Below are 59,490 nucleotides of genomic sequence, written 5' to 3' on the forward strand. Positions count from 1 at the left end.
TTTATGTAACCAAAAGCCCTATGCAAAATATCAACAGCCCTGTTATGCTTTTATTATCCTAAACTTGTTTTCTATTTGCTGGTAGGAGATCAGCTCCGACAGATCCAACAGTTTTTCACAAATCAAATGAAATTATATCCACTTTCATGGTTTGATCATTATTATTCGTGTGAAAAACCCATGTGCACTTTTAAAATAAAGCTGTATTTGTATGACGATTCCTTCCGAGACCAGATGATTTCAGAACGCGACTCGCTAACCTGAACGTAAAACTCGGACAAGGAGCTGCGACTTCAGCGTCCTCTCCGCGACCCCACGACGCTCGTCGGGTGGCAGGCGTGACCCCGCGGGTGAGGATGTGGGCGGAACCCCGGCAGCTCCGGTGCAGGAAACGGACGGTCATTTCTCATCAGCTCACTTTGTAATGATCAACCGTCGTTGTTGTTTTGTACGTAAAGTTCAGAAGTTAAAGCAATCAAAAGATTCTGGAAGAAATTGCATCGGCTGAAGTGCTCGCCAAATGAACACGACAAGTGGGACATTAGGACGGTGGAATAATTTGGTAAGCATGCTTACATTTTTTTACTTTGCGTTAAGCTGCGATTAAAAACCCAGTAAAATGCGTCCCGTTTTTTTTTTTTATTATACAGGTGAGCGGTGACCCAGGTCGTACCGGACATGACGACCGCTGTCCGGCCAAAGCCCACCAGCGGGCTCGGTAACACCGACACCGAACCATGTCGGCTGAGGGCTGGCCGGACCTCGAGCTGGAGGTCCGAGGCGGACCTGGGTGAGACCTGACGTGGGCGAGCGTGTGGAGTTGAGGGTTGTCCTGTGGAGTTTGGTACCTTGTAGTCCCTCGTTATTGGTCAGGCTTTGGCCGCAGGGTCAAGCTGCTGACTGGGACGGTTCCATTACTGACCACTGGTCAAATGTGACCCACTAGCTGGAATGTTTTTACATATAATGTACTTTTTAAAAAGGAGTGTAGATGCGTGATAAGCGTGTATTGAAAACATATTGATTGTGGTGGACTGTATTGTATTGTTTATTGTTAATACATATAAATGTGAAACGTTTCAGAACCAAAACTATCTCGTTCCAAAGGAGCATCATCTGCAGAAGACGACATCCCAACAGGTACAAAATTATGAAAACTCCAGTCCAGACATATTGTAAACAACACTGTCTCGAGTTCCAGGGGCTGCTGGGTTTGCAATAATCCAGGTCACTTTCATAGCTGTTCAATGATCTTAGTAGATCTGAAAACACTTACACTAATTAAAGAAGTAATAAAACTGGCCAAATTCACAATAGTACAATATCTACTGCATCAGCAGATCTGGGCTTAACTACATTTTTTTTTTTCAAACTTTTCAAACAATTATTATTTTTGAACAGTAGTGTGTGTGGTATGAATAATGAAATATTATTTAAATAATTATAATATGCCTATCTACATAAATGGTTGGAAACGCATTACAGGCAAGATGATCTCATAAACATCTGTAACTAAGACTATTCTTTCATTCCTAAAGTTCATCAAACCTACACCTTGGACCTAAATCCTTCCCATTTAAGTCATTCATTAATCCTCATGGTCATCTGTTTTCACACGAGGACATCATGGTAGCTCTTCTACTAGATTTATGTGCCTGTAACTCACACATACCCTGTGTACTTCTCACCAAATTAAGATCTGTTAACTCTTTTACTTTTACAGCTCCATCCCGTACGTCACATTATATTGCAATTTTCTTGTCAGCTGACAAAAAAGCATGTCTCATGTTCCCACTAAAGACACCTAATCTGTGCGAATTTCACAGTGGAAGCTCCTCAGCTTCCACAGTTAATCATTGTGGTGTGTGTAAAACAACAGCAGTGTTCGAAGCCTAGTGTTGGCGAAAGCTTCTGAATCTAGCTCCAGGGTCGGTTTTGTAAATCATTGTGTAGTTGACCTGGTGTGACTGATGTTGATTAGCCGAGCGATCTGATCACACGTCACTCATTAAAATGTCTTTTTTGTGCCATTTCCTGCCTTAGTTCTGCCGCTACAGCTGGTCCTGGTGCAGGGGCTGGATAGGCTTCCTGTGGACGAGGGAGCACAGGAAGCACTGAGAGGGAAGCTCCGCATGCTGGAGGCTGACCCAGGAAGGGTGACCACACTGCTATCAGTGAGGATCCCCCCCTTACACACACACACACGCACACAGAATGCCAGCAGACTGCAGCATACAGCACATTTCAATACCAGAGGCCGCTTTAAATGCAGATGAGGTGAAGGTTTCTTGTCCAAATCTATTCATAGATAAAACATTTCTCCTTCCTGTTAGGAACTCTCTGCACATCTCCTGTCCATCAACAGTGAGGAAAATGCCATTTGCATCACCTTTAAAGTGTTTGAAGAGATTTGGAAGTTCAACACATATTACCAAATGGGTTTGTTGTTAAATTGTTTGTTATATTTCATAGCTCTTGCACAACATGTCAGTAATGTCAATTATGATAAAAATACATATATTACTAAGCACTTCTAATAATGTGTTTTGGGATGGGTTTTAGGATTTTTGGGACAGTGCATGGAGAATCTACTGTTGGACCAGAAGTTCTGGATAAACTGCCTGGACCGTGAGAACACAGGGATTGAGATCTTCATAAAAGAAGAAACTATGAATCTCATGTACAAAGGCCTTCTAATGCAAGAAGGTAGATGCAGTTAAAAGACATTTTAAGATACGCTATCCATCATTCAAAAGAGGAAATATTGAATAGAAAATGGTTTATATATAATCCCACAAAATGTCCTATAAAGAAAACTGTGTGCTTCATACACCCAGTCACATCATATTCATTAGCAGAGACCTCACCCACCCTGTTGAATGCAGGATATTAGTTGAAGAAACATATTTTAATGCAAGCAATAAGACCTCATTTGGCCACGAAAGGTTTTAAATGCTTGATTAGTATGTCAAAGGCAGTGTCTTCCAGCCACTTAATCTTAGCAAATAAATCCGGGTCAACACTCATTCTTTACCTAGGCCTCAAAAGACGACACACCCTTCTTTATGTTTAAGTCCTCATACGAGTTTCTTTTTAGGCTCATTCTTTGCGAGCTGCAGTTCGAATCAGATATTTGACAGCTCAACCTCTGGCAGTGACCTCTACCTTGAAAAGGGGGACATAGCACTTTTTGAACCCCCATTTCTGGGCTCTGGATGGACTGTGCTGTCCTTATCAGATGGCGCACGTGGAACCAAAGAAAAACCTCCCCTAGAACCAGTCAGCCCTTTCTATGAGTGAGTATCAGCTGGGCCCACTTCAACCCCTTTTTCCCATAACTTACCTCAACCATATTTTTTATGATTTCTTATCCTCATAGGTGGTTCCTTAAATCATGCCCTGAGAGCATCATAGTTGGCTGCGGAAAAGACTCTGTTGATTTCCCCTACCACGCTGGTAAGAACAGGCCTTAAGTCAACTTGTGAGATGATTTATGAAAAAGTCCCATATGTCCAAATGCTGAGTGAAATCTGAATACATTAAATGCATGATCGGCATATTGAAGTAGCGAAGTGATTAATTTGTTATTTTTTAGGTCACATTTTTGGCTAAATGAGAAATACCACCCAGACACCAAATTTGTATTGAAGGATTGCAAGTAGGCTAATAAAACTGCCCAGCCCCATACATTTGTCTGCAGTATTCTGGTTATAAACCATGAAATATACATTACCAGTCAAAAGTCTGGACGCACCTATTCTGTCGCAGTTATGGAGTCCAGGATGGGGCCATTTTGAAGAATCCAAAAAACGTATTTAGTATCTTTCCAGCAGGAGAAAGTGAATTATGTTTGGTTAATCAGAAGCGACTCTTTTTACCTTCATGACAGCTTTGTTCACTATTGTTTTGTCAGCGTCATGAGATGCTCATTAACATGAGTGAATGATAAGAAAGTGCTAAGCATAAAGCTTCAAGACGGTTGGAAACCTGCTGCATAACCTAAGGTGGTTGAGAGAAATCAAGAGTGCGGCCTTCAAAAAAGCCTCAGATGTTCACACCTTCACCCTACTCTTTACATATAATTTATGTTTAAAAACATAAAATTTATAATATTTGTTCATATTTGTAATACTTGTAATATGGAGGTCAATACTAGTCGCACAAGCATTTCACTGCATATCATACAGAGTATGACTGTGTACGTGACAAATAAAATTTTAATTTGAATTAACCCTCATTATTATACTGATCTATCATACTGAAAACTGCAACAGGAAGGAAATGTTTAGATGTTGTGCTTCTCGTAGCTACAGGAACCTGTGTGGCCGTTGAGGAGTATGACGGGAACGGACCAGATGAACTCAGCTTTGAGGCTGGTGATCGCATCATCATCGTGGGACTGCTGGTGTCCTGCTTCCAGTGGTTCTTGGGGAAGAGGGAGCGAACTTGTGACGTGGGGCTAGTTCAGACACACCTGGTCAAACCCACTGATTCTGTTTGTGAGTAAGTACAGGTTTTACTTAACGTCCATCATTTCTATTTTTGTTAGCTTTGTTCGGACAATGTTCTTTTTTCGTGTGTATGCACGTGCTGTGGGACTGTGTTACCCAGTTACCATTTCCTGCTTCTTGGCTGGAAGTTGGGGTGGCACAAGTACAGTGACGCAGTTTAGAAGACTTGATGCTGAATTGGCACCCGTGTGTCACTTCACGTTATAGATCATGACAATGTAATGAATTTACTGTCTTAAAATTGATTTGATTCATTCTTTTTTGTGAATACCAGTTTTGAATTATGATACACATTCCGGTTTATTTATTTCAGGAATGGATGATGAAATAATTTTTTCCTTCTAGTGCTACAATAGTCATATGATTCCTGGTGATCCCCGTTTATTTACAGCTCCTTTAAGCTGCTCAACTGATGTTTATCTGCTTATCTCACTCTTGTGGACTGTGCTTTGGTGTTTAATGTTCCATTAACCTGCCGATTCAGGTCAACAGACATCTTCCTCAACACAGAAGACAGAACGCTAGTGAAGCTGGAGCAAGAGAAAATTAAAGAGGAGACCATTGCTTTGTTGAGAAAGACATACCAGACTGATGTAGGGACCATCTACCAACTGGGTAAGCAACCAGTCCAAATGTGTCCTCTGCACTTAACACCTTGGTGAGCAGTGGGCAGTCATGAAAGGCGCCCGGCAAGCAGTGTGTCTGGATGGTGCTTTGTGAGCTTCAGATTACGGGTCCACTTCCACACCCCCTAGACCACTAATGCCCCAGGCACCTGTACCAGTACCTGTTATACCAGGTACTTGGAGTTAATAGGTCATTTTCATTTTCTTTTACTTCAGCCACATTACACAATGTGAGAACTATTCCAGAAGCTGGTTTTTGGGATGTTCCGAATACTGGTTGAAATTCTCCATTGCATTCAACACAAGGAGCATAAAGGAAAACTACATAATAGCTTGAAGGAATAAGACACCAAAATCATAGAAAATTCTGAATATACCTACCAGATACCAGATGGAACATTTATTCGCAAACTTATACTGCCTTACTTGCTGTTTTCATTCGGGTTACATTTATTTCAACATCAATTAGGTTTATATAAACACAACACAGTCCCAGGCTTAGGGATGTCAAAAACTCAGTATTAATAACTTAACATTAAAGTAAATTCACCAGCAGGTCTGGACACACACATTTTTCTGGGAAAAAGAAAACTACCAAAAACCTACTGGGATGGAAACCTGAACCCTTGACAGTGCCCAAAGAACGTTGGCATGGTAGGATGCATTCCTCTCAAAAAAAAATCCCATCAGCTTCATTGCTCCAAATCTGCATTTAGATATTTTGTTAGTTATATAATATAAAACTAAAGACAGAAAAGGCTGCCTTCACCAAATTATACTTACCGAGGAGACCAAAATAGCCAAATATGGTAGTACCTACCCCATTTCCAAGGCATTGTGTGGGGAACTCGCAGTTGTGGATTCAAGCTGATTATGCGGTTTGTTTCTGGCCTGAGACGCAAGAGATAAGGGAGAATACGGCTAAATGTTACAATCGCAGGGCTATAATAAATCATACACTACCGGTAAAGGGATTGGACACACCTGGTCCTTGGAGGCTATAGAAAACTATGATGGAGACTCTTCTGTGCCAAATTTGTGTAATCAAAAAAAACCCCTAAATACATTACTTTATTGAGAGTTATTACCATCTTTATGAGATGCTTATTGTCAGCATAGTAGGACAGTAGGAAACATCCCCATTGTCAAGATAAGGTGGTCATCCTAACCTCATTTCTTTTATTCAGAATGTTTTGTATTTATTTATTTATTTATTTATTATTGCAGTGGGTATGAACCAGAAGACCACAATGTCACAGGTTCAAATCCCACTTATTACCACGGTGTCCAGATTAACCCTAAATTGCTCCAGGGTCACTGTCCCTGTAACTACTGATTGTAAGTCACTCTCGATAAGGGCATCTGATAAATGCCATAAAATTGTACATTTAAAAAAGAAAGACCCAATGAGTTCAAAGTAACAAAAACAAAATAGTTTCATGGCAGCAGCAGTAGTGATTATGTTAGATTTAGATTTTTAAACAAGGACAGAAAATGATGACAAACAGAAATTATGAGTTAAGAAACCCCCCTTACACTTGTCTCGTCTGTAAAATCTGACTGGTGGACACACCCCAGATAAATGGAGTTGAGGCACCATCCTCCTCTGCAAACAGTGAATACAATACAATATTACATGTTTTGCACAAAAGCATGAATTTAATTATTTTCATTGTCCTGGATGGTCCTAAGAGCCTGAAGACTTTTCTAGAAAGAATGCGACCAGTATAAATGTAGTCCCTCTGACCTTGGTCCCAGTCCTCCTGCGTATCAGGGTTAGTCCAGGTGCTGACAGGAACTTGGAATTTACATTGTGTTTCTGTGATTCCCACTGGGTATACATAAAGGAAGGACAAATCTAGTTAAGAAACACATTGCAAAAGAAATGTGAAAACTGAACTCTTAACATTTTAGCCAGACATGGGTTTTGCTTATCTGTTCACCTCATTTCACTTTTAAGGCCTGTAGTTTTCAGCACACAGTAAATTAGGCAGTGAGAATCAGGGAAAAGAAAACATTACAACTGATTGTGACTGAAATTAGTATCTTAATCAGACTACTAATATGTGCTGGTTTTTGCTAATGAGTCAGCGGTACATGACTAGAAGGAAAAATATTATTATTAATATTATTATACAATTAATATTGTTAAAAGTACAGAGAACATGGTGTACTTGAGTCATATTTACTTGTCTTACCATCTTCTATAGTAACAGACTGCCCGTCAGGACAAACGGCTAAATGGTGAGACAGCTCATTCTGGGGCAACACGTGTTTGGCATTGAATGGACACGTCTTCATTTTTTTCACAAGATCAGGGTGATTCTGTGAAACATGCAATGAGCGCACAAGTGAAGTCCATGCAGGTTCACAGTCTAGTGTACAACTAGTGTAAATATATTGTATATTGTAGAAGCACCTTGCCACATTTGATGAGGTGGTATGGGAAACGGCAAACGCGAATCTTGTGGTTTAGGTCATATGGGCACTGCATCAGCTCATCAGGATTCCAGCTGTTGGGATCTGTACACAAGTACACAGGTAAAATGTATAAATGGGTAACACACTCGCCTAGGAACCAAAAGACCCAGGTTCAAATCCCACTTACTACCATTGTCTCCCTGAGTAAGTTGCTCTGGATAAGGGCATCTGATAATTGCTGTAAAAGTAATGTAAATGTAAATTACCAGACGTCGACAAAGTTTCGCCAATATGATAGATAACGTAGTAAACTCAATTTCATTGGATGTGCCAACTTAAAACTACAACAGGATTTGTAAATAAATCATATAAATAAACAATATCTAGAATTGTCTGCTGATTGGTCAGCTTCTTTACCACTCACCTCCCCTTCATTTACTTCCTTAAACACTGGGCCACGACTGCCCCAGAACAATATTGAATTATACCAGATAAGCATACATGGGGCTTTGACTTTTTCTTGTTAATTTTACACCCCGGTTTCAACCCGAGGATCACCACAATGTCAACTAATAAGACACTTTAGTGCCCACATTCGGGTACTATTTTTTCCCTGTGATTGCGCACAAGTTGAAAGTGAAGTGATTGTCACTTGTGATACACAGCTGCACAGCATACGTGCACAGTGAAATTTGTCCTCTGCATTTAACCCATCACCCTGAGTGAGCAGTGGGCAGCCATGAAAGGCGCCCGGAGAGCAGTGTGTGGGGACGGTGCTTTGCTCAGTGGCACCTTGGCAGATGCGGATTGGAACCGGCAATCTTCTAATTACGGGGCCGCTTCCTTAACCACTAGGCCACCACTGCCCCAGGAAACCCAGGAAAAAATTAATTGTGACACAATAAGCTTGGACTGACAATATTATGAATGAAATGTGTTTTATTTGGAAGCAGCCCACCCTTTACCCTTTAGACAGGTGTGATACTTCAGCCCAGCAGGTGCAGCAGCCTGCTCACTTCCCGAATATATGGCTGTAATAGAATTTAGAAAACCCATTGGTGCAAATTCTGCTCCTGCATCATAATGTCTGGTGCTTTGTTTAAGTTTGTGAGCTGGTTATTAGATGCCGCTCCAGCGATCCAGGCTCTAACCTTCCAATACTACACGTGGTCAATCATAGCCGCGCGGTATTAAAGATTGGTATTATGTAGATGTAAAGTGGCCCTTACTGCCATCGTCGTCCAAGCAAAATCCAGCTTTCTCATCGGCGGCTTGACTTTTTCCGAACGAGTCGGACATGATGGACACGAAAAGGTGGAGCGGTACCGACCAAAAATCAATTTAATTTCAGGTGCGCGATGACGTTTCCAGCCCTGCTCGCTATACGGGCACCGCGAGATGACGTCACTAACCCGTATAAGCAACATCATGTGCTGAGCATGTGGAACCAGAGGGTTGCCTGATAGTGATGGGAATTCCAGCGCTTTTAAGCTAGCCGGTGTTCTGCCCTCTTTTGCTGCCTTGCCAGAATTTGCCAGAAACTGCTTCCTGTCAGTTTTAGTGGGGTAGCAGATTTTTATTCATAGTTTATGCTACCAGAAACTGCTTCCTGTAGTTTTTAGTGGGGTAGCACATTATTATAAGTAGTGTTATGTTGCCAGAAACTGCTTCCTGTCAGTTTTAGTGGGGTAGCAGATTTTTATTCATAGTTTATGCTGCCAGAAACTGGTTCCTGTACTTTTTAGTGGGGTAGCACATTATTATAAGTAGTGTTATGTTGCCAGAAACGGCTTCCTGTAGTTTTTAGTGGGGTAGCAGATTTTTATTCATAGTTTATGCTGCCAGAAACTGGTTCCTGTACTTTTTAGTGGGGTAGCAGATTTTTATTCATAGTTTATGCTACCAGAAACTGCTTCCTGTAGTTTTTAGTGGGGTAGCACATTATTATAAGTAGTGTTATGTTGCCAGAAACGGCTTCCTGTAGTTTTTAGTGGGGTAGCAGATTTTTATTCATAGTTTATGCTGCCAGAAACTGGTTCCTGTACTTTTTAGTGGGGTACCAAATTTGTATACATAGTGTTATGTTGCCAGAAACGGCTTCCTGTAGTTTTTAGTGGGGTAGCAGCTATTAGCTTCCTATGCCCCAGGTATTTTTCCTGGTTTTAACCACTTTGTGGGCATCATATGTGATAAAGAATAACTTAAAGTTTATTTTTCTGAACATTTGCCACAAACAAAAATTGACAAAAGTGGACATTACTGCAGAGGTCACAGTGCACCTAAAGGACAGTAAAAGTAATTTGTCATCTGAAACAATGAAACAAACCTTTGACAAATCTTTTCAGAAATGTAATATAGATCTATATTAAAATATGAGAGGTTAAGACAAGCATTTTATGAGTTCATAATAAAGTGTGTAAACCCTTTGCTCTAAAATATTTTCATTACAAAGATCAGGCATATTTTCTTTTGTAAATTCTGTCAATGCTATACTGATATGTTTTTTTTTAAAAGCTACACAGGGGTTGATCAAAAATTACATGTTAAAGTAGAAACGGAATCATTTTTCTGGGAGCATGAGTTCTTACCATTCCATGCTTTTGTCAGCGTTCCCTGTTGTTCCCTGGGTCCCCTCCCTCTGGAGGTGGACCCAGGCCCATGCCTGGCCTGCCCTGCTTACCAGCTACCAGAGGACCCAGCATCGTTGCGTCCCCACCCACCCCTCAGGAGGACCAGTCAACCCATACCGAACAGTCCACATAAAAATGTTGCAGCCCCAATGGGCTGCTCAACAGTGCCTTATAACCACCCTGCAGATTGGTGCCAGATGCATCTCCAGGTGCACCCAAACGTGACAGTGTGGCTGGGTTTACACTTGCCATAATGTCATTAAAAGTTAACATAAGGAAACATAATGTTGATTCCTTAATTTTACAAATATACAACAAAAAACACAAAATCCTTGACACACAACTACGTCATTTTTACTTCCTCTGTCATCCATTCAGTCCCTTGCAGCATGCGAAAAGTGTGGTCATAGAGCTTATAATGTCCCACAACTACTTCGACCTGTCCATTGAAGCCCAGAGCATGATCACTAAATGATTATGAAAAAATCTGTGTCTTTCTAAACACTGTAACATAAAACAACTCAAATGGGCCAACATAAAACTGCGCAGGGCCAACAGGCCAAAGTAAAACCGCGCAGGGCCAACAGGCCAAAGTAAAATTTAGCAGGACCAATGGGGCAAACTAAAATATTCAGTGTACAACAGTGTTCACCAATTCCAATGCTTAAAAAAGTAAAAAAGCCTTAAAGGAATAGGGAAATACTGCTGAAGGAATAATTATTTGAGGTTATTTTTGTTGAGATCATACATGCTAGTTATTTAATGTGTGTGGGTGTAGAACTTTGATGAAGGAATACCATAAGGTAACTCATGCGTGAACCATAGGATGCGCATGGTACCGTTCAATAAAAATATTAAATATTATCCTACACATAACAGGCATACTGAATATCACAGCTGGCTGTACATCCTGAGCTGAAGGCATCGTTTTGTTGTGTCCAAGCTTTAGATACTGAAAAACAGATTGTGATTTATTCTAATTTCTCCAGCCCCTGTTGCTAACTTAGGTTAGTACAGCAGGTGGGTAAAAAACTTGCCAATCCACCTTTATGTAAAGAACGAACTGGTGGAGTAGGCCAAAGTGGTTACAAGTAACCAACATGTCAGAAGTAGAAATCTGAGTATGCAACCTTGTTCTTCACAGCTTCTCTTTTGACTGGTGGAATTTCCAGTGCAGGCTCTACAGCTTCTGTGGCTGTTGTTACCTCTTTTGAGTCTTCTATATGTTCTTCATATTTTGTGGTGAATGCAATAACAGATGGTCTTCTTGGAGTTGTACTGTCATGAAGCTGTTGATCATTCTCTTCGGCCAAAGGTTGGTGACTCACAGTGTACTGGGCATGAGGCGTGCTGAATCTTTTATTACTTTCAGTGGGCAGATTTGCTGAACTTTCTGATCTGTCATTGTCCGTGCTTCTTCTTGTATGGCTTAAGGTGACTTACGTTGTATTTCGTTTTTTTAGTGTAGACCATTCTTGGTTTTTTAATGTAACCAATTTGCCACACAATTACATTTGGACCAGAGAAACCTGCCGCTATTTTCCCTCCTTTTCTTCCACACTTTCTCATAATCAGCAGGAGAACCTCATCACCGACACCATACACGACATGTTGGTACTTCTTGGCATATGCGTCTTTCAGTTTATCCTGTGACTTTTTAATATTTAGTTCTGTTGTCTGTTTAGAAGCCTTCATTTTCTTGTCTTTGGCTCGTACGAAGTCAGTATTCACAGACTCTCCAGGTAGAATGATAGCGGAAAGCTAGAATTTCAAATAATTTGTAATAGAATGCCATCAATTGCCACATTACAGTCATTATAATCTATAATATAATTATAATCGCATTTTTATAAAATATAAAATACTACGCAAAATAACATTACGTATTACCATTTCATGTTATCATTGGTCTTTTCATCAAGGCCATTTGTTTGGGGGTGATAGGCTGCTGTCACACTCCTTTTAATGCACAGCAGTTCACAAAGGGAATGGTTGATCTTGAAGAATTACCATCTACCAGAGGACCCAGCACCGTTGCGTCCCCACCCACCCCTCAGGAGGACCAGTCAACCCATACCGAACAGGGATGGTAGTAGCCTAGGAGTTATCACAAAACCTCATTGTTATATATTGAAATGGTACCTACTTCATTAACAAATTCTCTTCTCTGGTCAGACAGAATTCTTTTGGGACAGCCATGTCTGTATATAATTGAACACAACCGTCTTGCAACTTGCTTATTTTTGTTTTTAAGGGGAAGGCCCCAACCCACTTTGAAAAGTAGTCAGTGGCTGTCAAAATGTATAATAATTACAGCCATTATAGAATGGCCGTAAAGTCCAGTTGTGGCACCTAAACAAGACTTGACATTTACCTAAATAGATTCTAGTGTCTTAACAGCAGCCAAAAGCCTACCAACCTTTTACTTTACTTTACTTTATTTAGCAGACGCTTTTATCCAAAGCGACTTACAAGAGGAAGACACCAGCAATTCTCGTTCGATTTCTATAGAATTTGCTTGTGTAAGTGTTAGACTTGTCTGAAATACTTTTTGAATAAGAGGGTTTTCACCTGCTTCTTAAAAGTGGTGGTAGTCTCGGCTAGTCGTATGGAGGAGGGCAGGTTGTTCCACCAGCCAGGGACAACAACGGAGAACATAGTCGATTGGAATCGGAGACCCCGTGAAGAGGGAATTTTCAGTCTCATTTCATTTGCCGATCTGAGAGAGTGTGCAGGAGTGTAGCTAGGTAGTATTGTATTAATGTAGGAGGGTGCAGTTCCATTTACAGCCCTGTAGGCAAGCATCAAGGATTTGAACTCAATGCGAGCAGCTACCAGGAGCCAGTGGAGAGAGGTAAGAAGAGGTGAAACATGGGTGTATTTTGGCTGATTGAAGATGAGACGGGCTGCCATATTTTAGATCATCTGGAGTGGTTTTATGGTGACTGCAGAGGCTCCAGCCAGGAGAGAGTTACAATAGTCGAGTTTGGAGATGACCATTGCCTGTACGAGGAGCTGCATAGCCTGTTGCGAGAGAAAAGGCCAAATCTTGCGAATGTTGTAGAGAGTGAACCTGCAGGATCTGGAGATCGCAGCAAAATGATGGTTCAAACTCAGTTTGTCATCGATCCAAACTACAAGGCTTTTTGCAGACACCTTTAACTGTTTACAGTAGCAAGCCAATTTGAAGTGAATGGTTTTTCTGAGGGGAGTTGTTGCCCGGAAAGAATCTCGGTTTTGGATAAATTGAGTTGGAGGTGTCGCTCAGACATCCATGCCGATATGTCTGAGAGACAGGCCAAATTTTTTGTTGCTATAGTAGCATCTTCTGGTGGGAATGACAAATAGAGCTGGGTGTCATCAGCGTAAGAGTGATAGGAGAAGCCATGTGATTGGATGATGTGACCAAGTGAGCGAGTGTATATTGAGAATAGAAGGGGACCAAGGACAGAGCCTTGTGGAACCCCTGTGGTTACCCTAGAGAGGACAGATGTCTCACCTCCCCATGATACCTTGAAAGTCCTGTCGTGAAGATAAGAGGTGAACCAATTTAGTATGGTTCCTGTAACTCCTAAATCTGAGAGTGTGGTGAGAAGAATTTCATGATTAACTGTGTCGAAGGCAGCAGATAGATTTAGAATCATTGGCACTTGTTGCATTCCAAGATCTGTAAGATACTTACAGTTAATATAAGCACAGATTACACCATTATTTGAAGAACTATGAGATCTAAAATAAAACATACCCAGTTTTCAATGTCAACTGACATGCCAAACCACTAAAACCACTATTACTATCCTTTCGGTTTGAACTTGGAGGCAAATCTCCTCATATTTTGCTTCTGTGCCTTACTATATCCTGCAGGGTATACTTGTGAAGAGACTAAATTATAAACTTCCCACTTCTTTTCCATAGCTCTACAAATACACAGGTGAGTTTGTTTAGATAAAAAACAAACATATCTACCATTACCATTATCTCCTAAGATTAGCTGGTCAAGGAATTCTTCCTATAGCTTTATATTAACATTGTACCCAGATATGGTAATTAGGGCTATTTTGACATAATTCACATGAATTGTGGGTTAATATTGCAATCTATGTTCTAGTGGTGTAACAGTTCAATGATTCTAACCTTTTTAAATGGTAAAACATTTTTTGCAGTTTCCCACCAAAACATTACATTTTTTAAAAGAACAATTAAACATTTAAGTCTTTTTTAATTGAAATAAATTCCACTCAAATCATCTTATGTTCCTCTGTATTGAAAATATTGATCATGCAGGCTGATACAGAATAGAATTGTATTGCATTGCAGTAACAGTTCAAATATCACCAGACATCGAATCACTTCCTTGCAAATTCAAAATCAATCCAATCCAGCTGTAGTAGTATAAGTGTGGAATAATGAGGTTCTTTCACCAACAAAAACAACTCTGCCTTTCTTGACTTATAAGATGTGGACACGCAGACCTTGTTCTCAAAAGATGTTGTAATGCTTTTGTATCAAACAAATGTAATTCTAGATTAAACAACAAAGAAGATTTACTTTTCTAACTAAAGCCCATCATGCAAATGAAATACACATGTACACCGAAGTACAGAATTCAGAGTTCGTAAGAACGTAAACAGAACGTAATGCACGAAATAAACACAAATATAACAAAATCATTAATAATGTTTAAGATTAACCACGTTTAAACTGACATACAAACCTCCGCTTTTGGCAAACAAGCAAGATCAGCAAAAAGTTTCTACGTTTGGAGATTCACGGCGAAATGTGGATGTGCGCATGTGCTGTAGCGCAAATGATATGTAAAATGATATGTGAAATGAATTGCTAAAACACAAAACATTAATCATATTGATATTATTATGGTACAAAATAGTACATCTTAACGTACAAAAAACCATCTCAATTTGAGAAAAAGAGCCAATATTTTTAACGATTTATTATTTATTTATTTCAACCTAAATATTGTTTTGTACTACGTGTGAAAAAAAAAAAAATTCTCCTAAATGACCCTTATGAGGCTCCGTAGACGCGAAACTGGCGGAGAGGCGTTGCATTGATGGTTAAGGGTATTTGGTCTGTGATCCACCTTTTGAATGTCACAAAGTTATTCAATGTTATTATTTGGAAATGTTTCTTACATAAATTTTGAATTTTGCTTCTTGCCTTCTTGAATAGAAAGTGGTCAGTGACTTTAAAAAAAAACTTGCTGTATTTTTTGTTTTATCATGTTGTTCATTTGTTTGCTATAATATGTTTGTTAACTGTAAGTGGATAATTATTTGTGCTGTCTGGGCTGGAACCCATACTATAAGTCATTTTAAAATATTCATCCTTTTTGATGTTTGTACATACTATGTTAATGTTTCTGAGTTCATCAAGTCATCATCTGTCACATGGCACAAAAAGATGAGAGCAAGATGATTTAAGACTAGTGGTGGGCATAGATTATTTTTTTTTATCTAGATTAATCTCACTGTAATTTTGGAATTAATCTAGATTAATCTAGATTAAAATGGCTCATTTGAATTCTGCATTTAGGTGGTACTTGAGACTGGAAGAACTCCTACAGTAAACTAATTCCGCTTTGCACAAGGTGCAAAACTACCTTAGTCTTGTCAAGGTTTCCATTGGGAAGCTTCTTAAAAATACATTTTACCTGAAGCAAACCTGGCGGCTTCATAGCTGCATCCATGTTACCACGTCACGTTTGATGTAGTAATTTCAGTGCAATTCGGCTAGGTATACATCCGCACTAAAATATCAAGGTGAAAGTCATCATAGCTTGCGTAGTATAGACCCAGCTCCCAACCAATAACTACAGACCAGTTTTCTTTTCCAACATGCTAAATATCTATAATGTTTTTTAATCTGTTTAAAATTGAGGAGCATGCTTGACAAGAAGTAATGTGATCAGACATATTTCAATATTGATTTCATGTTATAATATTATATTAAACCTTAAAACTATTAAACCTATTAATAGACACTTTTATTTCCAGATTTGGCAAATGGTCCCATCAATGATCCCATTGACCGTGAGTGAATTAGATTCCTCTCATTTTTGAAAATGATATGAATAGCTGTCAAAGTATTCCGGTACTAAAATTGTAAGTTTATGTTTCCTAGAATACTCCTCTACATATGCTGATGCTCCTGTTGAAGTGGATGAAGAACTCAAGCACAAAATAGTCAGCCTGGTCCAGGACTCCTGCGGCAAATTGTCTCCATCCAGTGACATCTGCATCTCACCAGACAGTAAAGACTTAGAGACCGATGAGCTCTGGGACTTGCCTCATTTCACGGTGTGCTCTGAGAACGATGGTACCAGTCCTGACAGGCACCACGCCCTTCTTTCTTTTCTGGGCAGCCGTGATTTTCAGCCTGAGTTCAATTGCCTGTATAGCTCTTACCCAGAATTCCTTCTGACCTGCTTCCATGGACATGCTGATGAAGAAGAGCTGGTGGCTTATTTGAGTGTTGCTAGAGAAACAGCGAAGAAGAAGCGGGTTTTGTGGGCACAGAGTAGGATTTGTTACTTGTTAGGTCAAATGTGTGCCAGCAGATCAAAGTTTTCCCAGGCCCGGGTGTATTATGAGGAGGCCTTGACGATTCCAAGGGACAGTTTCTCCGACATGTCCTTACAGGCTGCTATCTACACCAACCTAATGTTCATCTACCTGACACAGAAGAACACAGAGAAATACTTAGCCCTGTCAGAACGTTTGGCTGCTCTGCTCATGGGTGTCCCAGATTTAATCTCGGGCACGGAGGACCCTGATGTGATGAAGTTTGTCTTGAAAAAGGCCATCCTGTCCCACAACAAGCCGGCAGAAGCTCGCTCCTGCTTCCTCCTTGCCAAACTCCACCTGAAGCAGGGGGAGCCTGCCAACGCCGTGCCCTTTGTGGAGAGGCTACAGATGCTTGTGGACAAGCTGCCCGGAGAGTGCAAGGGGACCCATAGCCATGGATACCTGTTACTCGGGAGGCTTTACAGTGACCAAGGCCTGCCTCACCTGGCGGTGAGCTCTGCACGCCGGGCATCGTTCCACGCGTCCGCCACACTCTCAGACTGTCTTTGTAGTGTCTCGTTGCTGCTGGAGAATGCAGTTCAGCTCTACGGCAGTACAACCCCGGCACAGGTCGCCACTTTTCTGATCAGGGCTGCATCATTGGCTCCTGAAGGTGCAGAGTGTCGCCTGGCTCACGTCCATGCTCTTAATCTCTCCTGGCTGTTCCATGAGCACAACCTGCCCGCTCGAGCTTTGGCGTATATGCGTGCCTTCCTGCTTGGCTACAGCTCAGCCTCAGGAATGAACCAGTCAGAGGTCACGGCTGCCCTCATCTGGGTTGCTTGGCTGTGCATCCGCAGTGAGCAGCATCGTATGGCCTTGGACGTTCTGAATGTGGTGCTTTCATCCATGCCCGAGCATTGCACCACCCAGCAGGAAGGTGTGGTCCACAACATGCGAGCGATTGCCCTGCGGCGCACTGGAGACCTCAGACAGGCTGCTGAGAGCTACCGGGCAGCTATGGAAATCTGTGAGGAGTTCGAGGACCAGCACAACTGGGCTGTGGTGCTGGCAAACTTTGGGTTTCTGTGCTTTAGAGCCACAGCCAAGCACTTGGGAGAAGAGCATCTTGTTCAGGCTGTGGAGTTGTTTTCTGAGCTGGAAGAGGAAGAGGGACACAAGATGAACTTCATCTCTGTGCTGCTTGAGCTGGGCCAGCACTACATCTCCCAAGGGTACTGCGAAAAAGGGAAGATCTACTACGAGTGGGCACTGCTGATTGCTATACAGTCAGATCAGTCAGAGAGTGAGTGGCTTAATGCTGATTGCACATATAACGGTTAATATCTATACATACATAATATTTCAACTGAGGGATAGCCATATTAGTTTTTTTATAGCATACATTATTATTTCATATTTCAGGCATTATAATGTATCTAAAAAGTCCACACAGCCACATTAAATGGCATTTTAAAAAAATCCCTGTATAACCTGTATAATTCAAGTGAAAAACACACAAATCTGAAAAAAGTACAAGAAGATGCTTGTGTGCATACCCATAAACTAATACTTTGCTATAGCACCTTTCTTAATTTGTTAGATTGCAAGGGCATCTTTTGTGCACACAGCCCATGTCAGGTCACGCTACAGATTTTCTTTTGGATTTCAGCCTGGCCTCTGTCTAGGCCATTCCAAAACTAGGGTTATGGTCATTCTGAAAGGTGATATTCCTGCCATTCCAAGACACCTGAAGATTTGTGGCCAAAATTTACTGTTAATTGGATCTGGAACTTGGATTGGAACTCTGCATAATGTTTCCACCCCCTTGCTTCACAGTGGGTGTGGTGTTCTTGGGATGAAACTCAGCATTCTTCTCCCTTTAAACAAGAGTTCTATTTTGGTTTCATCTGACCACATGATATTCTCCCAATCCTCTTCTGGATAATCCATATGGTCTCTGGCGGACTTTAGTCAGGCCTGGACATGTGCTAGCTTAAGCAGCGCTGCAGGATCCATGACGATGTAGTGTGTTACTAACTGTAACCTGTGACACTATTGACCAGTTCCCCCGTGTTGTTATGGGCTGTTTCACACTGTTCTCAAGATTTGTACCCCACAGGGTGAGATTTTGTGGGGAGCCCCAGGTTGTCTAGCTGGTCTACCACTATGTACCATCCGACCTCTACAACTACTACAAAATGCAGCAGCACTCCCAGTAGCTGCACGCATCAGGTTCAAAATACTGATGCTGGCCTACAAAGCCAAACATGGAGTAGCACCATCCTACCTCACAGCCCTTATTACACCTCGCACTGCGCCTCGTTTACTCCGAGCCTCCAGTACTGCTCGCCTGGTCCCCCCATCGCTAAAGGTAAAAGGAAAACATTAATCTAGACTCTTCTCCGTCTTGGCCCCTCGGTGGTGGAATGAACTTCCCCTCAAGGTCAGAACAGCTCAGTCACTGAGCACCTGAGCACAGCTCAAGACCTTCCTCTTTAAAGAATATTTAGATTAAATTGTAATTTTCTTGTTGTCGAACTTTGTGTAGAGAATCTACAACAGAGTGAATAAAATAGATGTATTCATAGTTGGGGTCCTAGTGAACCGGAATTGATCTCTTCATCGATGGTAAGGGCAGTCTCTGTAGAATGAGCTGTTCTGAAGCCAGACTGGTTAGGATCCAGGAGGTTGTTCTGTGACAGATGAAGTGATAGCTGATTGTAGACACAGCACTCAAGGATTTTGGATAGAAATGAGAGGAGGGAAACTGGTCTGTAGTTGTTGATGTCTGTAGGATCAGCAGTGGGTTTCTTTAGGATTGGAAGAACCCTGGCTGTTTTAAAGGCGGATGGTACATGGCCAGATAAGATTGAGCTGTTTATGATATAAGAAATGAAAGGGATGAGGTCAGGGGAGATGGTTTGAAGCATTGCAGAAGGGATTGGATCTAGTGGACAGGTGGTTTGATTGCCTGTAGATATTATCTGAATGATTTAATCAGATATGAGCTTAGAAAATGGATTTAGAGTAGTTGTAGGGTTTTCAGAGGGTAGAGTAGGATTAGTGGTGGAGAATGTCTCACAAATTTTTTCAATCTTCCCTGTGAAGAAGTTGGCAAAATCATCAGCTGTGAGGGAAGACGGGGCAGGGGGAGTCGGAGGGTTAAGTAGGGATAAGAAGATGTTGTGGAGTTTTTGAGGGTTGTGGGCAGAGGCTTCCAGTTTTGCCTTGTAGAAAGCAATTTTAGCAGCAGTGAGGTTAGTGGAAAATTTGCACAGAAGATTCTGGTACTACAGTAGGTCTGAGTCAAGTTGAGATTTCTTGTATTTTCTGTCCACTGCTCGAAGTACTCTTCGATTGCTGCGCAATGTATCGGAGAGCCAGGGTGAGGGAGAAGTCTTTTTGGGTTTTGTTGATAGAGGACAGAGTTGATGGAAAGAAAAAGTGAGGTGAGGAGAGAGTTAGTAGCTGTCTCAGAGGTAAGGAGAAGAATGAATCAGAGGTTGGGAGATGTGAAAGAATGCAGGAAGATGCAGATGAAGGTGAGACAGTGTGAAGGTTTTGTCGAATGAAGGATGGATGGGGGACAGTTGTGGATCATGTCGGTACAGTGAGTGTGAAGGTCAGGAAGTGGTGGTCAGAGATGTGAAGGGGAGTGGAAGAAAGGTCAGAAGTTGGAGAAGGACGACTGAAGACCAGGTCCAAGACATTCCCTCCTTTGTGTGTGGGAGAGATGTTGCTGTTGGTCAAGGAAAAAGAGTGGAGAAGCGGAAGAAGGCAGGATGATTGGAGCTGGGATGATGGAAGGTTGAAGTCACCAAGGAGAGTTAGGGGGGTTTCTAAGGAGAAAATGCTGAGGAGAGTGTCCAATTCATCTATAAAGGGCCCAAGTGGCCCTGGAGGGCGATATAAGACAATGAGAAGGATGTTCACAGGAGAAGAAACTGAGACTGCATGAAATTCGAAAGAAGAGATGTTAAGATGTGTGAGAGGCATTGGTGTGAAGGACCAATTTCTCCTCTCCCAGTTTTTCTAGGAGTGTGAGAGAACGTGTAGGCAGAAGAGAGGGCAGCATGTGTAGCTGTGTTCTGAGGGGATATCCAGGTCTCTGTTAGTGCCAGGAAGTTTAGGGAGTGGAGAGTAGTGAGATCAGATATAAAGTCAGCTTTTTTAACAGCGGATTGACAGTTCCAGAGCCCACCTACCACACTTGTTTGAGAAGTAGATGACAGGGTGGGGTAGATGAGGTTGTTTGTAACAGAGACTCTGCAGCGTGAGTATGTTTTCCTGGGCCTGTAGGAGATGGTTACTGGAATAGTTTTCAGACACATGGTTACTGTGAAGAAAAAGGCTAAATGGGATGCCAGGTTTGAATTTGACAGCTGCTGCTTTTACAGACTATGTCTGTAGCGGAGTGAACGATGCCTTTCACCATTGATGCTCTGTAAGATTTTTAGGTAAAAATGCCATTTTACCAGAGATATACTCTACAAAAGATTTCACTAACATTCACTGCTACATCGCAGTAGAAAAAGATTAATGACAAATAGTTACTCAAACCCTGAAGGGCATAGCATTTCAAAAAATATCAAGCTGTCATTTTTTTTATGAATTTCCTTCAGACCCACCCTGTAGGTGAGGTTTGATCTTGGATAATTTTTCTTGGCATTAAGAACCACAATCGCTAGTATAAACTAAGTATAAACTACTAGTTTATAGTGACTCAATAGTTAGACAGAGCACTTGATTAATCTGACCAATGTACCAAAATATGGCAAAGGAATGGTTTTCAGAGGGTGTCCACAGTTTTCATCACCTGAAAAAAAAGTATGGTGGAATTCTTCAGAAGTACCTTCTCAGCAAGATCTGAAGTGATATAATGTTCTGAGCTGCAAACTCCCTGTGTCACGTCCATGCGGGAATGACGCGGCGGGTGAACATAGAGGAGGACGAGGAGTGACGAGGAACGAAGAATGAAGGACGCTTTCACCTGACATCACGGAACAGGGGTTTAATGGTGAATCACAGGACAGGGGAGACATCCGAGACGAAGACACTGGTGAACATAGAACATAACTTCAAAGACCTGACAGTGGACAGAAACGAACAGGGCAGCTTTATACAATTAACAGGTGAAAACGATTAGGGAACATTACACAGGACAACAATGAAACTCCGGTCCGAATCCTGATCCGGACCGGAGTAACCCCCATTTCGGACCGGATCCTGACAGAATCCCCCCTCCTATGGCACGACACCTGGCGGGCCAGAAGAAGCGGTCCATGAAGGAGGGAGGAAAGTCCAAAACACAGTCTTAAATGGTCCGAGTGGACAGGAGGAATCGAACGGAATCTATTCGAAAACCGGAAAAGATGAGATGAACAGAGCAGAATGATAAATGACTGAATGAACGAATGGTCCGGTATTCCAGATGGACGAGCGGCGGTTCTCCAGCGCAGACGGCTTCGGGCCAGTGTGGTACCGGCACCTCGTCCGCCGTCCGCATGCGTCCGCCGCTCCCTGTCAGTCTCCGGCTCGCCCCGCTGAATGGCCGCTCCTCACCTTCAACGCCGCCAGACACGGGACTGAGAGGCAGGGGTCGGGACCCTGCTGAATGAAGCCATGGAAGGCCAGGGACAAGGAAGCTGGCGGCGTCCTCCCGGCGAGTCGCGGCTCCTATGATCAGCGGGGCTGCGTCAGGTGGCGTCCAAATGCGGGTCAGGTCTTTCTGTCACGTCCATGCGGGAATGACGCGGCGGGTGAACATAGAGGAGGACGAGGAGTGACGAGGAACGAAGAATGAAGGACGCTTTCACCTGACATCACGGAACAGGGGTTTAATGGTGAATCACAGGACAGGGGAGACATCCGAGACGAAGACACTGGTGAACATAGAACATAACTTCAAAGACCTGACAGTGGACAGAAACGAACAGGGCAGCTTTATACAATTAACAGGTGAAAACGATTAGGGAACATTACACAGGACAACAATGAAACTCCGGTCCGAATCCTGATCCGGACCGGAGTAACCCCCATTTCGGACCGGATCCTGACACCCTGTGGTTAGTTTGGGCTGGAATCATGCTTTCTGGTAGAAATGCAATAATAATCCCTTTTGGGAATGTGCAGTGATTGTTTTTTGCCAAACTTTTGTAATATTATATTGGTTCACTGAGATTCAGAATTACTCTTCTCACATGTGAAAGCAAACATTTCAATGCTAAAATGGTCTAACTATGATATGCCTCTGTTGACTGTATTCATCAATTTCCACCCATCTTGGTTTTACTGACATTTATAAAGACACAGGACATCTATATATTAAATGCGTTGTCATCCAAGCCATAAAATTATTTTATAATAAGATATTTTTTATCTAACACAACTAGGGCTGCAACAACAAATCGATTGAATCGATAAAAATCGATAAAAATCGATTACTAAAAGAGTTGGCAACGAATTTCTTAATCGATTCGTTATGTCGCACGACGCGGAGACGTTTGATAATAAAAAAAAAACTTTATTTGAGCGCGGAGCAGAGTGAACACACTCGGTCTCTCTCGCGCACAGATGCTAGCAGAGTTTGACCTCACAGACAGCGCGGAGCAAAAAAAAACAAAAAAAAAACAAGCGGAGGTAGAGAAATCTGCGCGAAAATATGCAAAAGCGACATGGCACGGCACGGGAGCACCACGGCAATGATCCTGCACCTGAAACGCGTGTTTAATGAAGAGGAAGAAGGGAGTTCAGCAGCAGGGTAAGTCGCTACAGAATCCTACTTTAGTTCCGCTGTGAAGTGATGAACGTAATGTCCCTGGTGCTGGTGTTTAACTCGCCGCGGAGGAGAACTAGACGGGGACTTACAGCGCCACCTACAGGTGTGGAGGGGGGATGAAACAGCGTTCGGACTGTTCTCTGCGTCTCCACGTGGACGACTCGCCTATTGTGTCCCTGAGCAAGACACTTAACCCTAAGTTGCTCCAGGGGGACTGTCCCTGTAACTACTGATTGTCGCTCTGGATAAGGGCGTCTGATAAATGCTGTAAATGTAAATGTTTACCCGTCATCCAGCTTGACAGGAATGACAAGTTAGCGTTAGCACGTTAATAACAGTAGTACAGCAGGGGTGCTATAGTTACTTTGCATTAAAAGACTAAAGACATGTTTTTATTCACTATCTGTTGTCATGTATAGCTACACTGCAAAAAAGCTTTTCTTACCTAGTAATTTTGTCTTGTTTCCAGTCCAAATATCTAAAAAATCTTAAATCAAGATTACTAGACAAGAAAAATGGCATGAGAAAATTAAGTGATAGTTAAAACTTCTGTTTGAGATTATATCCTATTAAGATTAGTTTTCTTACCCCATTGGCAGATAATTTTGCTTGTTTTAAACAAACAATCACTTAATTTTTGAGACTTAGTTTTATCAGAAAACAAGACATAATTTCTTATGCTATTTCATGTGTCTAGTAAATGTATCTTGATTTAAGATTTTTTAGAGATTTGGACTGAAATCAGGACAAAACTACTAAGTTAGAAAAGTGTGTGTGTGTGTGTCAGTGTGAGAGTTTGTGATTGTGTGCATCTGCAGTGTAGTGTAGAGAACAAGTTCTGACATTCAAACAAATCCTGTTAAATTTTCTGATTTGTATTGTTCTTTATTTTTTATAAATTATTTATCGTTCTGGCAGCTTAGGTGGCACTTTATTTAAAAAAAAAAGTCTATATTTGGCAGATGCAAAGCATGTGTTAGTCAATTTTTATTTCATTTTATTATTATTATTATAACAGCTCAAGGAGCAACATGTTTGTGCACTTTCTAAAGATTTTGGTTCTGTTTTTGAATAAAGGGTTGGAAATGAATGCTTTTCTTTTTTTTTATCCAATTCTACGATTAATCAAACGATTGCAGCCCTAAACACAACATCCCAATGCTTATAAATGAACAGATATGACATTGTTTTAAAGGTTTTATAAACAGAGTGGAAAATTGTAGGAGCTTTCATGCATGTTAATTTCTCATTTGGATTATTTTCACCTGATTCATGAATACTGCAGATATGCAAACATAATTAAATAATTAGCTTCTTTGATGTTTTAGCTACATAGTTATCCGAATCCTGAGGACGACTTTGACCTTACAATAGTGTCCAAGTCACAAGCTTAGAGTAACTTAGTGCCAGTTCACAAATAGTGCCTATAATGTTTTAGTAAAGCATACTATTAGTAATAGCATGTGATTGCCTGGTATGATCCACTAGTTGTTTCAGCTGCCTAAGAATAGATCAGATGTGACCTCAAATAATCTTAGTTACAAAAATGGTTTTGATTTGTCAACATATACTCTTTAACCATCAATAACCATTTGATCCTTCTCACATGTTCCAGGTCAGCTCAAAGCCATCCGTCACTTGTGTCATCTGTACAGACAGGTCTGTCCAAACGAAGCCCAATGCATCATCTACAGTGAACATCAACTGGCTCTGGTACGTCGCACGGGTGACCGAAGTACAGAGGCCGAGATTCTGGAATGGATCAGTCAACTGTACTTAGGTCTGGGAACTGAGAGGTAAAATGTTATTTTCGAAATAGACACTCAAATTTACAATGAAATTGTGTAATGTAAATTGTGTACATATTTACTATATTACTGGTGCCAGGGCAAACAGGTCAGCACTGGAATGTACAAAACAGAGCCTGGGCATCTTCATTGACCTTGGTAAGAAGAGGAAGGAGGCACATGCCTGGCTGCAGGCAGGGAAGATCTACCACATCTTGAGACAGATGGAACTGGTGGACCTCTATGTACAGGTAGCATATCTGTGTGTATAAATACATGCCAAAAAGTCAAGTAGTGTGGAATGTTATAGTAGATGTTGCACTGATGTTGAGCAGTTCTGTTTATTACATGGTGACATTTCAGAGTGGTTCCCTTGTTTAGGTGGCACAGGATGTGGGACTTAGCACTGGAGACACTCTCTTTGTTCTGGAGATGCTGGAGGCAGCAGGAGACATCTTCTTCAACAGCACTGTGGAGCGAGACAAGGCTGTGTGCTTCTACAGGGTAAGCATTACAGACTTACTATAAAAAAAACATCACAATTCCCATTCTCAGTCATTTTTAGGAACATAACATTTTGAGACTTGAGTGAAATTGAAAGAGTATTTTATGCGACTGTGGCCTTCAGGACCGGGCGCTGCCCATCGCCATGAAAGCAGGCAGTGTGCGCACACAGCTCAGACTGTGTAATAAGCTTGCTGAGCTTCTGCTGCAGATGAGAGATTATGAAGACGCTTTGGAGTTCGCTCAAACTGCCCTGGATCTCAGCACCATGCTGGGTGAGTAGACACATAACATGCACATTGGTGTCTCAGGAAAACAATGACTGTAAGTCGGGTGTGAACTTTGTGATCTTCCAGTTCAAGTGTCTTACCCACCCAATGTAAATGTAAATCATTTTAGTGCCATTGTCACCAGTTTCTTTTTTTTAAGCTAATGTGAAAATGATACTCACTGATGCATTCATATATAAGAAAAAGAGTTTCTCTGTAAAACAGTAGGTGTCAATGAAACACTGAATCTGAATATATGGAAGATTTTTTTTTTGTTGCATTAAATATCTTCTATCCATAAAGAAGGACATGAAGCATATGATTGTTTAATTGTGTTTAAGCCATGTAAACTCTGATAAAAATGTAGGAGATCACCTGAATGAGCGTGTGGCGTTCCATCGCCTAGCCACTCTCTACCACTGCCAAGGTCACTTCGAGATGGCTGAGCACCATTACCTGAAGGCCCTATCCCTCTGCCCAACACCACTGCAGTTTGATGAGGAAGTCCTGTACTATGCTAGAGTCTACCAGATACTGGGAGATATCACCTTTTATGATTTGAAAGTAGGTTCAATTAGTTTATAAAAGAAAATACTGCTATTAACAAGTTGTCAATGCAAAGTTAGCCTTAGGCAGCGCATTAAATGGATTAAATTGTAATAAACTGAATACAATCAAGCATCCAATCTTGTGAAAGCCTGAGTAAAATTATGATGATGCTTGTCTAAATGTAGATTTACTCATTATGTATTTTTTAAAACCCAGGATCCTTATGATGCTGCTGGGTACTACCACCTTGCGTTGGCTGCTGCCATGGACCTTGGAAACAAGAAATCACAGCTGGACCTGTGTACCCGCTTGGCAACCATCTACCACAACTTCCTGGTGGACCGTGAACTCTCCCTCTTCTTCTACCAGCGGGCCAGGGGTTTTGCAGCTGACCTCAATGTCCGGCGCATCAACTTGGCACCTGACCAGAACCTCCGGAGCACCGCACAGTATCGAATGGACCCTGACATCCGTGCCACTATCTGCAAATGATGATGAGCATGATGCGGTCCTACAAAGACAACATCAGGAGAAACTGATAGCTGATGCTGGGTCAGTGTGTACAGCAGCATATGAGCTATTCTCTCTAACTGAGGAGTGTAGACCAGTACACTAAATAAAAATGGTTGCTATGCATTGTTATATGAATGATTATTATCTCACAGATTAACAAAACAAAAAATTCACAGATCACATGACTGATCATCATGGCACAAATGAACACAATCTTCCTTTAAAGTTGCTTCATTGTTGTAATGTAATTTGTATATCATACTATGTCATACTTTTATATTTATATTGCCTGTATTGAAATAATCTACATATATAAGACTGATTTGTTATTTACATGATCAGTGTTTACAAAGTGCAATGGATATTTGGATGTTACTTTATGTATAAGGCTGATCGATAAATTAAATAAGATGTCTATTGAAACCTGTAAATGAAATCTTTGGTGCATAGTTAATCATAATGGCAGACAAAATTTAAGAATTTATTCTTACTCTACTAATTGCAACTTGAGAAGGGGCATATTTGCTGCCCTGACATTAAGGCTTCTAGAATTTTAGAAAAGTAGAAATAAAACTGCTGGTTAGTTCCCTCTCAAATTCACAGCTAATTGGTAGTTTCACAATCTGGGGAACTTTCTCAGCCGCAAATGAAGGAAACTTGGTGCAGGTGGTGTGCAAAGAGCTGACCAGTTTCAGGACATACACTTAGATTACATTTAGATTTATTTAGATTTTCCAAATGATTAGTTTTTGTATGAGTTGTCAGTATCGCCAATACCAACCTGAATTACTTGGTATTGGATCGAAAAAGCAATCAGTGGTATAGCACATCCCTTCTGGAAACTGCTCATGTACAGACTCAGCTTCACTGTAAAGATCGTGTTCGACCAGGCAACTGAAGCATTGCTTTATCGGATCCGTAGTTTTTATCAGTGCTTAATATTGCCATCCAGTATTACACCTCGCACTGCACCTCGTTTACTCCGAGCCTCCAGTACTGCTCGCCTGGTCCCTCCATCTCTGAAGGTAAAAGGAAAACATTCATCTAGACTCTTCTCCGTCTTGGCCCCTCGCTGGTGGAATGAACTTCCCCTCGAGGTCAGAACAGTTCAGTCACTGAGCACCTTCAAACGACAGCTCAAGACCTTCCTCTTTAAAGAATATTTAGATTAAATTGTAACTTTCTTGTTGTCAAACTTGTGTACAGAATCTAGAACAGAGTGAATAAAAAGATGTATTCATAGTTGGGGTCCTAGTGAACCAGAATTGATCTCTTCATCGATGGTAACTTGAAAGCACGTTGTAAGTCGCTCTGGATAAGGGCGTCTGCCAAATGCCATAAATGTAAATGCAATATTAATAGACAAAGTTGGGAAGATTACTTTTTGATTACTTTAGTAAATTGAGAATTAATATTCTAAAGTGTTTTTTCATTTTGAAATTTTGTAACCTTGCAGTGTTCACCTTATAAAGCAGTACTAAACATTGTATATTCCTTTGTATACATTAATTAACATAAAAACATAATATAATAACAGCCACCACAAGGTCAGACTTCAGGCCTCATTTTACTGTAAGATCATACAATAATAAACCAGTGCTAAATCAAATATTTAACATTCAAGAGCATTGAATAATGTGACCTCCGTCTCAATAAACCAGCACCCGTTCACTGTTAAAACACACTTGTCAGGTATGTAGCATACAGGTCTTCCGTGTAGTCTCATGGTAAGATGATATGGTAGAATTAAATGTCAATCAACTGAAAATCACTGATATAATCAACCTCTCCTCCATCTTGGGTTCGGATAAGCATATCATCAACCTGTTCAGTTCTGTGAAAACATTTAAAAGCAATAACAACTACTGTCTGGTTTCGAGGCTGCAACGGTGTGACCAACGTGCAGCCAGAACTACATCAGGGCAAAGATAAGAGCAAATTAGAACATCTTGTCAAAAGTAGTGTGGAGCGGGGATGATGCTTGGCTCAGTGGCATCTCAGTGGATTGGGATTCAAACCGTCAACCTTCCGATTACGCTTCTTTACCCACTAGGCCATCACTGATCCAAGCACACAGACACAACCGCGCCCCAGCGTGCCACATTCATAAGATTAGTATACGCATAAAAACTGGAGAGAAACACGTCACGTGCCATTCCGTCACATATGCGTTTATCTGGCCTCCGAGATAACAGCATGTCCATCCATGATCTCTGCCTTATTTTACAGCCAGTGAACAGTGCAGAGTAAACAGTGAAAAATTGTTTCACTGTTGAACATGAGCAGTCATGTGAAAATTAAGGTTTGGATGCACTTTCACCAGGTAAATCCCACACAGGCAAAATGTCATATTTGCAAGAATAGGATATCAAACCATGGAGGCAGCACATCCAACATGCAGAAACATTTATAAAAAGTAAACACCCTACTGCACTTTTGAAGTTACCCAAGGGGAAGGCACAGTAACATTAGTTGTAGCAGCAACGTCAAAATCTGGCTTTGTGTCATCAACTAGCAGAGATTCAGGGACGGGTACCACTACTGCTGTAGGCCCAACCTCAACAGCTACAACACCAGCACCAAATGTTACTAGAAAACGTTTATGAGACGACCCATTCTGCCAGTACAGTAAAGCGATTTTCTATAGTGGAAGATTCAGAGCTTTTAAACAAGCACTAGAGCCTTCGTGTCCATCCCATTAGGACAACAATTTCAAAACGATCGCTGTATATCAGAGGGTCACATCAATCTCAAACATGTGATCCAAACTGCCCTGCTGTTTCCCTCAACACACACTGACTTCACACCACAAACAGTTTCATGTCAGTCACCTGCTTTTATATTCATCATTTCAAACTGGAGTCCAATTTATTGGACTGCTTTGTGATGACTGAACAACACGGCAGAAAATCTTGCTCACAAAGTGAGCCGTTTTGTCCTGGAATGGGGTACTGAAGACAAAGTTGTTGCATGTGTTACAGACAATGCAAGCAACATTGTTAAGGCTGCTTGGGATGTGCTGAAATGGAATCACATTGGTTGTTTTGCTTAAAAGATCAACCTGATCGCGAGAAATGCGACACAGCCTTCCGAAATACAAGCAATTATCGGAAAGGTGAACAACATGCATCACGAGGTGCAGCAGCAGATGGGACAAGCTCAGTTGCGGCCAAAACAGGATATGGTGACAAAATGGAATGCAATATTTAACATGCTGGAGCGCATCTTGAAATTTAAAGAGCCCATCATCACCACAGTGGCGCTGGTTAACCCAGAGCTGCCAGCTTTAACATTAGTGGAATGAAGGGCTGTGAAGGAGGTATGTGATATACTCCAGCCTTTTGAAGAGGTTACTGTGGAGATGAGCTCAGAAGGATATGTAATGTAAAACATAACATGTTAATATTAAGTACTAGTACATTGTTTCTAAAGAAATATATAGCAGTCTTTGCAGAAAATGTAGGCCCGTTTCAAAACCAAAGCACATTGTCTGATTCTTGTGTTATTAATTTTCTCACAGATACATGACAGGCTCAAATGCTATTTTAATTGCACAAGGTCTGCAAAGAGCTATTGCCCAGAGACAGAGATCCCCATCCAGCGCAACAGTGAGAGGACTGATCAGCACTCTCCATTCTGAACTGGAGAGACGATTTGGGAATGTTGACATGAACTGGCTGAAGCAACAGTTCTGGACCCTTTATGCCGAGGATGCTATGTCAGCTACATCACAGGCCTCATCCTCATTAGTACCAACAACCAAGAGCAGAGGGAGAGTGTTGGAGCTGAAAGCACTCAAACTGAGACTGGACCCCTCGTTTTGGCTGACTTTGAGGAAAGTGTGACACGCTTTGTCCAAATGTACAAAAACCTCTGAGGCCATGCAAGAAGCGAAGGGATTAATGTCAGAAGAGCTCAGCTGACCCACTGGAGTGGTGGACGATTAGATCACTTGTCTATAAGAACATGTGCATACTCCTAAAGACAAGGCTGTGCATTGTGGCCACCTCGGTGGCATCAGAATGGATTTTCTCCAAAAGAGGACAAATCATCTCAAACAGGAGAAGCAGCCTCAGCACTTCAAAGGTACAAGAGTTGGCATTTTTAAATGCTAATGTATATAGTCATTAAATTCCAATATTTATTTAGGCATTTCTTATTCTTGGTTTCAGTTGCACATGTTGCTTTTTAACTAGACTCATTTTATGTGAGGATTTCTCCCAACTGAAGTTCATATTTGGCATATTTATTCTTAAGCTATTTACTAATTTGCACATTTGGCCTTTTCTTTTAAGTTGTTGTTATGCCTATGTGTTTAAGTTTTGCATTATTCCTTTTTTCGTGTGTTTAAATAAATCTTTGTCACCTGGTTTGTAGCCTTGTCTTATTGTCTGGTTTTATTTTAAAGTAATTAATTCTCATCACAAGACATCTCAAACACTTCAGTTGACTCACAGCTGTCGGTTTGGCAAAACTGACTCAAGTGACTCACACGCCCGGATCAATTTAGTGAGTGACTCAGAGGGAGCCGGATCATTAAGGATCTGATCCAAGTACATCTTATTAAACACATGCATGTTACTCTGCCTGTAGTGCATTTTTCCAAACATGAACAATACCGGTGACCCAAACGTAGCTGTCACTATTCGAGAATATTTTGATTCAGGTTTGTCCCTATACTTTTGGCCATATTGTTCAGGTTTGTCCCTATACTTTTGGCCATATTGTTCGGGTGTGTCCCTATGCTTTTGGCCATATAATTCAGTTCAAACAGGTGTGCCTGTGGGGACGTGGCCTGAGGACTCATATGAAGTTTCATATGGTTTGTTCAGTGTATGGAGACTGAAACTGCATTCATTTCTATTGGGTGAAAAACAATATGGGACTGCCATTAACTTCTGGTTCCAAAGACGAACAGCGTGGTCGTCCAATCAGTGATGTCTCCTGTTGCTGACTGGTACCTACCCTTTCCGGTTTCTTAATGTAATCGTGCTTCTCAATTTGTTTTTGTGATTCTTAATGTTCTCTCTTATCAGAGAAAGTTTGATGCTTTCATGCAACTGAGCTGGCTTGTTTATGATCTCAATTAAAGTTTGTACCATGTTATGCTGGTATGTTAATGGTGGAAATAGCGCCACCTTGTGTTGCAAAGACTTGATTTTGCATTCAACGACGTCCTGTAGTTATCAGGTGTATACCTGTTTAATAATGAGACTGTTACATGCATAGAATTAGCTCACAGAAAGGCTGAATAATAGATTTAATGCATATTGTTATTACAATTGCCTCACAGACATAGATCACACTGAGCAATTTTACAATTAGCTTTAAAATACATATTAAATATGACAAGAGGATGGGGAAAAGTAATTTTGTTGTTTATTGTAATGTTATTTAGTAGTAAAACACAAATTTTATATTGGAGAGTTGGAATCAAAAGTAAAAATCAAATGTTTATTGTTCAGCTTAGATCTGTCACTGAAGCAGTTTTTTTTTTTATTAATAAATGTTGTAATGTACCTGAATAGACCCAGTGAGTGTTATTTTAAAGTATATTCTTGTGGTGTTTTTGCCTGTATTAGATAGTAACTGCTAAAATAGATAAATGAGAGAGAGAGAGAGATTGGACCCAAACCTGGGCTGCTGCAACAAGGAGCCATTCAAGGAAATTGGTTTGTTTAATTTAAGTGAACTTGAAGTGAGTAGTAAGTTGTATGTATTTAATAATTCTATGTGAGGTTAAAGTTGTTCAAGCAGTCCATACAAAATGAAAAAAATAAGTTAACATTAAGCTTAGCTAGTTGTACTACTTGATTTAGTACTGCACACTTAAAATAAACAAGCTTTTGTTACTCACTAATCTTAAGATTACTTTGCTTAATTTTTTTGAGGCAACGAGTTTGCATATTTTTTTTAAGTAAGGTAAACTAATTAGATTTTACAGTGTAAAAGACAACTGTTCTATTAGGCATTAAACACACTTTGTATTAACTTTTAAAATAGGGAAACTGAAACCACATAAGATGCTCAGACGTGTTTTATTCTCATAAACATACCTGGGTATTGACACCCATATATAAAAAAACTCATTCATGTCCAATAATGTAGAAGAATGAAGTATTTATTTACATAATGTACAATATCTTTTTTTTCAGCCCAGGTCTGGCTCTTCTGACGGAATTTCTTTAAAGGCCTCATTCACAATCTTCCAGAGAGGTATCTGCTCCATCAAATACGGAAAAGCCCACGTCGCCGACAGCGCATCACAGGCTACAGACCAGGAGGAAAAAGATGTCTCACCAATGCAGGACGTTCAGTCACTAGTGGAGCAGTATAAAGTCTGGCCATTCCCACTGGAACACTCTGAAGAATTAAATGTCATTTTAAGGATTAGACAGAACTGTTTTAGTATGAAACATTAAACTGTCATGGTAGCAAACACTGACATGCAAACAATCACAGCTATGAATAAAATGACAGTGAACTCCTCTGAACATTCTGGAACTCACAAGACTCATTTAGTCCCACTGGGACAGCAAAAGGAAAAAGGCAATTCCTCCATATCATCTAGGATTTCAAAGAAGTAGTCATCCTAAATGCGGCAAATAGATATAAGTGAGAAACTGTGTGTGTGTGTTCACCATTAGTGCACGAGCACAGTTGGGTCACTGAGAAAACGCATCTCCATTTGTACAAGGACGAAGTCGAGAGCGAGAGACTGGGTGGGTAGGCTTCTTGAACACACAACCATCCTATCACACATGTAGTCACATTCCTAAGTCTAGTGGTGTAAGAAATGCTGAAACGCTGAATACTGACAACCACCCCGGCTTACACAACTCCTCTCCACCGAACGTATACCTGAGGCCACAAACACCCCAGCAAAATTGTAAATCAGGTCCTAAACCTGCTTAACATAAGCTGCCTTAACCTACCAGATCTTCGGAGGGTTGAAGGCCGAACGTCACCCCGGTGACGACGTCCCTCCACCCGGAGTAGCTCCAAAAGAAAGAAAGTGTCACACGAACCGGGACCAGAACGAGAGAGACGTGTAGGAGGAGACGAGAAACCTCGGTGCGGCGGGACGCAGGGAGGCAGGTAAGTTCCTCCGCATTAATCTGCGAACGTGGACGGCGTGATGTTGTCGTTCGCGTTTTAAGACACAAGACAGGGCAGGACAGGGCGACAGGAATCAGGAGGACAGAGAGGACAGGTACGGTCTTACTTGGGTTGCAGGTTTTCGGGGCCGAGTCAAATGGCGTGCGTCATTCAATGACTGAGCAGTTGGCAGCTGCTCTCTAGCCTAATATATAGGAGTCACGTTACCTCGTTTCCGTGTTACTCCCGGTCACATGATGGAATCATGTGACAGAAAGGAAATATAACAAAGCAAAATTAACAAAAGTGGTGCTCTGCAGGGAGGGTATTGCTACAGCAAAGACCCCAAGAGACTAACTTACTGGATATAAGACTGATCACAAACACCGAACCAGGGGAAAACATCCCGGACGAGAATCCCCCATTTATCAGCCTAAAGGAAGGGATTTTCTCAAACACGCACAAAAGTTAATGAAAAGGGCACATTAAGCTACCAGGCTAACAACAAAGGGTCTATCACACAAAGCAACAAGACACGCAAATGAGATCCCCAACGGAGCTCCTTGCAGATCCTGGGGATCTCCCAAAAGAATAAGGGCCCAGCAGACCCTGGGGACCTCCCGAACATCATCCGAAGTCTCTTTATATAGGTGGAGGTGACCAATAGGGACTCCTCCCTCGAAGTCAGCCTAAAAGAGACAGGACACAAAAATACACAGGACACAGCCAGCCACACAGAACACGTGAGAGCATACGTCCAGGGACGTAACAGTACACACAGTATTAGTACATTTATTTAGCTCATTTATTTAGACACACACATACACACACACACACACACCTTTATGTTCTCTTTGTCTGCAGTACTGAGTGCATGCGCACAACCAAAAATGCCATTATCCCAACAGAAAACTATATAAAAGCTATAGAGCTGTATAATTTATAATATAATTTATAATATAAGGGGCAGTGGTGGCCTAGTGGTTAAGGAAGCGGCCCTGTAATCAGAAGGTTGCTGGTTCAAATCCCGATCTGCCAAGGTACCACTGAGGTGCCACTGAGCAAAGCACCGTCCCCACACACTGCTCCCCGGGCGCCTGTCATGGCTGCCCACTGCTCACTCAGGGTGATGGGTTAAGTGCAGAGGACAAATTTCACTGTGTGCACTGTGTGCTGTGCTGCTGTGTATCACGTGTGACAGTCACTTCACTTTAATTATGGTTTGGTTGACAACCTACCAGTAGGGAATTAATCCTTCTGATGGGCATGTTATTGCTAGAATGAAGGGAGGGGGGAGAAACAGCACAAGCCTCAGTGGTCTCCTGAAGGGCTCTTTCAAACCTGACAAACCAAAAAAGAAAAAGAGACATTAGACAATTCTGTACACAATGCTGCCTCTACACAAAAAGTGTGCCAGACCACAAGCCACTGATATGTGAATATCTGCACCCGTCCACCCCTCAAAATGGACTGGATGGGCTATAAAGCAGACAATCATAAAAAGTGTAATTGCTGGCAGCAGATCCTCTTCGCAAGCATGCAGAGGCAATTCAAAAGAATACACACTCATAACATGCATGATATGTACATCACCTCTTCAATCACAACCGTGAGAAGAATGACAGGAGGAGGGGTTACAGGTTACAGACAGAATCGTCATCTAATCAGAAGCTCAGTCGGTGACAGCTGGTGCGAGCCATTGTCTAATCAAATCGTGACCTGGAGTTGAAGGGTGGGTGCAGAAAAATCCGCGTAAAAAAATGATTGTTTTAAGCCGCGACTGGACCAGCCCCGACGAAAGCCAGTCAGACAATAGAAGTCCGTGTTTTTGTTGCAGAAACGTACCATTTAAACACGACACGCCGTCTTTTAAGATTCGCTATACATTACCTTTAATTGCAGTGGTGGCCTAGTGGTTAAGGAAGCGGCCCCGTAATCAGAAGGTTGCTGGTTCGAATCCCGATCCGTCAAGGTACCACTGAGGTGCCACTGAGCAAAGCACCGTCCCCACACACTGCTCCCCGGGCGCCTGTCATGGCTGCCCACTGCTCACTCAGGGTGATGGGTTAAATGCAGAGGACAAATTTTACTGTGTGCACTGTGTGCTGTGCTGCTGTGTATCACGTGTGACAATCACTTCACTTTCAAAAAAAATTTCACAATGGCTAATTCATACATTCAGCTATATAGTCATTCATATTCATATACATATAGGCAAATGATTTATAACTTTTTATTCATGATAAAAAAATCGAGCAGTCAAAAATCATGTGGATTTTTCTTTAAAGACCTACATGAGTACATGAGTATCACCCTCCTCCTGGATAGGTCACACTTGTATGCCAGCATGTGTAAGGGCACTAAGGATTGTTAAAAATGCGTGTGCTATGCGTGTCTTGTGATACGCTTTGTCATTATTTTCAGTCCAGCCAGTTTGTAGGTTGTCCGTTTTTTCACAGTCCTGTTTCCTGGTTAAACGGGTGGTAGTAGCCTAGTGGGTAACACACTCGCCTATGAACCACAAGACCCAGGTTCAAATCCCACTTGCTACAATTGTGTCCCTGAACAAGACACTTAACCCTGAGTGTCTCCAGGCGGACTGTCCCTGTCACTACTGATTGTAAGTCGCTCTGGATAAGAGTGTCTGGTAAAAGCCATGAATGTAAATGTAATAATGTGATATTTATGAAAAGGTAAAGAATATTGCATGACGTGGACTACACACAGTAATAATAACTAGAAACCTGAGCTGGTCTCAGCCGTGAAATCAGAGTTATTAAAGAGCAGGCAGTGATGTGAAATTTGTTGACGTTTAGAACATGTTGAAAAGATAGCATGTTAGTATCTTAATGTTAGCATGCTAACATCAAAAACGGTAACAGGGTGTGGCCAAGATGCGTCATATTAAATTTGGTCATGTTTAGAGCATGTTTAAAAATTTGCATGTTAGCATGCTAATGATAGCATTCTAACATCAAAAATGATAACAGGGCGTGGCCAAGATGCATCATATTAAATTTGGTGGTGTTTGGACAATGTCGAAAAAAATTGCATGTTTCCTCAAGGCGTAGCACGTTAGTGGCCGAAGGACAGGCCGTCCCTAATAAAGTGGCCGAAGGACAGGGCGTCCCTAATAAAGTTCCTGAAGGACAGGGCATTCCTAATAAAGTGGCCGAAAGTCAGGGCGTCCCTAATAAAGTTACCGAAGGACAGGGCGTCTCTACTAAAGTGGTCGAAAGACCGGGCGTCCCTAATAAAGTGGCTGTAGGACAGGGCGTCCCTAATAAAGTGGCTGTAGGACAGGGCTGCCCTAATAAAGTGGCTGAAGGACAGGGCGTCCCTTCTGAAATGGCTGAAGGACAGTGCGTCCCTAATAAAGTGGCTGAAGGACAGGGCGTCCCTAATAAAGTGGCTGTAGGACAGGGCGTCCCTAATAAAGTGGCCGAAAGACAGGGCGTCCCTTATGAAATGGCCGAAGGACAGGGCGTCCCTAATAAAGTGGCTGAAGGACAGGGCGTCCCTAATAAAGTGGCCGAAGGACCGGGCGTCCCTAATAAAGTGACCAGAGGACAGGGCGTCCCTACTAAAGTGACCAAATGACAGGGCGTCTCTACTAAAGCGGCCGAAGTTCGGGTGTCCCTACTAAAGTGGTCGAAGGAAAGGGCGTCCCAACTAAATTGGCAGAAGGACCAGGCGTCCCTAATAAAGTGGCTGTAGGACTGGGCATCCCTAATAAAGCGCCAGCACTGTAATTCACTGAAATCTTAAACCAGCAGCTTCATTAGGATTCCTGCTCAAACAGCCAAATTATTAAGACCGCCTGGTCCGCTTAACACTAGAAGTCCCAGAGAGCCACCATTTGGCTTTTCTACCTATAAAACCCTCAGGACAGCCAATGGGCTGGAAGACTTTTAACTAATATCCTTAATCACCTGTGAACAGATGCTTTTGTTATGTAAACAAGGCGGGGCCATGCTGAGCCACTTCAAGGACACTTATGTTTCACTTTGATATCTTAGGGAGAAATTAACACACATGTTTTTTTTTCCTTTGTTGAAGAGATGTATTGATAAAAACAGTACAAAATAAAATAAATAAATAAAAACAACCATTTGTACAAATATTTACAAATAATAATAATAAAAAGTGAGTACGATTCAGCAATCACTCCCGTCTGCATTTACCACATGTGTATCTGTAGCAGTGAACACATCGCACAGTGGCATGATTGTTCTTACACTGTTGTTTGACCTGGCACGTGGCTCTTTTTCCAGGGCTAGGTGTGGAGGGTTGTGTCTGAAGCAATTGTTTATTTCTTGCCTTCTTCGCAGCCATATGAGAGCTAGCCAACTCTCATGCCAGCTCCACCAGGCAGTCCACCTGTCTTTCCTGCTTCCCGATGCATGCTTGATATAGCACATGTGCATTCAATGCTGCCATGTCAATCATATTATAGAACACGGCAACTGGCCAGCACTGTGTTCCTCTGCAGACAGTGTACTCCCGCACCATCTGGTTCATCACATCCACACCACACTTTGTGGTGTTGTAAAGGGTGACAGTGTTTGGCTTCCTTTTGGTGGTATTATCAGTCTAGGGACGACCTGTCCTTTGGCCACTTTATTAGGGACGCCCTGTCCTTCGGCCACTTTATTAGGGACGCCCTGTCCTACAGCCACTTTATTAGGGACGACCTGTCCTTTAACCCCTTTCTTAGGGACACCCTCTCCTTCGGCCATTTCATAAGGGACTCCCTGTCCTTCAGCCACTTTATTAGGGACGCCCTGTCCTACAGCCACTTTATTATGTACGCCCTGTCCTATAGCTACTATTTTAGGGAAGTTGCTGCCTTCCTCTCCTGAGGCTTCGAATAGTTTGCCAGAACCTCTTTGGAGCCGATTGGTAGAGACCCACAGACAAGCCATGCCCTGAAGGTATGGGAGTTACTGCCATGACTGGCACTGGCCACCTTGCGACCACAGCTAGCAACAGTTGCCTCAACAATTGCAGAGCGGAACAAGGTCCATTCAGACTCAATGTCCCCCACTGCTCTTGGGACGTTCTCCAGACCATCTTGACAGGTTCTTCTGCCAGACCCCTCACTATATGTTAGGGTCTGCCAGGTCTACGTGGCATCTTCCCCTGCCATCTGATCCAACTCACCACCAGATGGTGATCAGTTGACAGCTCTCATCCTATCTTTTCCCGAGTCTCCAAAACATATGGCTGCCGGACAGATGACTACAAAGTCAATCATCAACCTGTGACCTAGGCTGCCCTGGTACCAAGTCTACCGATGGGCATCCTTATGTTTGCACATGGTGTTCTTTATGGCCAAACTGCGGCTTGCACAGAAGTCCAATAACAAAACACCACTCAAGTTCAGATCTGGCGGGCTGTTCCTCCTAATCACGGCCCTCCAGGTCATGCTGTCATTGACCACGTGAGCGTTGAAGTCCCCCAGAAGGGGAATGAGTCCCCAGTCAGAGCACTATCTAGCACTACAAAAAGGGCGGGTACTCTGAGCTGTTATTTACCGTATAAGCGTAAACAACACTCAGGACCCATTCCCCAACCCGAAGGCACAGGGAAGCTACCCTCTTGTCCCCTGGGGTAAAACCCAACAAACAGGCTTGGGGCTAACAAAAAGCCAACCTCAGCCCTCCACCTCTCACCCAGAGCAACTCCAAGAAAAGAGTGTCCAACCTCTCTCAAGGACTTCCAGAGCCAATGCTATGTGTCGAAGTGAGTCCGACTATATCTAGCCGGTACCACTCAATCTCTTCCATAAGCTCCAGCTCCTTCCCCGCCAGAGATGTGCCATGTCCCAATAGCCAGTTTTCTTGTCCGGGAATCGGACTGCCAAAGCTCCCGCCTCAGTCTGCGTGGCTTGGCTCGATCTGGTGTGGCTCAAGGTACAGATCACGGCATGAGTCCAGAGGCGTATCTGAGGCGAAGCATTTCAGAATTGCCTTTTTTCAGTCGTCAATTCTGGCTCCTAGTCTTCTTGAGGACTGGTCTCCTGCTCATCCTTGGAACCGGACTGATAGTTAGCCAGGGTTTTCTGCATCCTGATGTCCTGTAAATTGCCAGAAATTAGGTTAACACACAATACACACACAGACATGAACAAAAATTTACGAACAAAAAGACGCCCTGAAGCTGAATTTAAAATCATCTGTACAGTCGTCATTGTGAGAGAAATTTAATAGGGTTTAAGTGTTTCTCATGCAGAGCCAACATAACAAGGCTATAAATCTTTGGGTCTTGCAAGATGTCTGAGATCATGGCTGCCTGGTACGGACAAGCACAGAAAACACCAGTTGCGAAATCACTTGACCATTTATATACAAGTCACTGTGTTCAGTGATAGAGTCTGATAGAGTCTTCCCATGCGCGCATGTAAATAAAGCCTGACTAAATTCATTTAACTGTTTCTCATTGTGGCTCTTCAGACACTCGTGATGGAAATAACCTCCACGCCAGTCATCACTGAACATTCAAAGTGATAAAGTGAAGTGATTGATTGTCATTGTGTTACACAGCAGCACAGCACACGGTGCACGATCAGGCAACCTTCTGATTACAGGGCCACTTCCTTATCTGCTAGGCCACCACTGCCCCACATATTCAGTGTTCTGTCCACAGTACAGAACAGGACTGAGTAATGGGTGAGACAGGGGGGACCAACAGATTGCAGTTGTTATGTCCTGGTCTAGGTCAGGAACGTGAACAATTAGAAAGAGGGAGGGAAACGTCACAACCGTTGGAACGAAGTGATTTTTAATAAAACAAAACAATACGCCTTGACACACAGTCAGGCCACGAAAAGCACCGGGTAGACTAAATGTGAACAGGGCATCTGTCCTGCGTATTTTCTCTCGTCTCCCTCTCTCCTTCCCCTTCTGTCTCCTCCGCGTCGCAGCACGCCGTCTTTAACGGCATCACTCCGATGGGAGCGCAAATCAGCGTCAGGTCTGGGAGGAGTTCCGTAAATTACAGGCTCCTCCTACAAAAAGGAAAAACACCAACAAGACAGAACATACAAACCACACATCACATGATCACGGGACGTAACACCCTCACCACCAAGAATCAACATTCCCATGTTGATTAATACCACTTTTAAACTCGAAAGGCCTGTGACATGTTGTCCACTAAAACATTGTCCCCTCCCTCTGGGTTGAAGACAACGAGGCTAACGCAGCTGAACAAGCCTTATGAAGGCGTTCCCGAAACGCACTGATGTAATCTAAAACATTAGTGCTGGGAGCAGGCTGCTCCGACACCCACGTCTCCTGTAAAAGTCTAAGTGGACCACGCACAGTGTTACCAAACACTAAGGCCGCAGGACTAAATCCCAGGGATTCTTGGACCGTCTCACGAACAGCAAATAAAAGAAAAGGGAGTCCCTCTTCCCAATCTTTAGCTGTGTCCAAGCAATAAGCACGAAGCATGGTTTTCAAGGTTTGGTGAAACCTCTCTAGCGCCCCCTGTGACTGAGGGTGATAGGCGCTAGAAACAGCATGCATAATTCCAAGGTGGGACAACACCTACTTAAAAAGACGTGACAGGAAATTGGACCCTTGGTCCGTCTGCATCACCTTTGGAAGCCCGAATAGTGAAAAGAACTGGGTCAGTGCTTTCACCACGGCCTTAGTTTTTAATGAGCGTAAGGGGACTGCTTCAGGAAAACGGGTGGCACTACACATCAGAGTGAGCAAGTATTTGTTTCCCAATTTTGTACGATAGAGTGGACCAACACGATCTAAAATTATTTTCTCAAAAGGTTCCGTTAAAACTGGTACGGGGTACAGGGGTGCAGGTGGTATTGTCTGGTTTGGCTTCCCAGCCAACTGACAGACATGGCATGAACGACAGTGCTTCGCTACATCTGCTTTTAAACCTGGCCAGAAGAAGTACCGCAGAATACGATTGTAGGTCTTCGTTACTCCCAGGTGACCCGCAAAGACATTATCATGCCCCAATGTTAAAACCTGTGACCTGAATTTAAGTGGAACCACTACTTGGAAAACAGAATTCCAAACCAAATCATCCGTAACCGGAGGAGTCCACTTCCTCATCAAAACTCCATCTTCCCAGAAATATGCCACCGACTTCCTTGTTAAATCATCCTTACAAACAACCACAGAACGACACTTAACTAGAGATTAATCTTTCTGTTGTGCCCGGGAAAGTTTTGCTTTACTTACTGACAGCGACAGCGCACCTTCTCCACCACCTGCTGCTGGGCTCTGAGGCTGCGCTGTGGACGAAAACACTAAACCCGGCGCAGAAATAAAAGTGTCGGCCAAATCGATATCACTCATCATACGCGACTGAGCTCGCGTTACTGCGCAAGCGGGGAAAACCATCGCAAACTCAGCGTCCACCTCGACCGGACTGGGTGACTCGGTGGGAGTGTCGATCACTTCCGGAAAAGGAAGTACTTTCCCACCCGCTAAATCATTCCCAAGGATAAAATCAACTCCTTGAACAGGCAGCTCAGGACGAACCGCCACTTTACACAGGCCGGTATACAAATCACACTGCATTTTTACTGAGTGCAGGGGCACCTTCACGATGCCCAACTCAATCCACTGTACTAAAATATTAGACCCACAGAATGAATCCCCAGAGAACGGTAAAAGACCATCAAAAATTAAAGACTGGGCTGCTCCGCTATCACGTAAAATGTGAACCGGGACCTCATCTCCACCCTCCGGCGAGAGAGAGACGGTACCTCGTAACACGAACGGTTCAAAAGACGGATCTAAGTGTGAAGGTGCGTTCACAGCACGACTAAAACCAACCCCTTTTGGTGCAGGTCCTCTTTGCGTGTGTTTCTTCTTTAATGTTGGACAATCCGCGATGAGATGGCCAGTCTCATGGCAGTAAAAACACGCCCGAGATCCCCGAGGCAAACTGGGTGGAGATCTAGAATATGTTCTGCACACCTTCTCCATAGTCCTTTTTCCGTGACTGTGAAAAAACAATTTGATGTGTTAAAGAGTACTCGTCCGCACACAAAGCAGCCTGTGCTAACGTGGAAACCTTCTGGTCATTTAAAGGGGTTGCCACGACTTCAGGAATACAATTCTTAAATTCCTCAAGTAACATTAACTCCCGCAGCTGATCCCATGTAGTTACTTTACTTGACACACACCACCGGTCGAATAAAGTTTCTTTTTCTCTGGCGAATTCAACAAACGTAAGCTGATCAGTTTTTCTAAATTTCCTGAACTTTTGCCTGTACACCTCAGGCACGAGTTCATACATATTCATGATGGCAGCTTTTACCAGGGCATAATCAGAACTTTGCTGCACAGTGAGAGAAGAGTAAACCTCCTGAGATTTTCCTACAAGCACACACTGTACAACAGAGTCCATACGTCCTCAGGCCACTTCAACGTGGTCGCAACGCGCTCGAAATGGTTAAAATATTTGTCCACTTCCTTTTCAGAAAACGGAGGTACCATTCTAATGTGCCGACCGACATCGAAAGCAAGTGGCGAGGGATCAGACGAGGGTGAAGAATGGGCATATTTAGAAGCCAACTCGAGCTCCACACATTTTAATTCAAGTCGTGTTGACGCTCGCGTTCCCATTCTTCCCCTTCCCACATTTTAAGCTTTAGCTCATGTTCCAACTTCTGCATCTGAAGCTGATATTCCAGTTCTCGTTCACAAAGTGCCCGAACTTCCCATTCGGCACGTAATTTTGGGGCGTCAAGCTGCATTTGTTTCTCCTGCAGCGACATTTCCTTCAGCCGCATCTCGGCCTCTACACTGCCTGCAGAATGTAACGATTCCTCCACTGAAGGCGGGCTCCTGAGCTTAGAAACGGAACCAATGACACCCTGCTCTACCAGGCTGATTTTTACAGCTTTTAAAACAGTATCTTTCAACCGTTTATCCACACCAGTTATGGGTAAAATTCCGCCACCGCCACTAACTGGTCCTTGGTGAAACTGTCCAAAAGTTCCTCTGGCGGACTCTCGGAAAACCCCACGAATTCCGAAGCCATGTTAAACAATTTAACGTCGTAACGTCTACCCGATTACCGAAATGGTGCTAATAAAACGAAACTAACTATGCGCCACGATAATAAAAAAAATAATTAAACGAACTGCATGCTGGGTAACAACCACGACCTGCGGTGACCTCGCGTAACCCCAGAAGTCCAGCCCCTAAACCTGCCTACACAACACTGCCTACAGCCTCGCTAGTCTTCGAGGAAGTACCGGTTTTAGGCCACTTTAAACGCAGAACTCGCGGCTTCTCCCACTAGAGATGCCCGACGCGTACCTCTCCCCGGGGTTTTCCCCAAAAATAAGAAAGGCAAAATAACAAAGAAAACAAGAAACAGCGCCCGAAGGAAAGATTGGCGCTCGGCACGACCCAGCAGGACGCGTCTTTCTAACCAGAGTTCAGAGTTTACGCGAGAACGCAGAGCGCAGCGAACTTACCCCGCACCATATATCACTGAGACATGATCCCAGACAAGCCCCCATTTGTTACGTCCTGGTCTAGGTCAGGAACGTGAACAATTAGAAAGAGGGAGGGAAACGTCACAACCGTTAGAGCGAAGTGATTTTTAATAAAACAAAACAATACAAGTCACGCCTTGACACACAGTCAGGCCACGAAAAGCACCGGGTAGACTAAATGTGAACAGGGCATCTGTCCTGCGTATTTTCTCTCTCGTCTCCCTCTCTCGTTTTTTCATATGATTAATTTTCATATGCTTGATTTTATATATTCAGATATAAAAACTCTGATCCCCACCCCACCCTCCACACTTCTTACTGTAAGTAGGTGCCATGAAACTTGATTATATTGTCGTGGTTGCACTCCTTCAACAGCCGTACCTCCTGCAAGCGGTTTGCATCTGCAGAAAGACAGACAACACAGACATTTAGGCACAATAAAAACAGGACACGCACACAATCTCATCCCAACTCACACATCCTCAAACAAAAGAAAAACATACACTGATATACACACACCAATTACATCAGTCTCTCTCTCACCTCCATCATGGCACTGCATGATTTTCACGGCTACCATTTCGCCTGAGTGGCGATTCTGAGCCTGCAGCATAAAGAGAAAAGAAAAGCATCAGCTGCAGCTACACACTATGAACACAACCCTTTCCCCAACATCCCAAAACAATTCTTCATGTCTTCACCTCCTCACACACCAGTCATGTGTCCCTACAAACTTCAGTCGTCACATTTCTATTAACATTAATAATTAAAGTTCCACTAATCCAGCTTTCTCAGTTCTGATACCAGTAACTGGTGTTTGGATATTGGCGGATCCTGAGTACCAATCCATTCCAATACCAGTGTAACCTATAATCAAACCGAATCCTGAACTGCCAAGGTACCACTGAGCGAAGCACCGTCCTTACACACTGCTCCCCGGGCACCTGTCATAGCTGCCCACTACTCACTGAGGATGAATGTTAAATGCAAAGGACATATTTCGTTGTGTCACCCGTGCTGTGCTGCAGTGTTTCACAAAAACAATCACTTCACTTTCATGTTCCATTCTGGATCAGAACGTCATTTTGGGTAAAAGGCGCATGTGCCATTCAACAGTTTTTTTTATATTAATATAAACATTGAGGTGTGTCTGACTAGTCTCATACAGAAGCATGGTTCTACAATAATTTGGCCCCACCCCTCAATAAAAGGGGGAAGCAATTGAAAATTAAAAACAGAAGTATTTGTGCTTATAGTGAATATCCAAATATCTGTCGAATATCCAACCTGAAAACAACTTCACCGTAGTCTGTAGCCTTTATGCTATTCATCTTTGGCTCGTCATCTTGTAAAAGTGAAGTAGTGAAGTAAGTGATTGTCATTGTGATACACGGCACAGCACACGGTGACACAATGAAATGTGTCCTCTGCTTTTAACCATCACCCTTAGTAAGCAGTGGGCAGCCATGACATGCGCCCGGGGAGCATTTAAGACCCGAGTGTCAGGGTGCTTCTGTGAACTTCAGTCAAGTAGCTGCAGCCATTTAACAAGGGAGAGTCTGTGTCGGCGACCACCCGTTTATGCTAAAAATGCTAATAAATGACTAATACTAGCACAATAAAAATGAGACATACTTCAGCCTTTTTATAGGATTCATGTTCACAAAGTTGGGAAATTAGCATGATTGAGCTAAACATTGTCTGTTTACAAACATGTAAACAAACATTAACATGAAGTTTAATTCAATTTAATAAGAAACCTGAATTTAATTTGTTTGAATTAAATGTTGGCGGCTAAACCACGTCAGTGTCAGACACAGAAATTCAGCAAAAAGCATGGAATGGGTGTCATGAAAAGACGTCTGGAGCTTATCACACGCACACCTACCTGACCCTCGGAACTGAAGAGCTGACCTAAATGGACCAATCCGGATCATCGCTTTATATGGAAAAATTTTATTTAGTTTAAATTTAAACTTCTTGTGGTCGCGCCGTGTTTAACCTGTAAATAAATGGATGTCATGAGAACTCCACTGAGAGATTCTAATAAAACAATTTACAGCCTAAGAAAAGCAAATACATGAAATATTTTTTATATAGATGAACATAAAACTCACATGAACATAACAAAACCTACTATTTTTGTACTTAAGTAAAATGTACAAATAACTCATATGTCTAGACATATCCTCTGACATTAACTGTAAATTTGTTAAGTCTAAAATTGTAAAATAAATTGCTGCAATTATTTCAATCCCACAAAAAATCCCACAAAAATGCCTGAATATGGTAAATAAAATTGCTCAAATGTAAACAAAATATGTTCATAACAATATATGTTAGAGTTAACATTCAATATATGTTGGAACTGGCAGATCTGGAATTTCCGATACAATGGTAATGCTGGTCACAGCTGGAAAAGGGGAATAGTCTTCCTCAACCATCTTCAGGATACCAGCTTTCATTGGTTTGGTTCTCCACTTTATCCGTGTCCTGGGTAAAGCGTAGACAAGGTTTAGACGCTGAGATTGTTTAAATCTTTAATTCATCATGTATAATGACATGGGTGCAGAATGGGGGCATAAAATACTCACCAAGCAAGATCTGAAAAGAAAACTGGGATCTTCACGGATATACATGTGCAAACCTTAAACACCAGCTGCTTTGTGGTGTGCCATGATGTCAGTAGACTTAGTTTACAATTAATTCTTTGTTGCATGTACACTAGAGTAATGCAGTGAATCAATCAGCATGGACCAAACCTAGCACTGAATTGAGTATTTAAAGCACAGAACTAACTCTTGCACATCAATTACTGTGAGACATCACCAACTTCCAGTAATTCTCAAAAGTGGAATTAAAGAAAATACATTTGTAATGACAACTATCTACAATCTTTAAACTGATTTTCCATACATCAAACATTTCTGGTCCAAACATCCCCCTTTTACTTAAAAAAAAAAACAAATGAATGTAAATGCATTAGAGGTGTGAACCTTCACTGGTTTCACGATTCTATTAGATTACGATAATAAATGCCTCGATACCGATGCATCACAATGCATCCCATAAATTTACTACAGGGTCACATGATGTTTTCAAATACAAGATTTAAGGTCGTGTTCACCTGTGTGGACACTTTGATTTGCTACAACGAGCAGAAAAACGTCTGTGTTCAGATTTTCTGCTCATTGGAGAAAATCTAAAGCCGATTTCAAATATTTACCAGATAATGTCACGTTGTAGATATCTGGACACTCAAGAGAAAGATCAGATTTCGACGTGTCAGAATAAACACTCGCCCGCTTGGATTCTGTTGGTCGCACAAAAATTCGTCAAAGTTCAACAAATGATTGCGGTGCCATAACAAAGCGACCAGGTGGCACAGTGTGAAACTCCCACCCTGAGTGCCGCTGTACTCAGATCAGGCCACCACAGTTACTACCGGCAGAAACTTTCTCCCTCTCTTCAGATGTTGGGTATGGTGTGAAATTGCAGATTTGGCAAGTTTCTGTAAAATGTCTAACTCAAGCTTTTCTTGGCTTCTTGAAAAACCTTATGTGCTTCATGTAGCCTCAGATCAACATCATAGGAGTAGGCACAATAACACAGAGGGAAACTTCAACATGCTTCTCAGGTTTGGTGGAAAGGTTGAACCTGTGGGCAGTATTATTGTGTCTGATGAGCTTGAGATAGAGGGAGCAGAAATTACATCATTTTGGTCTAGAGAGTGATTTCTGTCATAAGCAACCAAGTCTTTCACATGTAGTATTTTCACACATACCGTGTCTAATGGAAGTTCAAATACTCTGGGTAAAGAGTAATATGATATATATATATATATATATATATATATATACACACACACACACACACACACACACACACACACACACACACACACACACACACACACAATGAAGCAGAGCTGTCCTCAAGGTCACAAACAAATGAATTGATTGTCAAAGGGTGGTGGTCATTCAGAAAATCAACATCCAAGAGATCTACTTATGCATAACGGTCTTCAGTTAGCTCATATGACCTGTAGTGTTCCATGTACCATACCTCCATCTTTCTTGTAATGAATACCACTTTGTAAGGTTCAGTAATAATGTTAAAAATCTTGAAGAACTCAAAAAGAGCCTGACTACAGATCTCTGAATGACATCCAAATATGCTATTTTAACAACTTGCTCTACAAAGCGCTGCTGTTTGGTAGCCAGAGTAAGAAGAACAAAATTATGTGTATTGTGCATTAATTTCTTTAAAAAACTTGCGTTTGATGTAAAATCACTTAGAAAGCAAATCCTTCAGGCACCAGCAGTTCAACAGGAATGATTCCTTCAAAAAATGTCATGCAATATGTCTGGTGGAAATCTTTTATGGGATGAAAGTAGGACAGATGCCTATGAAGGACACATTGGCCTTTCACCCCCTTCACATTCCGAAGTGCCTCATCTGCCACAAGTTCATCTACAAAAGCATCATGGTCTATGATGGATCTCAACTGAAAATCCCAGGATTCCTGTCTGATGAGACAAAATCTGCAAAAGTTTTCAAAACAAAAGCATTTTAAAAATACTGCAAGTCCATGGGCTCCAAGATTATCAGCACAAACAAAGAAAACCATTGCACAGTAAAACAACGTAATGTAATCCTTCCTGTTCCTGTAATGTATACATTCCTTCCTGTTCCACCAAGGTGCCACTGAGCAGAGTAGTTTCCCCACACACTGCTCCGTGGGCACCTGTAATGGCTGCCCACTGCTCACCAAGGGTGATGGTTAAAAGCAGAGGACACATTTCGTTGTGGCACTGTGTGCTATGCTGCAGTGTATCACAATCACTTCACTTTCCTAATTGCCCCTTTCCAGAAATGCATCTATGTCCCTAAAACTCAAATATTTGTTTGTTCTAAAATCACTTAGAAAAGGGACGTCGCACAGACTCGTGACTCCTCAAATGATGTCCAATATGTCTAAAGAATGTCCGCTCATCACAAACATCTTTCTAGTGACACAATTCACATGCAAATGTAGAATTTTGTTGTTTCTTCCTGTTTTCTTCTTTAGGATGACAACTAGATAGGTGGGATCTCAGTGTACCTGGAGTTTTGAAGCTGCAGGCACAATCTGGTGAAGTCGAATGGACAGTTTGGTCCTCTGTGGTTAATGCGTATTTTCTTCAGGAGAACCTCTTCATTGGAGGTGCAGAACTTGCACTTTTTTACACTGCATATGTTACTTCTGAAAGAACAAAAGTGTGAATATTAGATCTTACTGATATTTAGAATTTGGAATGTCATAAAAACTGATGCACACACGTTATATATCTTGAAACAATAGGAGTATATTGCATGGTCTATTTATTAACTACACATCAAATAATACAATCATTGAAAAAGCTCAGAAGTTGCAATGTGGTAGTATTTTCTAGAACCAGAGCAGGTCATTTAGCACAGCACTGTAAGAGATTTCTGCATCATATTTGACTGAACTGAAACAAATTCAATGGACCTTGCTGTGCCGTGTAAATTGACCATCAATATTAACTGGTGAGCCTTGTGTATGTAGTGAAAACTTATAATAGACAATATCATACGAATTCTCGTCAGCCAGTCAGTGTAAAAATGCTTAAAAGCATGCTGCATTACTACACTGGAGATGGAGAATATCGCGAGATTCTACCGTGGGAATGTGTTTTTCCGAAAAAGCCAACTCGTAATTTCAAATTCACGAATAATACGCACGGTGAATATAAGATTGCCAATAATGAACATTAAAAAAGGATTGTTTAACACCACCCATTCCAATCCAATTTCCTTACCATCAGCAAAAAAGTACTGAGCAGATGGACTACAAAAATGAAGTGAACATTTTATGAAAACGTACTTGTATTCACCCTACGCAAAAACAAATTATTTAGGTAAATCCAAAATCCATTGATTCAGCCCGCAGCAAGTTGATGTGATTGCACACACATCACACGAAATGTGTTTATTTCATCTTAGTGAGCAGTGAGGATGGTACTTTGCTCAGTGGCTCATTGGCGGTTCGGGATTTGAACTGGTGACCTTCCGATTACAGGGGCGCTTGCTTACCCGCTGGGCCAAACATTGCCCAATAACCTTTGTATGTCAGTGTGTGTGCAAGGTGCAATATTTTGACCCATTGCTCCGCTAAAACTGGCTGGGAGGAATTCAGGGGCTACATACTCTGCCTTGTCCCCACCTCTGCCTTGACAGGTGAAGCTTGAAGCTTGCCAACAGCCCCACCTCTGCATTGTGGCTGTCTCTAACCAAAGCCTGCACCGCACCGGGAATGTGCATCATGTCATCTGACTCAATCCATTGTACTCACTTCTTCTGCCATGGGGGACCTGATGCTGACTATGAGAGGGATTTCTTCCAGTCCCCTCATGACGAGTTGACAATTCTGTATATGTTCTAGATGGTAAATGTTCTGTGTTGTCTGTATGTTTGGCCTCTGAGTAGCAACGATTTTTTAGATTCTCGTCATCACCCCATGTCTTCCTCTAAAAACCTCCTGACGAGAAGTGGCATAAATTGGAAAGATTCACATCGGATTGGACGTCCACTCCAGAGCTGGAGATTGTGATTCACTGCCATAAAACTGTTCAGTTGGTGGTTGATGATGATGCTCTGACCTGAAGGTCCCTGCCTTCTCTATTCCAAAAGATTCCTGAAGCTCTGCGAGATGTGGACCTCATTTGTGGTTGTGAACCTCATCACCCCTAAATCTGATTTTCGCCCTAAAACAGGGCATGTGCAGCCCCTGCCACTGCACGTCCTTACAGACGCATCCCTCCCATACCACACCTCTTCCTGCCCATCCCAGCTGCCAACCTGTCCTTTCTGGCCCCACCTGCCACTCATGAACACAATTATGGCCCCAAACCATGAATACAATCATTTTATTGTATTCTGCCCTTATTACACCTCGCACGGCACCTCGTATACTCCGAGCCTCCAGTATTGCTCGCCTGGTCCCTCCATCGCTAAAGGTAAAAGGAAAACATTCACCTAGACTCTTCTCCGTCTTGGCCCCTCGGTGGTGGAACAGCTCAGTCACTGAGCACCTTCAAACGACAGCTCAAGACCTTCCTCTTTAAAGAATATTTAGATTAACTTGTAACTTTTCTTATTGTCAAACTTGTGTACAGAATCTACAACAGAGTGAATAAAATGGTTGTATTCATAGTTGGGGTCCTAGTGAACCGGAATTGATCTCTTCATCGATGGTAACTTGAAAGCACGTTGTAAGTCACTCTTTTCTTGCTTAATTCAGACTACAAGAAAGTTACAAATTAGACCTAATCTGTTCAACATATTCTGTTCTGACCTACAGGGGAAGTACATTCCACCAACAAAGGGCCAAGACAGAGAAGAGGCTAGGTGAGTGTCTTCCTCGTACCTTCAGCGATGGAGGGACCAGGTGAGCAGTTCTGGAGGGCTAGAGAGTGGCTGAGGGCCCTGAGGTAGGATGGTGAAACTCAATATAATAAGTGAAGTGATTGTCACATGTGATACAATGTTTGGCTTTGTAGGCCAGCACCAGTATTTTGAATCTGATGCGGGCAGCTACTGGGAGCCAGTGGAGGGAGCATAGCAGTGGCACAAGAAGTTCATTCATATGCACTGTACCTATTTTGATGTTTCACTGCAGCCATGCCATAACCAGGCCACCAGGGGGCACATGGACATCCATGGCCCCACCGACCCAGTAGGAACCCACAAGGATGACACCAACACTGCTACAACACTTGTTTATCATAAACTCATTGTCAAATTTATTCATGTTGCTGTAAGCCGCTCCCTGTCTCTAGTATTGCGTTGCTGACCAGTTTTGACCCCGACTCTGCATCTTGGATGATCCCTGCTTGTTCCCATCTGACCCCGATGCTCCTTGACCTCTGCACTCCTATTGTCTTGCATCTGCCTCCTCCACTGATGATCCTTATGCTCCTCGTACGAGCCCTTTCTGTCTGATTCCTCTCAAGCCTCTTGTCCTCCACCCAATCACTCCAACAGCCTGTCGGACCATGGGCTTCCTGTGGACACAACAACGACTGCACCCCAGGTTCCACATCCTGATATGATGTCATGTCATGTAACAATAATTTGAGCAATTTGATAAAAAATTAATAAAAGCAAACTGGCTTTCTCAGGATGTATGTGGTATCTCATTTAAGTGCAACATGTGCACATAGTGAACATGGCGTTTTTAAAGCACTGCTGCCAACAGAGCTGTCAATAAAATGTGAAAACAAAAACAGTTCCAAAATGGACACAAAAATGCTTATTTATTCTTTAAAAGGGTTTGAAAAAAGCTAAAATGCGTCCCCCTGTAGCTGGACATAGGCCCGCCCTCCATATTGGCTACCTGGTAGTCCAGCCCTGTCGCCTCCCCGCCCACCCCCCCTCAGAAGAAACCCCCAACCTGCACTGGTGTTGGCATCTGCAGGCACCACTCCTCCTTCTCCAGGTGGGACAGGACAGCCTCAGGACAGAAGCAAACTTTATTAAAATATCTTTATATATTGTTTATACGTTTATATATATTTCTTGTCTGTTATTTTCCACATAATCTGAATCAAATTATCTTGTCATCGTAACAAATACAATGAAATTAGGTGCAGTCCCTGAGCAAGAGAGCCATCTTAAATGTAGAAAAAAAGTGTAGCAAAAAGCTATCTTTAAAAGAAGATATATACTAATATAATACAAAATATTATATAAATATAATACAGAATAAGATACAAAATCTAAAATGTAAATTAAAGGGTGAGGTAGAAACCCTTGCACATGATATATTATTGCATATGAAAGTAATTTTAAGGAAGGAAGTTTAAAGTCTTGATCGGGCTGTGAGGGGTCCTTTATGATATTTTGTGCTCTCTTGAGGCAGCGAGAGCTGTGCAGTTCGTTCAGAGAGGGTAGAGACAATGATTTCCTGGGCAGTCTTCACAATCCGCTGCAGTGAATTCCTCTGCTCTCTTGTGCAGTTAGAAAACCACACACAGAGATCACAAGATGCTCTTAATGCAACAGCGGTAGAAAGACACCAGCATGATGATGAGAACTCTGCTGAGTCATCTTCACACTACTCTATTGAGTTCACAGGTCTTCCGTGATGTGAACGCCCAGGAAGCGGAATTCCAACACCCTCTCCATACAGTCCCTACTGATGTAAAGTGGTTTGATGTCCATTTTCCTTTTCCTGAAATCCCCTTGGTCTTTGCTGTGTTCAGAAGCAGCTTATTGTCTGTCCACCACGCTGTCAGATGCTCAACCACATGCCTGCTGGAAGACTCATCTCCACAAATGAGCCCCACCACACTGGTGTTGTCTGCAAATTTGATGCTGGTGTTCCTGATGTGGGTGGGGGCACAGTTGTGTGTGTACAGTGTGAAGAGCAGCCTTGAGGAGAGCCAGTGCTGACACTGATGGCTGATGAGCCATCCTGTCCCTTTGTGTGTGGTCGGTCAGGAAGTCCTTAATCCAGAGACAGGTGGAATATGGGAGTTCAAAGTTCTGATGGCTTGTGGTATGATGCTGTTGAACAATCTCTTGGAGGAAGATTGGGAGCCGTGATGCCGTTTGCCAGATGGTAAAAGTGTAATGGGACCATGTAGTGGGTGAGTGTCATCCTTAATCGTGTTCCTGGCTCTATTGTAGCAACAGGTCTTGAAAATGTCTTTTGGTGGGGTTTGGGTTACACTGATTATCTTCTTGGCTGCTCTCACTACACGCTGTAGTTCATTTTGTACAGAAAATAAATTATTTATCAGAAAAAGATAACAGCAAATATAGAAATTATTTTCTTTTTATAAGTAGATAGATGAGTTACCATTAGGATGAGAAAATATTGCCGTAAAACTAGATAGAAATACTAAGACAAATGTGTTAGGTATTTTAGGCATAATACATTTTTGTTGATGTCTGTCAACTGTGAAGTCAACAGTCCTCACCTCTGTCCATTTTATTTACCTTTATTTACCATATTTACCATATTACCATAAGGGTGCACAGGCATGTTAACTTGTGTGAGCGGTTTGCAAAGTGAATGAATGTGCTTGCTGGTGTGTTTTTGTATGTTTGTGCATTTATATAGCTGGTAGTAGCCTAGTGGGTAACACACTCGTCTATGAACCAGAAGACCCAGGTTCAAACCCCACTTACTACCCTGAGCAAGACACTTAATCCTAAGTTGCTCCAGGGGGACTGTCCCTGTAACTACTGATTGGAAGTCGCTGTGGATAAGGGCGTCTGACAAATGCCTAAATGTAAATATAGTACTTGGTCTGTTTATCAGTCCACATGTGAGAATGTTATTTGACAGGATGGCTTTGTGGGCCTGGATCTCCTGCCCATCCACCTACAGCCAAGTCCAAGTCTCATGGTCCAGCAACAGGTCACATTCCTCTGAAGGAGGAATCCTCACCAAAGTGACAAGGCACTGCAGATGAACCGTGCAGGTGGACATCTGGTCATCTGTAGTGGTCAAAACTTAGCAACATTAATCCAAAGAATGAAGAACTGACAACATGATAAAGCACCCTAACACATTACAAAAATGATTAAGGAATGGTTTGACGAACTGTGGCGTATAGTGTCACTGTATAAGTCTACCCTGATTACTTACCATTCATGTGTAATCAGTCTTCCTGTTAGAAATAAATTGACTTTCCGTATTCCCTTGTCTCCTGTCTGATATGTCTAGTCCTTTCTGTTAGTCATGCAATTATGTCCACACCTCTCCCTGCCACGCCGTGTGACTCTGACAATTTATTTATTATGAACACAAACACAGGAATTGTGCAATTTTCATAGGAACAAATGAACACAACACCAAGTAGGTGGTGATGGATTTCAGGAGGTCCAGGCCACACTCTCTCCCGATCTTGAATATTTTATGATCAGATGCAGACCTTTTATCTGCCCAGGGAGTTTACAGTGGTATTCTGTACCGCTGTTTCTACTCCCTCACACCCACACCGCACGAGCACTGGACAAAGATGTTAGGTATGTAAAATTTTTTCTGATTGTGAGTCTGCTTCTTTACCAGCTAGGCCACCACTGCCCCACAAAACACTGCAAAACAGCACATGGTGTACTGTACTGGTGAAAAGGTGTCCTCTGCATTTAACCCATCACCCTTGGTGAGCACTGGGCAGCCATGAAAGGCACCTGGGGATCAGTGTGTGGGGACGGTACCTTGCTCAGTGGTATCTTGGCACTTCTGGATTTTAACTTTCCACAACTTTCCGCTTAAAAGTCTGCTTCCTTACCTGCTAGGCCACCACTGCCCCATAGTAATTGCACTTTGTACGCCGCCATTAATATTTAGGTGTAAATGGCCAGTAAAAATCCAGACTAGGATCTGGGTTCAACCATAGCACCCTTGATTGATTCACTCGCCAGCTGGTTGGTTCTAGCAAATCCAATTGGAATTTCCCGATTCTGAAACTTCCACTGAAAGGTCACACTGGCGACAGGGGGCGCTGTCTCTCAAGAAATCTTCATAAACTTCATGTTTGCTCTGTGTAGGGAACTTTTGTAGAATTTCATAAAACTGCTTTGTGTGAACACCAACAAGTGCTTTATTTGTTTAATAAATAGTTTTTTGTTTCATCATATCATATATTGTGGCAACTAAGGTGAATATATCGAAGCCAATGGTCTCCAACCCTCGTCCTGAAGGGCACCTGTCCTGCATAGCTTAGTTCTTTCCATGTTCCACCACATCTGATTCAAATCATTCTGGGTGGTGACAGGCAATCAAAAAACAATTAAATGAACCTACATCCAAAACTGTCGAAAAAGAGTGCCTCAGGACTAGGTTTCGAGACACTGGATCTAAGCAAGGTACATGAACATATATGCATAAAACAATATTAGACAAACAGAGACATTTTCTTGCCCAATTTGTAACCCTGGCAATAATAAATACAAATTTTATCACAACTGCTTGTTTAGACTAAACAATCAGGGGAAGAATAATTTTTTTTAGCCACCAACTTTATCAGCCTTCAGTAATATTTACCCAAGGAAATTCCCGGTGGAGTTTCACAGAAGATTGCATTTGGAATTTTCTGCATTTTCCTGCATTTTCACTTCACTTCATTTTGAAAGATCATTGTCATTAACGTCTTCAAATTTCTTTATAATTTCTAGATCTTTAGATCTCATTGAAATGTGTTATGAAGGTAGGCGACCCCATGACAGATTTTTGAATCGTAGTGGTGTCATGGCCCTTTAAGGCTTGATACTACAAAATGTTCCTCCTTCTCCAGTGTCTGATTTTATGGAAGCCATGCAAAGAAAATTGGAAAGTGTAAACACTGAAAGGGCTATGCTCCAAACTGTCAAACAGATCTGCATGATTGAAGGCAAACTACACCATAGAATAAACATGGGCTGAAACATGGTACATCACTTGAAGTTCTAAAAAAAATTGGCTAAAGCAAAATTAAAAGTAAGGGGGTGGGAAAAAAGAATGAATTTCGGAAAATGAAAAGATCTGGTCGGAAATGTCTAAATGACCTTAAAATGGAGCTGTAACAGTTTATGTTATGGATGGATACACACTCATTAACTTGTGGCCTTGGAAGGCATATTTCCTTTTTTCCATTAGGTTTCCTCTGAATGCATGCCCTTTCTCCGACCCAGCGTTCCCTATAAAAGACAAGAAACCACAAACCACACCTGCCATTCCTGACATTAACCATGACCCAGTGTCACTGGTGGCATGGACCACAAAGGTCAGAAAATGGTTTCTCAGGATCAGGGCTGATTTGGAGCTCTGCAAAGCAACTCTGTGTTTGGTGTAAGGATTTGGGAATTACTTTCACAAAAAATTTTAATGATTATTAGTACTACTATAATGTATACACCTATATTTTTGGCTTTACCGCATATTATTACTTAGTAGTTTTGTAGTTACTAAATGTGCAGCAGTGGTTCTCAGTCAAACCTTGCTTGGAGAGATTTAGTAATAAGTGTTATTCACCCGACAGTACTTATAAGGTTATGAAAGAAGGATGAAAAGTCAATCAACATCAAGGGGAAAGCTGTTTCTTTCCTCACATATCAGTCTAGCATTTGGTAAAGTGGGGGAGGCAGTTGTTTATTTGGTTTGACTCCCAATACAGTTTGTACAAATTTCTTTAATAATGATTTAATTCAAGATTTAGCACACTGCATGGAAAATAACATTTCCCATGTTCCAAAAAAGCACAACTAGCATGAGATTAAATAGCAAACTGTGATTACCTAATTGAGGCAACTTGACCCTCCTGGAGGAAAAATGCTGGGGTACTCACAGCTGCCCAAATCACTGCTGGTGTGCAGGTGTTGCCATGACCTCAACCTCATAGAGAAGCTTCAAAATGCCCTGGATCGTAATGTTCTGGCACTTGACCTGTCCAAGTGCCAACAACTGGCCAACAGCTTGTGTTAGAATTGTATGAAAAACTGATTCAGAACCTGAACACGCACGCATATTTCCACATATATTACACATACTTGTATGTGTATGTACTTGTATGTTATGTAATGTATGTTACAAGAATTCATTAAGTTTTTCATTAAGACATTATCTAGTATGTTAATCATCCTTAGCATGTCCTCTGATTTCTTAATTTTTTAGGCCATGTTGCACTCGAACATAACTGAAATACGGTTAAGGAATAACTTTGGAGTAAGTTACTCAAATTTCTTTCCCAGATGTCAAAACATATCCTCCTGCCATTGTTCGCTTGATCCGTTCTAGTAGCTCCTTTTGTTCATGCTTTTGAAGGAAGAGAGGTGCAGTATGCAGGAAGGCATGATTGACTTTTAAAGGTATCTCGACAACATCAAAAACCTCCTGTTGGAAATCATAGTCAAATTCTCTTTATGCAACAACTAGCCCCATGGAATTGGATGCATGCAGTCCTGATGTGATACATGCACTTTTATTTACATTAACATAAGCCTGGAGAACATAGACCTGGAATTATTTGTCATCATTTCCATCATTATGAATGTAATACATGCAGTCGTCTTTGTATCTGCTTTGGAACACCTTCCGTATTTTAGAATAGCCAGGCCCTCCGAATGTAACTGTAGCAGCCACCTGACCCAGGCTTGACTGAGCATCTCCAGAGTACCAAGCATGCATCACCAAAAAGCCGTCAAGTCAAGTTAAGTTGATCTTTTAATGTTGTCACCTCAGTCAACATCACAACATATCAACATTACAGCGCACACTGTAGACAAAATAAACGGACAAACAGGACATCTGAGAAGAATATGATGAGAATAAACAATAGAAGGATTGTGAAGGGAAAATGTATGGGCCTGGACATTTCACGTGTCGTGTGACATTCACCTTTGGTCATAGAATGTCTTGGCTACTGCAGTGCCAGTCAAAAAACAACTGTATCTCACTTTAAACCTTGGTGATGTACAAGTCTAAGATGTTTTCCAAACATAATGTGTTATGCTGGACACAAGAAAGATTCTGGTGTCCTTGTCCAGGTGCCTATGATGAAGCTGGGGTGAGTCTGCTTTCCTACCCTGCGTCACCTAGAGTGGTATAAATGCTTGTGATCTGTAATAAAGACTTGGGAGTTCTTCTTGCGAGTTTCCCCCATGCGCACGTTAAATAAACTTGACTGAACTCAGCTGACCTACTACTCTTTGCAAGTCCTCAGATGCTTTGCTTTCTGGAAAAGATTTCCACCACATTTAGTGTCACGAACAGAATCCGTGTGAATCCGCCAGG

General features: G+C 42.1%; 2 protein-coding genes and 3 long non-coding RNA genes across 8 annotated transcripts; 2 read left to right on the plus strand and 3 right to left on the minus strand.

The window, feature by feature from the left end:
• Positions 1–376: 376 nt before the first annotated feature.
• On the plus strand, positions 377–27,406 carry sh3tc1 (SH3 domain and tetratricopeptide repeats 1). Of its 2 annotated transcripts, none has more exons than XM_028967213.1 (18): positions 377–562; positions 651–790; positions 1,084–1,140; positions 2,044–2,174; positions 2,334–2,439; positions 2,563–2,706; positions 3,098–3,296; positions 3,380–3,456; positions 4,308–4,503; positions 4,996–5,126; positions 16,203–16,238; positions 16,330–18,018; positions 25,109–25,289; positions 25,381–25,531; positions 25,662–25,784; positions 25,909–26,059; positions 26,421–26,617; positions 26,819–27,406. In XM_028967213.1, exons 2-18 carry the CDS (start codon positions 679–681, stop codon positions 27,092–27,094), a joined length of 3,957 nt encoding a protein of 1,318 aa, XP_028823046.1. In that variant the 5' UTR covers positions 377–562; positions 651–678; the 3' UTR covers positions 27,095–27,406. The 2 variants fall into 2 exon arrangements, with proteins under 2 accessions (XP_028823046.1, XP_028823117.1); XM_028967284.1 differs by having other exon boundaries at positions 1,108–1,140.
• LOC114779173 (gametocyte-specific factor 1-like) lies at positions 5,722–8,948 on the minus strand. 3 transcript variants are annotated; one of them, XM_028967311.1, is made up of 8 exons: positions 8,788–8,948; positions 7,749–7,796; positions 7,557–7,660; positions 7,336–7,462; positions 6,885–6,968; positions 6,674–6,743; positions 5,958–6,028; positions 5,783–5,843 (listed from the first exon to the last, which is right to left on the minus strand). In XM_028967311.1, exons 1-8 carry the CDS (start codon positions 8,855–8,857, stop codon positions 5,830–5,832), a joined length of 588 nt encoding a protein of 195 aa, XP_028823144.1. In that variant the 5' UTR covers positions 8,858–8,948; the 3' UTR covers positions 5,783–5,829. The 3 variants fall into 3 exon arrangements, with proteins under 3 accessions (XP_028823135.1, XP_028823157.1, XP_028823144.1); XM_028967302.1 differs by having other exon boundaries at positions 5,722–6,028; XM_028967324.1 differs by lacking the exon at positions 7,749–7,796 and having other exon boundaries at positions 5,722–6,028.
• On the minus strand, positions 22,547–26,951 carry LOC114779604 (uncharacterized). Its single transcript, XR_003746844.1, has 4 exons — positions 25,629–26,951; positions 25,364–25,540; positions 25,100–25,245; positions 22,547–22,597 (listed from the first exon to the last, which is right to left on the minus strand). It is a non-coding gene; the product is annotated as an uncharacterized LOC114779604 (long non-coding RNA).
• Positions 27,407–33,146: 5,740 nt separating the features above from the next.
• LOC114779546 (uncharacterized) lies at positions 33,147–36,195 on the minus strand. Its single transcript, XR_003746796.1, has 3 exons — positions 35,807–36,195; positions 35,452–35,554; positions 33,147–33,478 (listed from the first exon to the last, which is right to left on the minus strand). It is a non-coding gene; the product is annotated as an uncharacterized LOC114779546 (long non-coding RNA).
• LOC114779510 (uncharacterized) lies at positions 33,715–52,885 on the plus strand. The gene is made up of 4 exons (XR_003746782.1): positions 33,715–33,837; positions 34,054–34,213; positions 50,946–51,153; positions 52,069–52,885. It is a non-coding gene; the product is annotated as an uncharacterized LOC114779510 (long non-coding RNA).
• The last annotated feature ends 6,605 nt before the right edge of the window (positions 52,886–59,490 follow it).

Source organism: Denticeps clupeoides, chromosome 1, assembly GCF_900700375.1.
Source record: "Denticeps clupeoides chromosome 1, fDenClu1.1, whole genome shotgun sequence".
In the NCBI taxonomy this organism is placed as follows: domain Eukaryota; kingdom Metazoa; phylum Chordata; class Actinopteri; order Clupeiformes; family Denticipitidae; genus Denticeps; species Denticeps clupeoides.

Coding starts and splice junctions, on each gene's coding strand:
- LOC114779173 (XM_028967302.1), bottom strand. CDS start 8,857: ATGTCCGACTCGTTCGGAAAAAGTCAAGCCGCCGATGAGAAAGCTGGA. Junction 7,661..7,748: donor ACTTACTCAGGGAGACAATG/GTAGTAAGTGGG, acceptor ACTTGTGTACAG/ATCCCAACAGCTGGAATCCT. Junction 7,463..7,556: donor ACCTCATCAAATGTGGCAAG/GTGCTTCTACAA, acceptor CATGTTTCACAG/AATCACCCTGATCTTGTGAA.
- sh3tc1 (XM_028967213.1), top strand. CDS start 679: ATGACGACCGCTGTCCGGCCAAAGCCCACCAGCGGGCTCGGTAACACC. Junction 16,239..16,329: donor CATCAATGATCCCATTGACC/GTGAGTGAATTA, acceptor TATGTTTCCTAG/AATACTCCTCTACATATGCT. Junction 25,290..25,380: donor TTAGGTCTGGGAACTGAGAG/GTAAAATGTTAT, acceptor TACTGGTGCCAG/GGCAAACAGGTCAGCACTGG.